At 31.2% G+C, this 71129-nt stretch overlaps 7 protein-coding genes across 16 annotated transcripts; 4 read left to right on the top strand and 3 right to left on the bottom strand.

Annotated features, from left to right (window-relative positions):
* The first annotated feature begins 121 nt into the window (after positions 1–121).
* On the top strand, positions 122–1927 carry LOC137806288 (MLP-like protein 328). Its single transcript, XM_068606311.2, has 2 exons — positions 122–383; positions 1576–1927. Exons 1-2 carry the CDS (start codon positions 188–190, stop codon positions 1827–1829), a joined length of 450 nt encoding a protein of 149 aa, XP_068462412.1. The 5' UTR covers positions 122–187; the 3' UTR covers positions 1830–1927.
* Positions 1928–3049: 1122 nt separating this feature from the next.
* Positions 3050–6771, bottom strand: LOC137805757 (protein C2-DOMAIN ABA-RELATED 9). The gene is made up of 3 exons (XM_068605683.2): positions 6652–6771; positions 4781–4876; positions 3050–3392 (listed from the first exon to the last, which is right to left on the bottom strand). The coding sequence occupies exons 1-3, from the start codon at positions 6763–6765 to the stop codon at positions 3087–3089; spliced, it is 516 nt and encodes a 171-aa protein (XP_068461784.1). The 5' UTR covers positions 6766–6771; the 3' UTR covers positions 3050–3086.
* Positions 6772–12640: 5869 nt separating this feature from the next.
* On the bottom strand, positions 12641–15824 carry LOC137805756 (protein C2-DOMAIN ABA-RELATED 9). Its single transcript, XM_068605681.1, has 3 exons — positions 15620–15824; positions 14180–14275; positions 12641–13017 (listed from the first exon to the last, which is right to left on the bottom strand). Exons 1-3 carry the CDS (start codon positions 15740–15742, stop codon positions 12712–12714), a joined length of 525 nt encoding a protein of 174 aa, XP_068461782.1. The 5' UTR covers positions 15743–15824; the 3' UTR covers positions 12641–12711.
* Positions 15825–24316: 8492 nt separating this feature from the next.
* On the top strand, positions 24317–26055 carry LOC137806287 (uncharacterized protein At4g22758). The gene is made up of 2 exons (XM_068606310.1): positions 24317–25001; positions 25708–26055. The coding sequence occupies exons 1-2, from the start codon at positions 24776–24778 to the stop codon at positions 25896–25898; spliced, it is 417 nt and encodes a 138-aa protein (XP_068462411.1). The 5' UTR covers positions 24317–24775; the 3' UTR covers positions 25899–26055.
* Positions 26056–35014: 8959 nt separating this feature from the next.
* On the top strand, positions 35015–40599 carry LOC137806286 (fold protein). 6 transcript variants are annotated; one of them, XM_068606304.2, is made up of 7 exons: positions 35015–35336; positions 36672–36934; positions 37064–37125; positions 37230–37308; positions 37390–37528; positions 38665–38778; positions 40052–40599. In XM_068606304.2, exons 2-7 carry the CDS (start codon positions 36765–36767, stop codon positions 40241–40243), a joined length of 756 nt encoding a protein of 251 aa, XP_068462405.1. In that variant the 5' UTR covers positions 35015–35336; positions 36672–36764; the 3' UTR covers positions 40244–40599. The 6 variants fall into 6 exon arrangements, with proteins under 6 accessions (XP_068462405.1, XP_068462406.1, XP_068462410.1 ...); XM_068606305.2 differs by having other exon boundaries at positions 35063–35186; XM_068606309.2 differs by having other exon boundaries at positions 35197–35336; positions 37067–37125.
* A 1662-nt stretch (positions 40600–42261) lies between these two features.
* Positions 42262–56876, bottom strand: LOC137806283 (lysine-specific demethylase JMJ26). Its single transcript, XM_068606298.2, has 13 exons — positions 56199–56876; positions 55986–56101; positions 55716–55815; positions 55493–55628; positions 54871–54934; positions 54048–54789; positions 52066–52395; positions 51059–51538; positions 49695–49767; positions 49526–49611; positions 48990–49109; positions 42874–42932; positions 42262–42676 (listed from the first exon to the last, which is right to left on the bottom strand). The coding sequence occupies exons 1-13, from the start codon at positions 56526–56528 to the stop codon at positions 42652–42654; spliced, it is 2661 nt and encodes an 886-aa protein (XP_068462399.1). The 5' UTR covers positions 56529–56876; the 3' UTR covers positions 42262–42651.
* A 5627-nt stretch (positions 56877–62503) lies between these two features.
* On the top strand, positions 62504–66951 carry LOC137806284 (lipid phosphate phosphatase 2). Of its 5 annotated transcripts, XM_068606302.2 has the most exons (10): positions 62611–62675; positions 62946–63040; positions 63128–63207; positions 63341–63560; positions 63669–63756; positions 63851–63960; positions 64077–64170; positions 64784–64972; positions 65061–65120; positions 66567–66951. In XM_068606302.2, exons 4-10 carry the CDS (start codon positions 63345–63347, stop codon positions 66761–66763), a joined length of 954 nt encoding a protein of 317 aa, XP_068462403.1. In that variant the 5' UTR covers positions 62611–62675; positions 62946–63040; positions 63128–63207; positions 63341–63344; the 3' UTR covers positions 66764–66951. The 5 variants fall into 5 exon arrangements, with proteins under 5 accessions (XP_068462402.1, XP_090156164.1, XP_068462401.1 ...); XM_090300038.1 differs by lacking the exon at positions 62946–63040 and having other exon boundaries at positions 62550–62675; positions 63128–63140; XM_068606300.2 differs by lacking the exon at positions 62946–63040 and having other exon boundaries at positions 62550–62675.
* The last annotated feature ends 4178 nt before the right edge of the window (positions 66952–71129 follow it).

The following is a 71129-nucleotide window of genomic DNA, read 5'->3' as shown; positions in this document are numbered from 1 at the left end:
ATGTGAATTGATTCTGATTGAAAAGTGGTGACATGTTCTTTCAACTTGTATTGGTGGAAGAGATTAATTGATAAATGGAACAGTAACATCTCATTCAACTCTTATATATATGTATAGATACAGAGAGGGAACATAAGAAGAAGAAGAAGAAGTAGGAAGAAGTAGTGAAGTTGAGGTGATTTGAGAAATGGGAATTGGTGAAATGTGTGTTCTTGAGGAAAAGGTGGAACTGAAATCGAGTGGAGAGAAGTTCTACAACTTTCTAAAGAGCCAAAACCAGAAAATTCCAAGCAACGTTCACAGTGAAAAGCTGCATGCTGTTGAGATCCACCAAGGAGATTGGAACACTCCAGGCTCTGTCAAGCTTTGGAAGTATAACATAGGTATTATTACTATTATTATTATTATTAGAGTCATTAAATAGTTAATTTCAATGATCTTAATGTGTTATTTTCATCTTTATATTTAACCAAATTAAAAAACATCTGAAATTATTTAATTATTTCATTCAATCAAACTAAAGTCATATTATTATATTCACACTAAATTGAGCATTTGTTTTTATCTTTTGGTAATTGTCACGTGTATTTTTTATAGTCTGTTTGCTTTTAAAAATTGATTTGTGAAATCAAGGAAAAAAAGAAAATTTTACGAAAATTAATAAATAAAAAGTAAAAAAGAAATATATTGATTTACGTGTTTTTTCTTTCCAAGACAACGAAGATTTGTGGAAGAAAGATTATTTTTTATTATATATTATGTTTTATTATATATACATAATTATTAATTATATATATTATTTTTATATTACTAATTCATTAATATTTATTTTTTAATAAATAAATATAATTAATTATATAATAAAAATAATAATATATAAAATAATAAGAAATACTAATAATATATAAACTAATAATAAAATATTAAAATAATTAAAAATAATAAAAATTACAATTTTTATTATATCTATCGCATTCACAAATTTTTATAAAATTTACTTTTACTTAATTATCTATTTACCTTAATTCAATCAACCTTACTTTTCTTATATTTTTCTTTCAAATTCAATCTCTCAAATCCTCCCTTAATCTAGACAAACCATTAAAGAGAAAATTTATCTTCAAAATAATTTTGTAGGAATCACTAACAATTAACTTCACAAAACAAAAATAAAGAGTAAAAATTTCTTTGAAGATTAATTGTATATTAATGTCAATTCTTCCTCCAAACACATGTTAAATTATCTCAATCATTATCTCAACTCAAATAAAATTAATGGAATTAACATTTTTATATTATAACTATAACTTTTTTATACTAAAATTGAAATATTAATATTTGTTATATTTACCTAACTATTTACCCTAATGATACTATATAACATAGAACATATTATTGTAATATAGTATAATAGTTTTTTAACTTATTAGTATAAATATTTTTTATAAATAGTGATATATAATAAGATTGTCTAAGATCGTTGAGCTTGAGAATAGTTTCAAATTATATATTTTTTTTAATTTGGCCTTGATAGTTCCTAACAGGCTTTATGATTTTGTTGAGTGTTTTACTCAGAGGGAAAAGAGGAAATATTCAAGGAAAAGGTGATAATAGATGAAGTGAAGAAACAAATAAGTTATGTTGCTGTTGGAGGAAATGCCTTGGAGTTGTACAAAAGCTACAAGGCCATTGTGAAGGTTGAGAAAGGAATGTTGAAACTAAGAATAGAATATGAGAAGTTGAATGAGCAAATCCCTCCACCAAAGAAATACCAGCAATTTATCATCAATATTGTTAGAGACATTGACGCTAATTTACTCAAAGGTTAAGGTCATTTACTCTCTAATTGTCAAATTTAGATTTTAATAATGTATCAAAACTGTGTATTGTTCATGTATGAATAAATGGAGGTTTGAACGAGGATGAATATTTGGTTTTTCGTTTTTTATTTTATGTAAGTATGAAACAACATCAGGTTCATATTTGACATTAATATCGCAATAATTTCTAAGTTTTAATATACGTGACCAACATATTAATCTATGACCAACAATTATGGAATATTGAGGAGGTTTAACAAACTCCTAGTTATGGACACTTGGAGCATATCATTAAATGAGAGGTTGAAGCATATTCGGTCCTTACTAGTAGTATATGGGTATGACGGATGGTCTGCAAGAAATTCTGTTTCAATAACTTCAAAGTCTAGTCGAAATTGTACTATTAAGGATCGAACGATGAATATCAGGTTCGGCTCCCATAGCCGAGTCGACCGAATGATGCATGTCTGTATGGATCGATACCTTCGGTCCATTAACACTAAAATCAATGTCAATAAAGTTAAATCATCATTAAGAATTAGGTAATACGTCCTTAAATACAACCCACATTACTAATCCGGTCCAACAAGTTATGTCTACTAAAATAATATAAATAGCGCATAGGTAGGTACGTCATTAATTACTGTATTCTGACAACCGAATGTCGAACACCCTTTGCTGACTTGAGTGATAGAGTGCCTTCTGCAGGTACTCCCACTTGACATTCCCTAGAAGATTGAGTGACCAAGCGATCGAGATCCAAAGGAGTAGGCTGAAGTGTGAATCAACCGCCCGATAAAAAGGAAAAAGACGAAGTCATTCAATAATTTTCTAAATCTCATCTCTCTAACCGGAACACTAAAGATAAACATTCATTCAGAAACAAATGTAATAAACAATCTCACACTAGATTAAAAAAAAGACTTTATTCTTTTCACAAGTCTTCTATGATATCTTATAATAAAAATAACTTCCAACCAAATAAGATATAAAAAATTAAATTTTATAAACATACAAATTTAAGATTTTTAAAAAACACACGTACCAAAACGAGACCGAAAGAAAAAAAACAAAGTGAAAGACAAACAAATATTTTATATTAATCTATTTACTCTTAAAACATATACGATCTCCTTTGTTACAAGTTAGTCACCCCAACATAGGATAAAAAAAATAAAAAAATTACATCAGAATACATTAAATTAATACTCCATTAGGCTCTAGAGTTGCATCCTAGGTTTTAATGCTTCATATATGAAAACATTCTCAAAGTTTTACATGCGATAAGCCCCTAAAACCAATAACATCAACCCACTCAATTTCCACAACCAGTTCTCCCTTCTCAACATTTTTCAATCTCAAAATCATTTCTTGAATAACATCACCATCTTTCCAAATGCAGCTGCTTTCTTCAGAAAGGTAATTAGTTCTACTTGGTTGGATCCTCTTCAGTGCACAACCATTTGGGAGGTTTTTCATTTCCATCTTTTTACACTTCAGAAAGGGTTTAAAGTCTATCTCTGCCTCCCCCATTTTGTCATCCACAGTGAAAGTGTCTTTGTCAAAAACTGTCTGCAAACAAAAACAAAATGAAAAATATTCATCATCAATTTTTTGGGTACTTTGGTGTTTAAGAACAAAAACTTCAATTTTTTAGCTAATAATGCAAAAGTTACAGAAATCTTGTTCATGATTTGAATTTTCACTTGTGCCCTAGGTATGGGTAGCTTGTCATCGCAGTACAAGAAATAATAATATTAGTCTTTTCAAAAAACTCACACAAAAAGTAAAAGAAAAACACTAAATGATACTCAGAGTGAGTTTAGTGTCTCATTAAGTTGACACTAATCCAAATGTTGCTAATGAATTAGTGAAGACTATGGGGGACACAACTATTTTTTTTTTATGATTTTAGTGTCCGTTTAAAACCTCTTTTGTCCACACTATAATTAATATTTAATTTTGTGTCTCAATTATGTAGGATTTGGAGACACTAATAATGTTCCTTACTTGATTCTCAATTTTTTTGACAGCTAATTACAACTTTTTTTTTAGTAGATGTAGACGTGAAAGAGGCATAGAAATCATGAGAAACATGCTTGTTGATTTAAATTCTTTTAAGATTTAGAAACAAAGCATAAGAACCTAGAAGAAAGTTTTCAAATATTATAATTAAACAAGCCATATTCTAAAAAAAAAATCTTATTTGATTAAAATAAGGTTGGTGAATTGTATAATTGATTAAATACTTTCCTTTTAATCAATTTCATACAAGTTTTGATTTAAAGAAGAGAATAATTATCCCAAGTTGAAATCAATTACTCATTATTAGAGTGGTATGCATGGTAATTATTCTATGTTTTTGAAAACAAAATAATCTTATGTAATTAATTACAATATTGAATTGACCAATTACATAATGTAAATTTGAAAGTGTTTTAAACGAATCCAACTAGGACATGTATTATTTCATTATTTATTTTAGTTGTGAGATATTATGTTATTACTCTAACATTTATAAAATCTACTTAGTTTTGGGATGAAAGTGAACAAATATAAAAGAGCTGTCACTTTTTTTTTCTATTCTTTTATTATTATTTTGAATCTTTAATTGCTTCTCATCATAATTGATATTCTCTTAACACTTCTTTAAAGATTGTTTAACTATTAATTTGAAAGTAGAAATGTTATATAAAATTGAGCATACACTCTTATAGCACTACAGAAAACTCTTTGCAATAACATAGATATGATGGATGTAGTACGATAAAAATTAATGAAAAATAAATAAATTATGTGACTTAAACTATTCTAACTTAGTTTTAATTTATAAAAAAATAATTCTCTTATTATTTTTCTTTTACAAGTACAATGCTTAAATCATTATGTATAAGTCTTTGATGACTGATTTTCTTTTATTAGGATAAGACATTATTATTTTTTTGGATGAAAGAACTTACCAATTGTATTGGGGTTTCAACGTTCTTTACAAAAAGGGTCATTTCTTCATTCCACGTAGGATTGCAGTTGTTTTTTATAACACGAGTCTTCATATGCTGCATGAAATAAATCTTTAGACTTATACAAAACTTAAATTAATTATTTTATAAATTAAAATTAATTTATGCATAATTAATTAATAAGTACTTTCATATATACTTTTTTTTGTTTTTAATTTATATATAAACTAACTTTAATTTATGCAACATTAATTTTACTTTTAAATACTTGTAGGGAAGAAACTTGTCCAAATATAATCTTAATGATCCAAAAAAAAAGTGTTTCATCGACAATTTTTTATTCAAAAACGTATTTGTTTTATGGCAAATGTTAGTTCTGGATATGATAGCTTCTGAAAATGATTATGTATTTAAAACTTGGGGCTTTCTTCCTGCACCCCATGATTTTATCATGCACCCCATATTTTTAAAATTATTCATTTTGAATATTTTACAATTCAAAAGACAAATTTGTATTTTAGATTGATCTGAAATACAAAATTTTTATTTTGAATTGTACAATCTAAAATACATTGTATTCTTAATTGTACAATTCAGAATATAAATTTTGTATTCTAGATTGTATATTCTAGAATACAAATTTTATTTTTGAGATTGTATATTTTGAAATATAACTTTTGTATTATGTAATTTGTATTTTATAATATAAAAAATCACAAATTTTAACTTGCAAATTCTATAGTTCAAAAAGTCTCTGTATTACAGAACTAAAAAAAAGTGTTCAATGAAAAAAAGTAATTTGAGTATTTTTCAAAATATAAAGTATGAGGTGTAAGTATGGGGTGTAGGAAGAAATTCTTGGAGGTGCAGGAAGAATTTTCCTAGAAATTTTTTCAGGAAAAGTCCAAATCTAATTAAATGGACTTATTACAGAATTCACCATATCAATTCCAGGAGAATTTGTTTATGCACCCTATACTTTTCTTTTTCTGCACCCTTATGAATATTAAAATCCCCACTTTGTCAGTTTAAGGTTTTTTCTAGACTGTGTAATTTGAAAATCTTTATATTGTGCAACCTAAAACTTAAAACGTATACCAGATTACATAATTTGGAAATGGAATACTAATTTGGAAGTCAAATTTAACTTCTAGATTCTATAATATTGATGTGAATTTTAACTTAGAAGTTCTTATTTTATGAACAAATACATTTATGATTGTGTAATTTAGAAATTATTTTTAACAAAAAAATATGATTCTAGGATTGTGTAATTCATAATAGACTTTTAAATTATGCAATTTAAAATAAATTTATAAATTCATAAGTGACTTCATTTTAAAATTTTAAAATTTGAAAGTCATTTTTTTATAAATTTTTTTGAGAATTTGTAATTTTTTTCGAACAAAAAATATTTTTGATCTTCTAAAATATCTTAAGTTTAATTTTAATTCATCTAAAGTGATACATTTAAAAATTAGAGGGAGTAGAAACAAAATATTTGTTTTAGAAAAAAAGAAACCGAATTTCAAATTTTAGAGGAATAAAACAACACACATTTTATACTATTTTTTAATTTGTTACGGTAACATTTTCAATAGTTTAATTTAGTTTCTAAATTCATGTATTAGGATAATGGTTTAAAAGAACAACAAAGTTTCTCAGGAAATATAATGCATAGTTTTCAAAACCCATCATACCACAAATCACAAAACATCATAAAAAATGTTAAACAAATTTAAAAAAAAAAAAAAAAAAAAACTTGAGGTTTTCTCCAAATTGTTGAAGATGAACACAAACAAACAATCACTACTCATTAAATGAAGTTTGAAAGGGAAAAAAATTGGACTCAGAAATGGCAAAATTTAAACCTGATCACCCATTTTGACAACAACATATGGATCACTGGCACGTGCATCACGAATTGCAAGATCAATGCCTCTTTTAATTCGAAGTTTGAGAATACCCAACACAGTATTGTCCATTAAAACACAACTTCTTCCCTAAAAACTCTTGTTCTAAGCAAAACAAAACAAACACTTTGATGTATGAACAAAAAATTGAACACATCTAAAATTTGGATTTTTTATTTTGCTCCAAAACAAACCAAGGTTGGGTGGGTTATCTTCGGAAATCTAATTATAAGTTTTACCTAGATTTCGTTTTTTATTTTAACAATTTTGGCTTACAATTAAATGTGTGGTTCCTCTTGTTTCGAGATCCTACAAGGATGCTCAATCATACAACATTTTTTTCTCATGTGTTCTCGTCATGATTAACAACAAAGTAAATTAGTTTTAATAAGAAAATTGCAGGTAATTTCTGTTTTTATCATAAGATATTTAACCAACTTTTTGTTAATTACATAAATCATTTACTTTATTTTTTTCACTTTATTTTGAAGACTTACATGAGCTTAAAAGAAGATACCAAGGTAGATGAAGAGAAGAAAATGATTCCAAGTCATATCTTAAATTATTGAAGAGAAACTTTTAAAGGAGGATTTCACCCATTTCTTTTTCGACCGAATGTAATTTGTCTTTTTAAAATTTGTACTTACCCGCTCATTTTCGATAGAAACAAAAATTTTAAATATATTATTCATATTGCTTTGTTGCCAAGTGAAGATTTGTATATTAAAAACTAATAAAAAAAATTATAGAAGAAAAAAAGAAGATAACAAAAGGCAAAAACACAAACATGCATGAAGATCTTATAAATATGTTATTTCTAAATTTGTTGTATACTATTGGAGGAATTCATATGGACATTATACCATATGTGCAAAAATTTATTGAAAAAATAGACATTTTTATCTTTGCAAAGTTTGATTGTATGGAAAATTATCCATTGTAAAAATGAAAAATTTAAGTAAAAATAATTTAAGTTTAGCAAATTCAAAAGATTGTGAAAAAAGTTTTATAATATTGAAAGTACATTTGTTTGTATTTGATATAGGAATGCAAAAAGTTAAAGAAGTATGTAGATACTATTAAGTAATTTTATTTTTTTCTTTAGAAAACAAACTTTGTAGATACCCTCCAACTATAATAGTTTCAATGTTAGTGATTTATAGGTGGTTCAACTTCTATGTTAAATTATTTTCAAAGAGATGGATATGATATCATAACTTTTTTTTTCTACAAAATTATTTTTCATCATTGTTTGATCCATTTGACATTCATAAATCCTTAAGATATTTTCTTTCTCGTCATAACATTAATTACACATTATTTTGTTTGTACAATCTTGTTCAAATGATATATTTTAAAACATTTTTAATATATATATATATATATATATATATTTGATTTATTTTATTCTTTAAGATATTTTTTTTATTTTTTATTTACAATTTTTTTTAAAAATTTAACAATGTAAACAAAAAATATGTTTTTTCGACACAAAATCCTTAATAATGTGATGTTTCTTTGATGTAATTTTTATTTTCTGCTAATAAATTATTTAATTAATATTTAAGACAGTGTGAGAGTAAATACTAGTATATTAATTAATGTATCTCCCATTTCAGTGTATGTAACCCTAATTTAATTAACTGAATTATTGCACAACTTTGTTACAAAGTATCCTTACAAAGTATCGTCATGTGAAAATATGTATTTGGATTTCATACTTTGTCTTAACTATGTACTTCACATGTTGTATAAGTTAAGAGAAGCATTTCAACTTAGGAATCTCCAATTGCACCCTCTTACTTTGTTGTTAGACAGTTTTGGTGAGCCATGTTCTTGCATTCCTATCTTGGGCCAAATCTTTACAGATAGGAAGAAAATATCATTTGAGTATTGGGTCGGTTGTTTTTTCGAAGGCAATTCCTTCCTGCACCTAATCAATTGCTTTCTGCACCCGACAAATTTTTTAAAACCCAATTTTACCCTTGTCTTCTTTATTTTGAAAAAGGTGTAGGGTGCAAAAAAAACTTAGTTTTCCTCTTCTCTTTGGTTGGTGCTGGTAGTGGACGTGCCGTTTTCAGTGTAATACACTAACAATTCTGGAAAAACTTCCGAACATATGCATCCGCAACACAAAGTTGCACTTCCGGATAACCCACATCCAAAACAGCGAAAAAACTTCCAGACATAGACATTCACAGCACAAACTCACACTTCCGATAATCCACATCCGGAACAAAAACCAGAAAAACCAATTCCAGATAAAATTATCCGCAGCGCATAAAGGCATTCCGCTATATTTGGAAGACAATGTCAATGAGAAAACTCACTTTTTTTGCGTGTCGTCTCTCCCGGTAACTTCGTTCTCTCTTGCCGTCCAACTCCGTCACATTCGATGCCGCCTCACTGACCACCACCACCACAATTGACGTCGTCGTTCAGTTGGTCTTCGACACAGAGAAGAAAACGGTAGAAAGATTGAAAACGAAGGGGTTGCAGTGTGTTTGGTGCAGGGAAAACTAAGAGACTAAAAAAAACCCTAATTTTCATTTCATTAAGATTAGTTTAGTCTTTTCACAAAAGTAATTGAGTGTCAGTCATTTTTATTGGGTGCAGGGAGAATCTGCCTTTTTCGAATGTTCAAGCCCAATAGTATTGGGTCTTTCAATTGTTATTCTTTTGCAACACCTTCTACTTTTGTGCTACTTTTTTTGTTGGATTGCAATGGATTTGAACATCATGGTGAATCATTGTTCGTTTTCTTGAACTTATATGGCTATATTCGCACCCTCTGCTTCTGGCATTAGGACTTGATCATCCCAAGATATCAAACTCTTATATAACCTTTCACACATATTATCATGTTCTCTTTGACTTATTTTTATATCACCTTACTTAGCTTTTCCTTAACCATTCAAGTTCGCCTTCTTTAACTTTAATCATCAGTCGTTTTCATCAATCCTCTATAAAGGAACTTATTTTTTTATCTCCTTTGACAACTTGGACATACATTTTATTTTTTACCTTTCTTTTTTATCTCCTGTTTTGGCCTTTGATGACTCTTTTATGGCAAGTGTACCAAGTCAGAAATTATAATTTGTCTCTAAGGACGGATAACAAACCCACAACAAATAGTTACTTAAAATCTTAATAGTAGCTTTCACTAAGTATAAGAATATGTACAATAATTTGATTTGAAAGATATTGATATAAGTTTGCATGAAAATTAAAGAAAAACTAAGTAAATGATTTGGATGAGTCAATTAGAAAAATTGTAAATGGGGTTAATCTTTCTTACTCGTTTGTATTTTAAATGAATAAAAACATATAACATTTCATCTTGATTGACATTAATGCCGTATAAAAATCATTCATATTGATTCCTCAAATACAAAATTATTAAGAGAGTCTCTTGAATATTGATTCTTCGCATATTTATAAAAACTCCTTATCATTACGAACAAATGTTACAAAGCTATTAATATTTCAAATTTATTTCTAGCATTCAAATATGTTAAGCATTACCATTTAGGTTAGATACTCATAAGTACTTTCCAGTCAAATATAAGAATCAAAATCATGAATATTTTGAAGCTTTGAGAATAAAATGATAATATCAATCATCAATCAATAACTGAATATTATAAATAAATATCACTCCAATATATAAGAGTTTAAACAAATTACTCTAAATCCCAAAGAAAAGAATTAGTCACATATTGACCATTACAAGCATGGAAAGCAAGAAAAGAAGATCTAGAGTGTTTCTCCTTGACGACTGCCTCCTCTAAGATTTTCTATCTCTCCATATCCTCCCAATGATGTACAAGGTTATGTCCCAATGATGTACAAGGTTATGTCTCACGCCTTCTATTTAAACTCATTAAGCATGGACTAAGTGACATCTCGCTTAAGCGAAATATTACTCTCTTAGGCGAGTTTTACGAGAAAAAGTTCAATTTTACTTAAGTGAACTCGCTTAGGCGAGTCTTTAGCGAGTTTTCAATGTTCCACTTTGTCTTTTTTTCTTATCTTCAATTTATCGATTCTCCTTTTATCCTTCTACCTCCATTTTCCCCTAAAGTCCTGAAATTAATACAAATTTAGGAATAAATCGTTCATATCCATCCTATAATCTAAAAATATGCAAAAAGAATAAAAATTCATAAATGTCTATTGTTCTATATGAAATATTACTTCATTACGACACTTATAAGCTTTTTCCGTGACTTTTTTTTTTATTGCTGGTTATTCCGTTAATTTCTTCTATACTTAGTGTATTAAGATGTATCTTCATGTTTCCAATTCTAATAGCTAACTCCCAAAAACTTCAAGAACCCAGATCTCTCACCTATCTAATTCAACTTCCTAACGATGAATACCTCATGTGCCACTCTCCAGCGTTCAAATATCCTTCTCATCTCATTCTCTTTCAAGTTCATCGAAAAGTGTGAGAAGAAGAAGGATGTCCTATGATCTATCTTTATTACTTTAATTTAACATATCATTAAACGTTTTTAATATCTTGTTATTCACATACCAATGTTATCCAACTCTTAAGTCAAGAGGTTACTTTTGTAGGTTAGATACGCTTTTTGAACTAATTTTATTACTTTAATTTTTTAAAATGGTAATAATATTAATCTAATGAAAAATCTCAACCCCCTTATAAATATTTTTTTTTTCTACTCTTCCCATAAGTTCTAGTTTTTTTTTTTTTTAAAACAAAAACAAAAATAAATGGTTTTCTTTTCCTTCGTATTGAAGATATCTGTTGAAGACTGCAGTTCAAAGCGGCGCTTTATCTTTTCCTTTTCATTGAATTGGTAGTTTTTATTTTTTTAGTAGTCTCTGACAATGTCTTATAATAATATCAAAGATTTTCTTAGTTTTCCTCTAACTCAACTTGATATATTTTTATGAAAATGTATTTTACAAACATTGAAGACAATAGTTATTTACTTGTATAATTAAATAATATTGCATATTTCTTACGATTATAAATCTTCATATGAGTTTTTATAGGTTTTATAAAGAATTCTTGCTCGTAACTATTTTTTTTACACAAATCTTTTTCAATTTTATCTTTATTGATATATCTTATTTTATATTTTATCTTTTAAATTTTAAATTTTAAAATTATAAGAAAGAATATTTTTGTCATTTTATATGAATCACTTAAAAATGCTGAAAAAAATAAATCACTTAAAAATAATTATTTTTTAAATTAGTGTTAAAGGATTTTTTATTTGCAAACTAATCTCCACTCTTCCCTTAATTCCTTATGGACCTAAGACATAACCTTTATTTGAGAATAGGAAGAAGACAACGGTATAAACGAAATTTGACATATAAAAATGTGTTGTTCCACTCCATTTCAAACAACTTCATTTTCTGGTAAAGCCATCATTCTTTTACATTTATCATTAAGTGAATCTCAACCTTAGCTTAAATCACATTATACTTTTTTGATTCTGAAACCATCAATGGAAGAAGCGAAAAAATTCGGAAAAAATACACAAATAAAAAAAAAGAAAAAAAGATTGATTAATTAATTCATTACTTTCTTTTTACATATTATATTTTTCTTTTCAACTTCGACTTATATGTTGGAGATCCCATATCTCATTATATATAAGTGGGTGCAAACCTCAACCTCATGAGCCAGTTTTATGGGATTGAGTTAGGCTTAAAGTCCACTTTGTAACATGGTATCAGAGCCATTTTCAAGCATATCCTAACGAATAATTGTTGGGTTTATCATAAGAGGGTGCAAATCTCAACCTCATGAGACGATTTTATAGGGTTGAGTTAGACTTAAAGTTCACTTTGTAACACTCTTCTATTATTATTATTATTATTATTATTATTATTATTATTTCTATTATTCTAATACTATTAAATTTCACAATGAAGAGAAAACATCGAGATCATTGTACATTTTAGCATACATAATTTTGGAGTTGCATGCTAGGTTTGAATGGTTGATACAAGGTATAGGGAGGGTGGAAGCAAGAGTCAAAGTTGTAGATGTGATAAGCCCTTGCAACCAATAACATCAACCCACTCAATTTCCACAAGTATTTCCCCACTCTCAACATTTCTAAGTCTCAAAACCATTTCTTGGATGATGTTTTCGTCTCGCCAAATGCAGGTGCTTTCTTTGGCAAGACAATTAGTTTCATCTGGTTGAATCGTGGCCACTACAGAACCCTCTGGGAGGTTACTTAACCCTCTTTGCACACACTGAATATATGGTTTTAAGTCTATATCTGCATCTCCCATTTTGTCATCCCCTGAGAATGTGTCTTTGTCATAAACTGCCTGCAAAACAAAATCCATAACCCATCTATAATCATTCACCTCTTCTTCTGTTGATAATTCATCAAACAACTAACTTTATCTCATTTTAGAATTATATAGGTTTTTATTAGGTGTGTATGCGGTGTTGTTGGATTGGTCGGTTTGGTGTTTTGTGTTGGTATTTTTTGGTCTATTGTGTAGTTTGTGTAAGTTGTTTGGTTTGGTGTTCGAAAACTTGGCTCTTAGGTAAGAGACTTTAAGTATTATGTATAAAGATTGGGATACTTTTGAAATGTTCTATTTTATTTTATTTATTGTTATAGAAAAAAAATAAGTTATATACATATATATATGCATACATAACGAAATATCCAAAACGGGGCAGTAAATGAAAGAAAGTGTTTATGAGAAAAAGATGAGTAATGAAATAATAATAAATAATACGATGATAAAATAAATCATAATAAATTTAATATTCAAAATAAGAAAATAAATAATCTTAAAATTATTTTTATATTTTTTTTCACCAAACAATTTCTATTTTAATTATATTACTTCATATTTTACTTTTTTAAACTAAATAATATCTAATTTTTACTAATTTTTTACATATTTTACTTTTTTTTATTAAATATGAGTTTTGTCCTATATTATAATGTGAAATTGTTTTTTGTCCCTAATCTAAACTTTAGACCCTCCTAAAGACTCGTATTAAGAAAACTATTAAAATGAGTCATTTCCAGTGACAAACATGTTTCCAATGTGGATTAGAATATATTTGTCACCTAAAAGAAGCTGGAATGACTTATTTTAATAATTTCATTACTATAAGTGAAATATCATTACTATAAGTGTTTAGAAAGTCTAAAGTTTAGATTATGAACGAAAACTAATTTCGTGTGAAAGTAAAGAGATACCGCGAAAAATACATTTAACCCTATTTTTTTTCTCTTGTTTTCTTCTTAATTTTTTCCTCCGTACCAAACATACTATTAATGAAATAAATAAAAGTAATGAATCTTTCCTTACAAACTGAAATTGATTTATCCTTGAGTTAGGAAAAACTCATAAAAAAAAATAAAAATCCAATGAAAACATATATGAATATAGATAAGCCTAATGCTAATAGCTTTTTGGGATATTATATGAATTTTTTGTGTGATAGCTTGGCTGAGAACTTTACCAGACGTATTGGGGTTGTAACGTCCTTTATAGAAATGGTCCTTTCTTCGTTCCACTCAGGATTGCAGTTGTTTTTTATAACACTAGTCTTTAGCTTCTGCATACATATCAAAATAATCTTCAAACCAAAATTATCCAATGACCCAAAACTCTTCCATTCAAAACATGTATTTGATACTGAAAACATGCAGCTTTTCAACGTCCCTCCAAAACAATCTTTCCCAAAAAGATAAAAAAATTTGTAGACCCATGCCACATCTCAGAAAGAATTTAATACAAATACCATCATAGTTTTTTTAATGTATAAAAAATGATTAAATATATTTTTTAAAAATTGATTTTGTACCTAGTCTATACTCTGTACCTACTTATTATATAGGTAGTAAGGAAGCTTCATTGTTAATATTTTTTTTAATAATAAACAAATTTTCAATGTGAATTATGAATATTAAAATATTTACTTGTTTATGTATAAAAAAAAGTAGTAAAAATTTATTCTAATAATTTTTTTATTATAATTATTCAGAAAGTTTAAAGTTTTGACAAAAATAAAAATCAATTTCGCATTATATTAAAAAACGAAAAAAAAACATATTTAATTAATCATACTAAAATCAAATAGTTAAATACAAATACCATTACAATAACTAGCTATTCCATGTCAAAATATCAGAAATTTACAAAATTAAATTAGACGTAAACCTATTTATTAAGATAATATATTAGAGTTATGTTAAAAAGTATATACTATTCATTGAATCATTTATAAGGTCTAATTATTATAATCTAACTTGGTAAGAAAGACATCTCCTATGGCACAAAAACTAATGCTAAAGCAACTAATGATTCTGCTTTAGCAAGTGAGATGTGAATAGTGATTTGGATTGCAGTGGTAAGTGAGTTGTGGAAGCATAGAAACAATGCAATCTTTAATGGGGGAGTTGTCGATGGTTTAGAAGTGGTTGTTTTGGTTCAAGTGAAGATTTGGTCTTGGATTACGTCCAAGTCTCTCTCTGGTTTGTTCTCCTTTTCCGAGTGGTGTCTCGAACCTTTGGTATGTATGATAATGGTTTTTTGAATTATTTTTTAGCTCAGATTGTATGGGTTGAGTTAGGATTGTTTAGTAATTCTAGGCGTCTGGCGGTGTGAGTATTGAGATGGAGTGTCTTAAGTATTTTATGTTTGTATAAGGGTTGAATCACCCCGAAGTGGTTCACATTTATTTATTTTTTATTGCCGATAAAAAAAAAAACTAATATACTATTAAATAAACCACCCATTAAGAACCCAATTTGATGAAAAAAGTGGATTAAAAAAGTAGTTGTTTAAATTGATTTTCCCGAATTGTGGAAGACACCAACGCTCGTCACAACGAAAGGCCAACTCAATAAATTGACTTTGAAAGGAAGAAAAGATTAGCACAGAAATTGCAGGTTGGAACCTGATCACCCATGTTGACGACGACATAAGGGTCACTGGCACGTCCTTTAATGGCATCACGAATTGCAAGATCAATACCTCTTTTAATTCGAAGTTTGAGAAGACCCAGAATACTATTGTCCATTGAAACACAACAATAATAATACCTAAGAACTCCTCTTGTCCACACACTTTTGCTCCAAATTAAACAAAAGATAGTGTTTGAAATGTTGACGCAATTCAACCCCTAACAAATTTGGAAAGCTGCAGTGCAAAAACAGCCACCCCTCAAACGAGACATTTCAATGCTATCTACGTACCCTGCTTTTTGACAGCTACGATGTTGCTTTTAATGTTATTAGAAAACAAATGAGTGAAAGGAAAAGCCAAAAGGGAATAAATGTGTTTTGTTTTGACAGGTAATTCAACGTGCGATCCATCCTCGTGCTTCAATACACGCCTCTCCTCACCCTACAAGCAAGGGTCGATGCACATCCTAACCTACATTTTTTTTTCATCATAAATAACTATATTTTAATATACATGTATCTTTTGCTTCTACAAGATTTTTTAAATTATATATAAACGCTTGGAATCATCATCTAAAAATAAAATAAAAATTATAATAAATAAGTGAATGTTTTTTTAGATTCCACGTCGACTAGAGATAAGGACAATTCATTGTATATAAGTGGGTGCAAACCTCACCTCATATACCGGGTTTTATGGGGTTGAGTTAGGCTTAAAGTCCACTTCGTAATATGATATCAGAGTCAATTAAAGCCTCTTTCATGGGTCTATTGTGTCACCCACTATCGGATCGTTATCGGACCACCCATCATCATATGTTATCTCCATGAGCCGGTTTTATGGGGTTGAGTTAGACTTAAAATCTCACCTCATAATAGATGCAAATTTCATTTTATGAACTAATTTTATAAGGTTGAGTTAGACTTAAAATTTATTTTTTAATATGCTATCAGAGTTATGTTATTTAGAGTAAATCTTGTACGAGATCATCAATCAGACATAAATATATAATCTCATACATCAGGAAATGCGTTAGATATCAACATTATTAGTCAATTTTATATGATTGACTTAAACCTCAATTTCAATTCTTAATATAAACTAAGATAATTATTAAATTTTGAAATTTTAAAAAATAGCAAACATTAAAATAATAAGATATTTCTTATTTTTTAATTAAGTAGTATTCTCTTAAAAAGTATTAAGGTTGTTAAACTTAAATAAAGAATATAAACTTTCGCCGACTTAAAGTAATTGTACATATCACATTGTATTTATTATTATTATTCTCTTTTTTTCTTCCATATATATCTACATTTTATATTGTTCTTCGACAGAGTTTTTCATTCAAATTATAAATTCCACATTAAATATAAAAAATGATAGATATATTTTGATTTAATATTCAATTTGAATTCATTACAAAAGCAATACTTTGATTCTATGTAATCTTCCTTATGAATTCACATCATTTCATTCATGTTAGGAAGCATCATCCATTCAAACGGTGTAAAGGGATTTTCCTAAACATCTTCAGAGCTCCACCCGTTAATGCTTCTTCTTTAGCCACTCAATCAAAATCACTTATTTGTTTTAGAGCCTTAGTTTTTACTTCATTCAACTCAACATCGATCTTTTGTAAAATGTACCCTTTGTATCTACCTTAAAGTGGTTCCGTATCCTTGAAAATAAAACATGTACCTTATAAAAAAAATCATTAAATGAAAATTATTTTAAAAAAAATTATTATATTAATTAAATTAGATATTATTTCAGAAATTAAAAAAAATTAGTATCTAAAGTAGTTTTTATGATTGATAAATAGTTTTTAAATTGTTATTTAATTAGCTACCAACTTTATACTTTAAATAATTAGTATCTCAAACCTTGGTAGCTAATTAAATACCAATTTAAAAACTATTTATCAATAATAGAAACTATTTTAGATTTTAATAATTTTTTTGTCTATAAAATAATATATAATTTAGTCAATATAGTATCTAATTATTTTTTATTTCTAAAATTAATTTTTATTTAATAATTTTCTATTAGTGATAAGGATACTTATAATCAATAAGTCTCATTCTCTTCATCATTAAATGTTTCCAAAAGGACAAGCATCCAAACCACATTTACACCATTTTTTAGAACGTATGTTGATCATGAGAAAAACAAATAACTTCTTCAGAGACTAAATTTATTAAATTTATATTTAGTTATCTTTACTCTTTTTTTTTTTTGAAAGGATTAGGTATAAAAACTAAAGATATTATTTAACATTCAAAAGAGACAATTTATATATACATATAAGGAGACCATGCAACACTAGTTGTCTAAGATCCCCCCTTAAACTAATGGTTGGCGAAGAAACAACCATAAGTTTACACTTAAACAAAACAAAAGAAGATCTAGAAATAGGTTTTGTTAATAAATCTACAACTAGGAACCTAGTCGGTATGTGAACTAAACAAATACGATTTTGTTGTACATAATCCTGAACAAACTGCAAATCAAGTTCAAATTACTTCGTGTGTATGTGTATAATTGAATTAGCACTAAGCAAAAATGCACCCATATTATTTGAGAAAAGTTAAGGTTGAGAAGCAGAGATGTGGAGCTCTCGCAAAAGAGACTCTCATCATTGAGATGACTGACTTTCATGCCCAAAAAGTAGTGCAACGAACCCAAGTTTTTTTACAGCAAAGCACGAGCCAAGGTTATCTATAAGCTTGTTAACCTCGCAACGAGATTAGTCAATTATTATGATATCATCAAAATATATTAAGATGAAAATATTATAAGACGGGTTGAACTTGACAAATAGTCAAGTATCACTTTTAGTTGAATGAAAACCAAAAGATTTAAGTGCATAACTTAGCTTGTTTTAATCCGTAGATAGCTTTGTGAAGCTTGCACACAAGATGAGGAGATGCAGATTCAAATTCACGAGGTTGTGTAATGTACACATTTTCTTGGAATTCACCATTAAGGAATGCGTTATTTACGTCTATTTGGTGGATACACGAATTATTTATTGTTTGACAATTGGGTTGTATGTCTCATTATAATCAAAACCTACATTTTGGGTGAACCCCTTAGCAACTAGGCACTGATGACTTTTTATGACAAGTGCATCGCGTTGTCATAAGTAATAATGTGTCCCTAAGGACAAATATCGATTACACAATAAACAATTGAAAAATTAGGTACAAGATTCGCTAAATATAAAAACAGAATAATAAAAGTTTGTTGGGATTTGTTGGAATGACAATGATTAATAAGAAAACAAAGCAAATAGTTGTTGCTTCAATTGGAAAAATAGGGATTGAGTTTTATCTTTCTCACTCTTTTGTATTTAGATTAGCCTGATAATATTATATCCTTTTATTGATATTGATGCTCGTATAAAAATCATTTATATTGATTTCTCGCATATAAAATTCTTATTTTCCATACTAGAAAATTCTCATTTGTAAGTTTTAGGGATATAGGTGTAGAGAAATGATGAAGATTGGGAGAAGAAACCATGGGAGGTGCAAAAAGAGAAAGATTAGAGGTGAGGAAAGGAGAAGAAAAAGCAGAAGTGGCAATGGAAAAAATATAGCTTTGTATATCATGTTAGAGAAAGGATTAGGCATAGAAAACTAAAGATATTATTTAACATTTAGGAAAATTAACTTATATATACATAAGAAGACTCATGCAACATTAACCGTCTAAGATTTTTTTAAGTTATACGCAAGCTAATTTGTGGATTGTGGATAAATTGAATTCATTTTTCTTTCTTACTTCTTTTTTAGAATTTATATAGAAGTTTCTCCGAAAAGACTCACACTACAACAAAAGTGGGAAATAATCAGAAGAAAGCATCAATCAATATAGGGACGCAAGTAGAGTGAGCCAATTTGACGCTAGACGAATGCAAACCCTAAACTACATTGACACTAAAAACAAAAAACTACTTTAACAAATACAACTTTTAACACAAATTCAAAATGATCAATATAACCATAATTTGCTCAAATATCATCTTTCACTCATTTCAATTCAACCTTTATCATTAAACCTCAAGATATATTTTCATTCACATCAAACTCAAACTAATATATGTCAAACTATTAGAAAATAACTTTACTCATTTAAACCACATTAAAAACCCACTTTAAGAAACATTATCCTTTAACATCCATAATCTAGCCACCATATCAATATCTCAATAAGAGTATCCAATTCAAATCATTTTAGGACAATAATGTATTAACCAAAAACTCAAATAAGATTCCCACTCAATTTCAAACATTCAAATTGTTTCTAAAAAAACATAATCCTTACATAGAAAATAAGATATTGTGACCAAGTCACTTTCACATCTAGATCATTTATCCTAAGACTTCATATAAAAAAAAACATAAATAGTTTCTCTAACATGTAATTTCTTGCTTTAAACTAACTTTTAACTCAAGCAAAAGAACTACTCAAAATATTAAGACTTAGAGCAAAGTATCTAAACATAACAAAACTTAAATATAAGTTTAATCAGATGGAGAGGATCACCGTTTTCAACTAACCCCACAACGATTGATGATAAATTAAAAAAAAAAAATCTTTCTGATTTTAAAATTAATCGGTTGAAAATGATCCTTAACTCTCTAACTATTATAATGTGTGATTTTGAAGAGGTGAACTTTAGAGAAACAAAATTATAAAGAAGATAAACAAAAATCCTAAAGATATAGAAATTAAAAAAAAAGTTGAAATGGAAAATTGGAATCAACTTTTATTTTTCAATTTTTTTGAATTTATATTTAAAAAATGAAATTAAATTACTTTTAATAATTTAAATGATATTTATTAAGTGAAACTACTTTATTCAAAGTTATAATATCAAATTATTCAATTTTAATTACTTAATTAATAATTGTTTTAATGCTTAATAAAATTTAAGTGAATAAATTATAATATTTAATTATAAATGTTAATAATTTTTTAAGTATAATTAAAACATTAATTTTAGTAATTATTTAATTAATATATATTTATTATACTAATATCTTTAACTTTTAAATCAACATAATTTCTATTAATAAACTTGATTTTAATAGTAAGTTAATATATTATGAATATACGTGGTTCTGAGGTTTCTTGTTTGGTAGTTTCTTCTTTATGACTAACACGTATCGTGGTCTTATTTATGACTCTAACATGATTAAAGATGATAAACACATCATTTGACAATTCCACATCATAATAACCAATTTAAGATAAAGAATAAGTATATTACATAATAATATAACATAAAAAAATTACAATTATTAATTTTTCCAATATAAAAATAAGATTATTATTCTAAAAAATCATTAAGTATAATTACTAATTATTTTCTTGAAAAAATAAAATATTGAAACCAAAATATATACATAAAATTAAATAAAACAATATATATATCTCATAAAATATTTTACTAAAACAAAAATTTATTTAATTTTAAATAACACTATATATTTTTTAAAATATTTTGATTACCAAATAAAAGTGTGTATATATATATATATAATACTCTTTTATTTGTGTATAGTATTAAATAAATATTTTTACCATAAAATTATATTATTTATAATAGATAATATATGTTTTGATATTTTTTATTTTGTAACTCTTTTGAAATAATGACATTTAAATTAAAAAAAATATATATATTAAAAAAAGGATATATATATATATATATAGAATAATATAAAATAGTGTGAAAACAATAAATATCAAATAGTTAAAACAGTGTGTGTATTTGAACAGAAAACAATAAATAACGATAGTGAAATGAAGTTAAAATACTTAATAGTTAAATATAAAGTATATAAAAATTAAAATATCATGACAAGTTATTAAATGTATACTTATTATATATTTGTATCTGAATTTTTTATTTTTATCATTTATATATAATTATGTCTAATATTAAAATTGAATAACTGATATTATTATTCACACACTTATATTATCAATATACATTTACAGTTTATTTTAATAAATAAAAAATACACAAACTACAAACTTAATCGAGAAAATAATTAAATAGAAAAAAAAATGGAGAGACTGAAAGTTTTTCCTTATCTTATTCCTCTATTTTGCTATTGAATATTAATTCTCTACAATTAACAAATAAAAAACAAACAAAATATCAGTATAACATATAAAAAGTAGAGTTAAGAACACGATGACATACTTTCTCTACATAATGCTCTTTGGTGATCAAACATCTTTTGGTTTCTAAAGTCATAAATTTATAGAAAGTTAAGATGATTTCGAAAATCAAAACCTAAAAGAAGAAAATATAGAAGAAGAGCAAAGATGGTGATGACAGAAAACCAAAAAATCAAATAAAAAATAATTTTTTCTATGATTTTATTTAAATCCATAAAATTGTTACAAAAAAACTTTATCATCTACCTTTGAGTCATTATTATCCATATAGTAGGGTGTTGGATTATGTGTACTGGAGAATCATAAAATTTATTTTTTAAATCAATTTTAAAATTGCTACAATAGTGGAGAATTAAGAAATAACAAAAATAATTAAAAAAAAAGTAAGGATATGAAATATATTTTTTGGCGAGGTAGTTAAAGTAAATGTCCATCAACCCTTAGATTCATTCTTTTCAAACGGACACAACCAATATCTTTAATTTTTTATTTAATAGAGAAGAATATCAGGTTTAAAATAAAAAAAGTAACTACCAACTCCTGCTAAAGCGATTCACATCTAGCTGCAAATATTAACAAATATCTTAAATTTTTTTATTTAATAAAGAAAAAGATTTTTAAAACAGAAAATTAACCTAACCAATCTCTCCACACTCCTTCTAGTTAAATGATAAAAAATAAAATAAAATTTTAAAATTAAAAGAAATTACTTTATTAACTTCTAAAATTATAAAATATCTAAATAACCAAAATAAATTAATAAAATAAAATATTAAGTAAGAATAAAATAATATTTTTTAGAACAGTTAAAGTGGAAAATTTCCTTTCTAAAATTATAAAAATCCAAATAATCAAAATAAAATATTAAATAAGGATAAAATAAAAAAATATTTTAGAACACTTACGGTGAAAAATCTCTTATAAGTATAGATATTACTCTATTAACTATAATAAAATATAAACAAAATATTTTAACAGAATAGATATTTGAAATTAAATAATACAATACAAAATATATCTCATAAAAGGTTTTATTAAAAAATAAAAAAATACTTAAATCGGAAATATATTTAAAATTAAATAATACAATATATATCTCATAAAATATTTTATTAAAACAAACAACATATAAAGTATGTTTTTTATGAAATCAATCATTTGATTGTCAGAAAGATTCTTTTATTCAAAGTTAAATATTAAATTTAATGACTTAATTAATAAGTATTCTAATAACCAATAAATCTTAATGATTAAATTATAACTTCTGATATCTTTTAAGTGTAATTAAAATGTTTCGAAATACACAAAACTTGTAAAGAACAAAAACCCAAACACTTTAATTTTTTATTAAAATAATAAACTCTTATATATTATAAATAAAATACAAAATTTCATTATATATACTTTTTCAACCAAACAAAGTCAAATATCGCTTTTTTCTAGGCAAAGAATTTCCTCCTACCATTTCGATTTCCGTTTCTTTCTACCTTATTTTATTTATAAAATAACTAGTACAAATTCAAAACATACATTTAACTATCATTTTATATTGAATTATAAATTTTCATTCATTTTACAATCCAAAACGTTAATTATCCAAAAACAACGTCGTTTTCCCAACTTTTGCACTATATATTATTACTCACTTAAAAAAAATTAATGATAGATATTTATAAAACACGGTATGAAGCTTGAACACTTTTTCTTAAATGGTGTATCCGTGTTAGACACATGTATCCGTGTTGGACATACGTATTTGTGTTGATATTATACGATACTTATCGGTGAAGTGTTTAATTAAAAAATTATTTGTTAGACTTTTAAAAATTATAACACAGTTTTAATACAATTTTAAAAGGTATAAATACAATAACTTTTTAAAAACTAAAATTTATTATATAAATTTTTATTATGATTATAAAAGTAAGAACAAATTCTTTTGAACTAATTATAAATATCTTTCTATTTCTAAAAAAATCTGAAACATACTTTTACAACATAAATATTTATTTTTAATTTATATAATTTAAAATTATATATTATATAAATTTGTATTCACATATCCTACATTTTAAACATATCTATATCGTGTTTCATTTAACGGTAGTATATAATATCTACTAGCTGTCAGTATCTCTATCGTTCATAGTGAATATCACTAATTAATTAGAATAAAATTTGTTTTAAACTTCAAACAATAAAACAACCGATTTTTAAAATAAAATATTATATTATAATAAATATATTTTTTAACACAAAATTAGTTTTAGTCAAATTTTAGAATGAAAATTCTGTTATTTTTTTCAAAAATTGTTTTAAAATTTATAATTATTTTGATTGCTGTTATAACTATTTCAAATAAGTTGTTGAAAAATTCACATGAAAATAATTTATTTAAATGTAAAATAAACATGTTATAATAAAAGGATGGTTGTTGAATTAATTATTTAAAAGAGAAGATAAATGTTGGATGTGACCTGATATCCGTACGTACGATTGCAACAGATTCGGTTCTAAACGGATCCAGCCCATCCGGTAAAAAACCCGAAAGCAAATTTGAGTCCGAATTCTCATATTTAAATACCGCTTTCTTCATCTTCTTCTTCCTCCTCACCCTAGCCCCAAAACCAATCTGAATCGCTTCAACTTCCTTCAGATCGTTCCCTCGTTGTGAATGGTAGAAACCTCGTTCTCCTTCGGTTTCATGCGCTCCCTTTCCCCATCAAGGGCGAGCGCTCCCTCTCATTCCTCCCTCTTCGGATCCTGCAAACAAGGCTGGTACTACCGCTGCCTTGGCGTCGACCCATAAACTCCAACGCCTCCAACGAACTTCACGATTTTATCCAAAACCAAACCGTTGCCAGCTTCGATTTTCAGATCTCCGAATTTCGGATCCTTCTTTTCGTCTAGTTTCCTTGTTTTGTTTATTTGTTGAGTTTTGGACACCATGTTGTTGATCAAGCAGAAGAAGAACCAGAACGTGAGGAGGTTCCTCATCAGCATCAACGTGCTGGGGAGTGCAGGCCCCATTCGGTTCCTCGTGAACGAGGAGGACCACGTCGCAGCGGTTATCGAGACAGCGCTCAAGAGTTACGCGCGGGAGGGGCGCCTTCCTCTGCTTGGAACTGACAACGCTGGATTCTCTCTCTATTGCCCTCATCTTGGACCTGATGGTAATTTCCCCCTCAACTGCACCAAACGTGTTTCTTGTTTTTTAATTCCCAAATCGTGTCATTTCAACGTGCTTTTTCATGATTCACGAGGATTTCGGAAGAAAAAAAACATCCATTGCTCATCGTCTGTTGATATTATTCGCGTTTTCTGTGAAAATTGATTTTTGTCAGGTTAACGCCGAATTAGGTTATGAAATTTCTGATAATTCAATGCTTCATGTTGTAATTTTAGAGACTTTTTTTTATAAAGTTCTTTACAGAATTAAATCAGGTTTTTTATTTAAAAAAATTAATTTTTTTTCAGCATCTTGCACATTCAGAAGCTTAGTTTAGGGTTAACGCATACATTCAAATGGGGAGATTGAGAATTAAAGATGAGATTTGATTCTTGGGATAGATTTTGATACATTGTTGTTATGCATATATTATATAGTTCTTTTTGTCTTGGCGATGAATTTGATTCGATCATTGCTAAACATGCCTTTTAGTTTTGAAGTAAAATAGATTCAATCGGTTGCGAGAAACTTTAATTGCTAATATCTTGCATGCGTTCATATGAGAACATCAATTATTTGGTTAGGGAAATTGAGAATTTGAGATGGATTCTGGATTTGAATCTTAAAATACGTTTTGATCGAATTGTGGTGGAAATGGGAAAGAGTAATATGAAATAATTGTTGTTATTTTGGGTTTGATGCTGATGCAGCTCTGAGGCCGTGGGATACAATTGGATCACATGGGGCGAGGAATTTCACGCTCTGCAGGAAGGCGGCGAATGCGGATGAGGCGGCAGTTGATGACGGAAGTGGGCCCACCGCCGCACTTCCGCGGCGGGGAAGTGGCACTTGGAGGTCTTGGTTCAACAAGTCCCTCAACCTCAAGATCTCTTCCCATTAATTAATTCAATCAAATTCAAGTTCAAGTTGTGGACAATTTTTGTAATGTTTTTTTCTTCATCATTATTATTATTGTTGTTATTTTGTTTCGGCATATGATATTATGTTTCACTTCCGAACTATTGCATCAATGAAGTTGTTTTATTTTTTTGGATTCATTGAAGCTTCTTTTGTTTACACCTGCAAGTTGTGACGAATTGTGAGAGTTGGATGCGCCGAATCATGCCGCTCCTTTCTCACAAAGTAAAGAACAACATTTTTGTTTTTTGCAAGACACGTGTTTGACTAGCCAGCTCATGCTTTAAATTTACTTTCAAATATTCTGTGGGTTGGTGAACCAAAATTGGAACATAGCAAAAGGAAATCTCCTCATCTACCCTGTTTTTGATTTCATAGTTTTGGTTTCATAGTAAGTAGAGAAGGGATAACCAAGTATTTTTTAGAACATTTTTGTCCTTATTGAGGAAACAAAATTATTGGGGTGTGATTATGTTAGAAATATTATATATCAATATATATTAGAAACCATGACTAGAATTTTTTTCTCTCAAAAGTCGTTTAACTTTTTATAGTGTTTTTGGTTTGTTATTAGTCCAACAGAAGAGACTGATAAAATCAATGTAAGAACAAAAATGAGAACTACAAAGTATATAAAAATGACCAAAACAGAAGGATGCACAGTGTCTCTCTTGGGAGAGAATTGTATAGTTCTGAGATCCAAATTTTATATGTAATGAAAGTCAAAAGTACAATCTAATAGTATCTTTTTAATGCTTAATTTTGACAAATGTCCCTATACTTGTTTAAAAAAAAAGCGTAATAGTTAATAATTGATAGTTACGTATTCCAAGTGTCTCTGAGAAAAAGTTTAAGAAGTTGAAAGAGTATTCTTTTGGTGTTTGGTGAAGCATCCATCTTTGCGAGAAAAAAGGTTGGAGATGGCATATTGAACTCTTTAACTGGCGACCGTTCATTTCAATCAATCAATCACCTTTTGCTTTTCTTTTTATTCTTCAACGAAATTTCCACATCGTAGGTTTTGTTTGGTGAAGTAAAGCTTTAATTAAAATAAATAAGAGTTTAAAAAATAAACGAGAAGTTGTTTTGTAACTTTTATATCTTAAAAGGTACATTTGTAAAAGTATAATAAAAATATTTATAAAATTAAATTACTCAGATAAATTTACTTTTAAGGATACAAAATACTTAAAAGTAAAAAATGCGTACCTTTACAAGTTTAATTTAATTTTAAATATATTAAAATATTTTGAATGATAAAATAAATGTTAAAAGTAATTTATTATATAAAAATAAGCTTAAATATATTTTTAGTTCTATAAAAGTAATATGCTTTAATTTTGATTTTATAAAAAATTCTTTACTTTTATAAAGGTGAAAGTCGAAACTTTTTCATCTCAAAAGTGAATGTGCACAAAGTTTGAAATACAAATAATTATTATTATTTTGTTTTCAGAAAATGAATGGTCATCTCAAAAGTGAATGTTCACAAAGTTTGAAATACAAATTATTATTTTGTTTTCAAAAAATGAATGGTTACTTCTTCATGTACAAATTACATTTGAGTTTAGATATTAGATTTACGAGAATATTTGCAAATCACATTTGAGTTTTGATATTAAATTAGATATATGATATTTTTAAGTATTTTTTATCTCTCCAAATATATCATATATTCTCTACCTTTCCGGGTACACCAATTATTCTCTATCTCTCTAGGTACATGAAGTATTATCTACCTCTCCAAACAATCAGTCTTAGTCTCCCTATGAGATCAAGATCTTTTAATAATGAGAAAACTCTCTAATGAGAGAACAATAATATCTTACAAGTATATATACTTTATAGTGTGAAGAGTTTGCAATGTTTGGCTCACTACCCAATTTCACAAATCACTCTACAATAACATATGTAACTTTTATAACACTATCTTAATCACACAAATAAATATCACTAAGCAATGGCGTTTCTTTTTCATTATATATACATTCATTTTTGTGTTATTCATCTTCATGGTCTTTAAATAACATTTAGATTATGATCGTTGAAGTATTCATTCTTTATTATAGTCGTTAGACACTCAATATAGAAATTTTTGCTTTGATTGATCTTTGCGCGTCTTTGACGTGTGAGGCCTTCCAAATTCTTTCTCTGTATTTCTCAAATATGAATATTGTAGTTTTAATATTCTTAACTTCATATCGATCAGAATACCACCTTGATCTTCATCTTCAATATATTAGACGTTCGAAATGGAAACTTGAGCTCTAATCCATTCTTCACGTCTTTAAACAATTACTTGCTCTTCAAATAGTTTCTTTATTTGTATAAAGTGAAACGTTGAAGCTTGAATCATCTTAGCTAGTTCAACTGATGATATATGCCATGTTCTTGTTCCTTTATTGCAGTAGACGCTTGAAATGGAAATAATTGCTTTGATGTAATCTTTGCGTCCATAAGCATATATTTACTCTTCAAAATACTTCTTTAATTGAATGGATGTGATTGTTGAGGCTTTGACGATTATAGACTTTCATCTTTTCTTTTTTGTACTGTTCATCATTAGCTTCGTACCAGGTGCTCGAAAAGGAATGTTTAGATATGAGCCTTCATTGTATCATTTGTTTATACTTCAAATCTTCTTTCCCTTTGTATATATTTTCTCACAACAACTTGATATGTCTTTGATCTTCATCTGCACGAATCTCACTTCTCAATGAAAATCGTTTTCCCTTTAAATCCTTGATAAAGAAATTTTTTCAATCATCTTTATACGCATCTGTATGATCTCTTGATAATTTATGGAAACAATATCAGTTAACATTATAATTAACATAATAAGTTATGGGTAACACTAAAATAATATTTTTCATATTTTATGAATTGTCAAAGTCTATATTTTCTCATGTATTTGTTTGTAAATCCTTTTTCAATTACTTTCCAAGTTAATATAAAATTTGAATGTTGAAGTATAATTACATTTTAACTTGGATATCTTCTTACAAAATCTATTTTTAAAGATCTCTTTATATTGAAAATGAACGTGTTCTGTTTTTCAAAAACTTTCTAGTTAAAACACTCTTCATTTGAAAAACTTTCCAATACAAGTTTAAATTTAATTCTAAATGGATAGTTTGTGTTCAAAATCATTTATAATCATTATAAGAAAAAAATTCATTCAAAAACATTTAAGCAAATGATATTTGAGATTTTCAATATGCATTGTTACGTTCTCAAATACAAAAACATTCCAAAATTTGTAATCATTAATCTTGTTTAAAAATAGTATTTTCTATTATTTAATAATGTTAAAGAAGATTCAGAAACATATGAACAATGTCATAAAACATTTCAATAATGTAAGAATTAAGTATATACACTCCTTGATGTAACAGATCATCTGATGAGTAAAAACTAAAGTGATCGTTTGTCAAGTGTAAGCTTTAGTGAGTGTATGATGAGTTTATAAAACACTATATAATTGAGCTTTCTTTGTGTCTTTGTATTCATCCAACATGTTGTCTCTTTTGGAACCGTCTGACAAGACCTTCTAATGTATTCATGAGTAATAGGATAGTTTGACAAGACATTCTTATCAAGACAAGTGATCCAATCCTTTGAGATTGTCTAATATGCCTCTTTATATTTGAAAAATCTTTTTGGATAGCGTTCCTTATTTCAAATATTCTCTATATATCAAATAAGAACTAGTGTCTAGCGTGTTAATAACTCAAAGCAACAAGCCTTTTTACCTTGGGTGTCTTGGAGGAATATTTGGTGTTCTTCCATATGCCAAGTGTTGACTTACTTGTAATTGAAAACACATGTAGATGGTGAAAGTGTCTTGGAAGCTCACAAGTACTAGCAAGCTTTACCATTAGGAGTCATCTAGTTTTATTCTTTGCAATCTTTTACGTTTAGGTATAGGAACTTGGAAAGTTCCAAAGGCTAGCCTTGTTACATAGAAGTTTGGAACTAGGTTAAAGTCTTCATTGGTTTCTTTCGAGGTTTAATAAACCTTTGATTCAAATATATATAAAAACCTTTCACCATATGATAGTGATTAAAGTACTTATCCTACGAGTTTAACACACTTAGTTTATGAACTTAAATATCACTAAACTATGGAGAAAACAAGAAGCCCTCATGAAAAAAAACGAAAAGATTTGAAAAGAGGCTAAACTTGTCATTCTTGAGGGAAAAATTAGGCTTTTGAAAGAAAGGAAAGAAAAAGTCCAAAAAGAAGTAAGCAAGAGTAGGAGCAATTCTACTATGAGGATCTATGTTGGGAAACTCAAGATAAGGATAGTATAAGGATTTTTGCAACCGGGATCACAAAGGGACGACAAACAAAAGGCTTTGAAAAACAAAAAGATAGATTCTATCATAGTTTATTACGAAAAACTACAAGAAAACCAAAATAGAATTTAACCAATCAGGATTTTTATTTGAATCCAACCAGGATTAAGCTTGTTTCTACAAATTTTCATTCACAATAATGGAAAATTAAGAGTCATGTAGTTTTAATAGTAACACAAATGTCTATGTTGATATTTTTCTTGAAGTTTCTAATAGTTTTAATAGTTGGGGATTTTATTTTTTTATGATTCTTGGAGTATAAGATAACGCAAACGACTTATGAATCATATAGTAAGCAGAAATTGTATAAACTATATACCAATATTATATACGGTTTGCGTGAATTTATTTAGAAGAAAATAATTTTTAGGAAAATATTAAATAAGAGATGATGCGGACGGTCATGCACATAAGTGCAAAAAGTTATATTGATTATTATTATTTTCTCAAAAAGTAAAAAACATGTGGCAAATAGCTGAAATATTGGGCCAAATGTATGGTTTAGAATAAGAAAAGTTGGTGGGGCGTGTATGTAAAATCAATGAGTGCCATATAGAAAATTTTCTTGGCTAATTGAAACAACTTGCTGGATCGGGTGTCAAAATGAAAGAAAGCATAGCAAACTGGGCCAATGCGAAGGCCCAAATTTAAACATTGACAGTGGAGGTTGAATGAATAAAGGGGTCGCCAAAAGCAAAAATGGCCCCAGAACTTCCCTGCTTGCACCTCAATGCCTCCTTCATGCACCTCTATATAATTTGAAAATTGCAAATATACCCTTGATCCTATATTTGAGGGTTTTGTGGCTATGGGGTCACTTCTTCTTGCTTTGAGCTCTCTCCTTCATTGCTGGTGTATATGGTTGTAAGTGGTGGTTATAGGTGGTGGTCGAAGGGACCTGCGATGAGTTCTGTGTGTTTTTATCCCATTTTTTTTTTCATTTTCATGATATATACGTGCGTTTCATGGAATCCTCTTGTTTTTTAATATTGGAATGTACATACCGATATTAAAAAAGAAGTGCATGGAACAAACAATGGTATAATCGAATTCAGATATACATATACTGGAATTTATGAATTGTGTACCGGTCGGCATCGGACGACCGAATGGTTTGCGTTAAATGACTTAATTAAATAAAGAACGTGGTTACACGTGGAATGAATAGTTATAATTCCCGCTGAGTAAGTCAAACACGTTAACATTCCCTGGATTTTCGGGAACACTCCCTGGATCTCAGGAAACCATCAAACACGACCCAGAGACCACTAAGCACGTCTCTAACTGTCAGCTGCTTGACCCACATGGCCAAGGCCCAAGTCAACCTACTAAAGGGACTGCTGAAAGGAAAAAAGGTACGTTTTTCATATATCAGATAATTCTCACTTAAGCATCATCGCTGACTTGAGCGTCGGAGTGCAATCACAGGTACCCGCCGGCCGACTGAGGCACGCGAAGAAGAAAGGATACGTGAAGAATAGGATAACCAAGAGTGAAGTAAAGAGTGTATCGACGTGGATTAAGATTACTTGGCCTCCAATATCCTTTCAGGTACAAATTGGTATATATTTTTTTATTAATATACCGATTTATACATACCGAATGTTCAAACCGATATATTAATAAAAATTGTACATGGTCTGTATATTCGACACTTAAACAAAGCGAAAAAAAACACAGAAAATGCAAAATGGTGACAGCACATTTAGAAGAGAAGAACTTACCTTCACTACGCTTCCTTCGACCTTGCAAATGGGATGGGAATAGAGAAATAGAATTTTAATATTTTAAGGTTTAGTAAAGGATAAAAATGTAATTTTATTTTGAGTAATGGAGGTGCAGGAAGGAGGCATTAAGGTGCAGGGAGAATTTGCCAAAACATTAAATCTACTGCCAAAAAGTCACACCACATGGTGGCCTCCTTGCATGCAAACTTGATTTTTGCATGTGAATGGGTTAGCGAAGAACAAAATGCCACATGGTGGCTTCACTTGCGTTTGAAATTGGCACAAACGAAAACAAATTTGGAGAGGAAACCTTAATGGGCTTTGTTGTTACCAAAAATGGATTAGGAGAGGATCAAGGTAGAAAAGAGAAAGAAAATTTGTTGATCGAGCTTTGTTGTGTTGACTGAGAGACGGGAGGTCTAATTGTAAAAAAACTCTAACGCTCAAGTTCGAAAAAGTATATGATATTTATGAGTATGAAGAGTTGAGATAGTACTTCTTGAAAGTTATCACTTATTTATAGGTTTTCTTGAATTCAGACTGATAAGAAGACATTGAATAGTTATTATGAGATATAAATTGATTTTGTACTAGTAACCTATATCACTTATAATTGAGTTATGGTTTTATTTATGTGTGTGAATGCATGATAGGATTCTTTGTCAAATTCATGACACTTGTATTATCACAGCAACTCCCTGTAGCTAAGTATTCAGCTTCAGCTGTTGACAAAACCACACAAGTTTTCTTCTTGCAATGCCATGAGATTAAGCTTGAACCAAACAAATGACAAGTTCCACTTGTACCTTTTTTGTTAATCTTACATCATGCAAAATCAAAGTCACAATAGTCAATTAAGTTTAAAGAAACTTGACAAGGATACCACAAACCAACTTCCTTAGTTCCTTGCAAGTACTTCAAAATCCTTTTGGCAACATTGTAATGCGACTCATTTGGTGCAGATGGGAACCTTGCACATATGCAAACAACAATCATTATATCTAGTCTACTTGCGGTAAGATACAATAGTAAATCTATCAAACCTCTATACTTGGTTTGATCCATTGACTTTCCAACATTATCTTGATCTAGATGACAACTTGTAGATGTATACACCCTTCTCAATATTCCCAATGACATTATCCAGGGTTAGATCTTTGGGAGTTCTCCATTCTCTGAGCAATTATGGATTTACAGTTTGTCCTTCAACAGAAATAGAATCAGTTGTTTCTAAATCAATTAATTGATTTTTCTGAAGTGTGGTTCTTAAACCACTTGATTCAAGTTCATCTTGTATCCCTTGTCACAAAGTTGACTAATGCTGAGAAGATTGTGTTTCAACCCTTCAACATAAAGAACATATTTTGATGACGGTTGATGCTTTAGTTCTAATATCTCCTCTTCCAAAAACCTTTCTCCCACGGTTGTTGTCACCATAGGTAATATACCCTTCTGATTTCAGTTTCAACATAACAAACTGAGATAAATCACATGTCATGTGCTTAGAACACCCACTATCAAGATACAATTGGTTTAATACTTTTCCTTCTTTTGTTTTCTACAAAACATATGTAAATCAATAAAGATGGTATGCACCTTTAGTTTTAGGTCCAAATGAGTTACTACATTTCCATTTGTCTAAACCTTTTGGAACAAGATAATTTTTTAGCCTACGAGACGTAGAAGTATGACCATTCTTCATGTAGTAAAAACAAGATATTGAATGCATATGTTTAGAACTGTTAAAAGAAGCATACTTTGTTTAAGCAGGAATAAAAAAAAAACTAGATAACTTCTTAACATTGTTATTCTTTCTAGGTTTATATCCTAAACAACTTTTACCAAACACTGCATTTTGTGAATCTAACACAATTTCAAGATTAGATTTTGACATCCAAGTCACACAAATTAAGTCCAAATGAAATCCGCTTCAACTTCCAATTTTTTATACAAGACTATTCATGTACATTTTTTTGACAAAGCTAAGAAGAAGGATACATAAATATAATAAAATAAAATACTTTCCATAAAATAAGGTTTTCTAAAGTCTTTTTTCTCCTCTAGTCTCCTAACCATGACTTTGATTAGAGTCTCAATGTGTTCTTTTCTAAATAGTCCTCCGTCAACTTTGAAATATTTTTTAAATATAAACATATAAAAAAACCACCAAATTTCAAAATAAATAGTATTTAAAATACGATAATTAATTGAAACAATAATTTGAATCAATTATATTTATAAATATAATTGATTTGAATACCTATAAATATATATAATTATTCATACAACTTTTTCATATATGTACCTATTAATATTTATTTTTTAAAAAAGATAAGTTAAAAATTATAACAAATAGCGGCAACACAGTCACATATGAATTCGTATTTTTTAGTTTTCATTTATACTATTATATATATATATATATATATTTTATTTTATGTATGAGAGATATGTTTTTAGGTTTTAAAAAAATTGAGAAAGGAGAGAGATAAAATAAGAGAGAAAAAATTAAAAAACTACTCTACATTCAAAACTACTTCAGAAAATTATTTTAAAGAGGAGAATCAAAATTTTAAAATTAAAAAGATGCTTATTTAATAAAGAAAAATTTCAATTTAAAACAGAAAAGTAACCAATTTTTCTACTCTTTTATCAGTTAGATGACAACAAAATAAGAATAAGATTAACGTAACAATTTCTCCATTCTTCTATAGTTAAATAAATAAAATAAAATTTTAAAATTAAAAAAAAAGTTTTATTAATTTTTAAAATTATAAAATGTTCATATAATCAAAATAAATTAATAAAACAAAATATTAAGAAAAGATAAAATAGGAAAAGAATTTATAACTGTCAAAATCGAAAATTCTATAGATAAAAAAATTTATGAACTGCTTACTTAATTTCTGTATCTTACGTGTAATTACCCCAATTTTAATTATGCACAAAAATTTAAAGAAGAAAAAAACTATTTACAGTAGAATTAGGAAGTTGCGAAATGCCAAGTCACCTTGCAGACGTAAGAACAACAAGAAAACAGTGGGAAGAGACAAGGACGAATACTCACAAATCAAAATTGAGTACAAAAATGGAAGAGAAAGATAATGAGTGGTATTTTTGGGTTTTGTAGTGCGAAATTGGAAAAGGAAACGAATATGCGTGGAGGGAAATAGGAAGATTCTTGCGTAAGCAGCATCTTCCTCTCTCTTATTCTATTCCCTTTTTTTATTTTTGTTTCTTATATCTCAAAATTCAAAATACCCATCAACTCAAAAATCAATCACACCCTTCTCCTTTATATACGCGCCTCTGCATTGCTTCCTATTCATTCTCAGGTTCTCTCTCTCTCTCTCGCGCACTATTGTAAACTTTTTTTTTTCTTTTTTGTGGTTTTTAGTTCAGGCGAAATCAAGGTTTAACTGTTGTTGGTGTTTAATTCAAGGGAAACTTCATGTAGTAATTATGCTGGTTATATTGTTGTTTTTTCTTTAGGAATTTTGATGAATGATTGGGTAGGTTATGTTGTTGCGTTGAGACTCGCGATGGAATGCGGTTTTTTTCTGGTTAATACAATTTTTAAGGAATATGGATGGGGATTAGCTTTATGAGAATTGAATTCAGTACATAAAACGTAAAAATGCGCAGTAACATTTTCGATTATCTCTCCGTATTCGGTGTTTTTTTTCCCTATAATTAGGATTGAGAGTTTATGATATAGGTCTATAAATAGGAATAGGATTTTGAGTTTGATTTGCGTGCATTAATGCTGTAAATAATTTGTAAGAATCGACTAATGTATCTTGCTTGTCGGATTGATCTTGGATTGGTTCTTTGTCTTTTATAACACTAACTCAATGGTATATCGTGTTGAATCGAGTGGATACACATTGCAAACCATGGTATTCTTGTATTTCTTTTCTGCCTGAGTTCAATGCAACGGTGAAGGAGGGATTTTTTTTCATATCTTAGTTCATTGGGTTTTTTCCATTAGAGGAACTTTGTTATATCTTGATGCATTGGATTTTTTCATAAGAGGGATTTTGTCACCAACGGCTACCTGTGTATTCTCCTTGTCTTGTTCTGTTCACCAATAAATTAAAAGCACTTGCGTGCCTATGAAACATAGCTACTAGGAGATTTGTTTAGATTGTTTTAATTGTGACAATCTGAAGAGAGATGATGATCGAGTTTCAGCCATCTTAAGTGCTGAATTGGAAATTCTTTCGAAATCTGGGATATTCATGTCATGATTCTCTCTCTCTCTCTCTCTCTCTCTCTCTATATATATATATATATATATATATATATATATATATATTTGGATATGTATATATTTAGATATGTATACATAAGGCATATCTAGTAAGAGGTTCATGCCGAACAAATTTTATATTGGACCTATCAAAGAAATTTCTATAAATTCAGGGATATTCATCTCAAATTTAATTTTGAAGTTTGAAGTCAACTGATCTTGGCCAATTAATTACGAATTACACTAAAAAGTGGAAGGTCACCTGAGTCAAATTCTTGGATCATTTGTTATATAATCACTGTCATTAGCAGTTCTTCATGCTTGGATGTTAAAATTTGATTGTGGTAGAAAGTTAAAACTACATGCGCACTGGTTCCAAATTTTATGAAGTAATACGAATACTCTCTTTTTAATACAGCATTGTTGGCTAGACTCAACACTCTCCAAACAACCAGTGCCAGCAACTTCTTGCTGGTACTCAAGTTGACCAGGATCTTCTGTGGGGGAGGACATGACTCAAAACAGCATACTGAATCACAGTAGAGCCCTTGAGGGTGTCCATGGAGTCCAAGTGGCACCTCACTCACCGTTTGACTTGACAGAAACTACTCAAAGTGGGGACTTTCGTACTTCAACAGGCCGATCGTCAACTACTGAAGCAAATCAGCAGCTGCTAATGCAGTGAGTGAAATATGTTCCCAGCAGAAATGTCATACAATTTTTACATGACTATAAATTTTTTATGACATTGACAAGAACTGAAAATTACAAAGCCGTGCACGCTACTAACCTACTTCTTACATGTACCAGAAGACTGTGGCACCAGAGACCAGCATGCTTAAGACCCATCCATTGTAGTATTAGTTGTCATGGTAATATTGAGAATTATTCTTTCCATTTGATGTTTTGTTAACTTGTTTCTCATGAATGATCCAATCTTATGTAAATAATTGTTATTACTGCATCCCTTTATCAGGTGATCAGAATCTTGCTGAAAGGTTTGCTAATGTGATTACTTCAATTCCTTTTATAGCTCTTGGAATCCATGCCCCCAGGTAATATTTTCCTCCTACCGTCACAAATTACTTTGGCTAGAAAAATAGCTTTGTAATCTTATAAATAACTGTGTAATGTAGGAAGAATGTCAATTCAAAGTTGTATGCTAATTCACTAATTGGAGTTGGAGTGGCCTCAAGCGTGTATCATTCTTCTAGAGGAAGGTTGAGGAAATTTTTGAGATGGGTTGACTACACAATGATAGCCACAACAACTGTTGTGAGTAACATAGATAAATATAATTATTGGTTATTCAATAAAATGCAGAAACCTGATCATATTTGCTATATTCTGTACTAGGAAGTATTTATCAATATTGTGTCTAGACCTAATAATTGGAAATTTTGCCACTACTACAGCCAATGAATTAGACTCTGGTTAGGAGAACTAAGTTTTCTCTGCAGCTATACTGGTCATCAGCACATCTGCACGTCCACACAATTTAGAAATGTCCTTTTCCTCTAATTTTGTTTCAAATGGCAAATTTCTTGTCTATGTTTTACGATGATTAAAATAAATCTTCATGCCAACTATTGTGTTTCCAGTATCTGGATTGAGTACGAATATCTAAACTTTATCTGGAGAGAAAGTTGTTATATAATTGGTGGTTTCTATAGATTACATATTTCTTTCATAGAAAAAAAAATGCCGAGTCACTGATATGGAGAAAGGGATTGTTTTGAAATCAAAGACCATTCTATAAATGAGAGGTTTGATTATCATTACGCTATATTCGGAAATAACCAAGTTTCAATATTTTAACATACAATTTGGGGTTTGGGTTTAACTTAAGTATTTTTAAACCTACCGCATCAGGAGTTGTAGGAGTTACAACTCCAGGAGTTTTCAAAGTATCATTTTTCTTTAAGTCTATATGTGTTACTCCAACATACCCTTTAATACCAAGTCTTGACATCTGGATCATGGCAAATGTGGATGGCCCAATAATAACACCCTCTCAAACCTATGAATAGACATCTAGAGCATAGACAAATCCAAGTATCCAATAATAGATAAAAATAGGCTTTTATAATCTTAGAATTAGACTCTTAAGTCTACTTCATCTCTACAAACCCAATTTGTAAGCTGAGAAAGTCTTATGAAGGTTACATTGATTATATCTCTATTTAATGTTTGGGATCTCAACAAAAATAAGGTCTTGTTGGCTTTTTCATGATTTTATGATCCTCTATGCCTTAAGTATAAACGAAATAAAGAGGGCACATTACTTGCGTATTTGGACATGTTTTGTGTATGTGTTGCATTTTTCTTTATTTTCTAGCATGACATAATTATATTATTTTCTGTGAGTAATCAATTTGATATCATATTTGAATATAAAAATCATTCTGCAGTGTTTGTCAATGGCCATCAGAAATGAGAATCCCAAGTTACTGATGGCAGCGTCTGCAATATTTCTTCCAGTTAATCCGATGATGGTTTCAGTTATTCACACTGGGATGATGGAGGTAAGTTTTACAACATTTATTTATGTAGTGTTGTATAATTTACCAATTAACTTGTACATATTGATTTTGGCTTACCTTTCTCAATTTAAACTTTATCAATGCGTCACACGACTTGCACCACAGGCGTCTCTACGATTTTTTCAATTTTTTTTCAAACAGTTTTCTTAAATGTACTCATTAAGTTATCCTGCTTGTAGCAATTTTTTTTTTAATTTATATAATAATATAAAAATCCTTTTTTTTTACAATAATGAAATATCTCCTAAAAATAGTATATTTCTTCATCAAACAAGATTTCATCATTGTTTTGTAATGATATCCTTTTTCTGTTTATATATTTTTTAATTTTTAATTTCTATATTTAAATTTTGTCTAAATATAAAATGGTTAGGTATGTGTCAAAGAGGGTGGTTAAGGAATCGGATAAAAATAATAATAAATGAATTTTTTTTATAAGAAATAAGAATGGGAATACATTAACAACATTGACTGAAATTTGCTTTTTTTTTTAAAATAAGTCACCTTTGATTCTTTACTATTGTCTTTTGTAAAGAATTTTTTTTGGTACCTTTGAATCATGATTTATGGGAATTTTATAGTTTCTGGAAATTATTAACTTTGGTTTGTTTGGTAAAAAATATTGCTAAACCTATTTATATTATGATTTAAATTTTCTATAATCAAAAGTATTGTGTTATTTTTTCTTAAATCTTTAATTTCTTATCATATCAAATGATTTCATAATATTTATGTGAGAAATTTCTTCAAAAACTATTTCCAGGAAACATTATTTCTTTAAAATGTCATTTCTAAAAGATAAATCAAACATGGAAAATATACAATCCCGATTTTAGATTTTCAGAAAATTAAAAATATTTCTTCTATCAAACGACTAAGATTAGCTAAACAAAATTTAAAAGCATTCATGTCGAAATATTGTTACTTTGGCCTTTAAAATGCTTTATAGATCTGTCGATTAATTTGAGTAACACATAAACAAAGTTAAATATTGCAAAAATAAATAAACGATAAATGTTTTGAGTAAAAGAATTAGTATATAAAAGTATATCTAGCTACAATATTTTCTAGTTTGTTTTTTTAGCATAAAAAGTGTAATGTTACCATTAATACCTTTTCATCCTGGGAATATATTCTCTGAAAAGGTGTTTTTAGCACTGGCTCTACATGTGTAGTAACAAGTTATGATCTTGTAAAAAATTAGAAGTAAACATTTTATAATTAAGCTTTTCTCACTGTTATTTTTCTAATCCAGGTAGCATTTGCTAAAAGGGCATTGAAGGATCCAGACTTGAGGATGGCTCACACAGTTCATAAGATGTCGTCATTACTTGGTGGTATGCTTTTTGTAGCTGATGATTTATTTCCTAAAACTCCTTACCTTCATGCTGCATGGCATCTTGCTGCTGCTGTTGGTGTTGGCACCTGCAATAAGCTTCTTGAGTAAGAGTTCATACTCATTCGAAAGCTGGAAACAATGCATTCTGAATTAGAATAGCATCAGCATAATCTGTCGACTTAATTTGTAAAAACAGTTATTGGGACCATGAGGTAGTCATTCTATCTTCTTGTATTAGGTTCATAATGTAGATGAGGTCAGTGCAAATTGAGTTCGTTCCCAATTATTTACCTAATTCAATTTGTAATTTTATGTTCATTAGAAAGGGATTCATGCAGAAAAAACTGGCGTCTATTCTTCTTATTTGATGAGCATGCGGTTATAAAACATCTTGCATTATACTTTCTTCCTGCACATATATGTTGAGAAATTGCTTCTATGGAGAATCTTGACTATTTTGTTTGGATGTGTTGGATTTTCTGAAAATTGGAAAATATGATATGATGATTTTTACGAAGTACATATTAACTCATTTCCGAATCAACAGTTTAAACTAGAATCGCATAGGATGAAAAACAACAAAGATTTGATGTGGATGGGCCAAGGTTATGATAAGAAATAATAATAAATAAGTAGTCCTAATATTTAATTTGAAAATCCCACTATGATTGAGATGGCATTGAACCAAAAAAAGGCAAAAGGAGAGGGAGAACAGGTCAAAGACGAAAAGAGCAAAAATAAGAATATTTTGTTTGAGCAGTAATTAAAGTTGAAACAAAAATTTAAATCCTTGATCTTATATAATTTAAACAAGACAAAATTACGTTTTATGAGAAAATAACTATTTTCACACGGATTATCTCATAAAAATTAAGATCTGGAGGGAAAACTAACATGCTGCAAGCATGATTATCTACTTGTCATAACCTCGAGACTTGAGTCTCATAAGTCAGGTTTAAACAAATCCCTTTTTAAAAAAGAAAAAAGTTTTTATCACCATTGTTCAAACTTGGACATACCTGTTAAATGCATACTTAAATGGTAGGATTATTGATATTGAGTCTGTAGAAATATTTGCTTTAGTTGGCATTGTAGAAATATTTGTTTTAGTTTGCATTAAAATTATTTTATATGTATGTGACAGTGAATATATAGTTTTATTTTAATAAGAACACATGTGTAGTATCATCGCTAATGTTCACCGTTAGACAAAAAGAACAATGTATATGAGATTATGAGATTGATTTCTTGGTTAGGTTTATCACTGGCACAAAAAGTATGAATGCCTTAATAGTCATGCTAATATGAACCATTTAAAATTCAATTACCATAAAATCATATAAGTTCAATAGTAAAAAGATATGAAACCACTAAAAGTTCAACAGTAAAAGATATAAAACCACTAACTTGATTAAACATTCAAACAAGTAAAATAATAAAAGATATGAAACCGCTTACTTGATTAATCATTCAAGTTATTATATAAATTCTAATAAAGATGTTGACAAGAAACAAATAACACTAGGTATTGAAGAAGGACGCAATGATGAACATTGAATTTAACCTAAAGAAAACTTTTATTACACTTGCTAAGATATAATAATTAATAAAAAAAATTTAAAACTTCTTAATTTTTTTTTTAAGAATCTTACACAAGAAAGTCAACCCAGTTTTAAAATTCCCTTTAGATTTGTTGAAAATAATAACTTGACTTGTTAACTTAGTTGAAGTCTTAAATTAATTTTTATAAATATTATGTCTTTAATTAAGTTGATACTTAAAAATTGATTTTTTAAATCTTGACCAATTGACTCAATCTAACCCAACTCGTCAACTCGTTCAAGATTGAGTGGAGGTAGAATAGGTTTAATATAAGAAATACAAAAACCCAACTCAATATTTTTAGTAAACTGGTAATAAGTTTATTCAAATTTTACCCAACCAAATCTACAAACAGCCCTACCTAAAACAAAACCCAAAGCATGGTGGTAAAGCAGACGATTTTGAGATGTCCCCTTTGACAATTTTTCTTCCTACTCCCAAAAATATTAAAATTAATGAAGAAATTTATAAAACTAAAAGCTTAAAACCCAGTCAATCAGTATTCCCAACACTTTGGCACAATGTTAGTGCAACAGAGGCAACATTGAATCTCTAATCATTTATGTGCACTGAGAAGAGTTCAAAAAGTACAATTACATCAGCATTTTAGAGGTAACCTTTCTAGAGGTGCTGAATTGGAAGGATGAACTAATGAAAACTTAAATAAAAATAAGTAATGTGTTAATGTGGTGTCCATTTAAGGACCTCAAATCGATTGGTGGGTTGTGGATGCTCTTAACTGACAACTACATGTACACTGTTACAAGTCATGCATAATGTTTCAATAAAACTCTTCCAGGTGTGCTAGGAAAACAAAATATCATCATGCATAGAATTCAACATCATCACACATGATTAAGCTGATGACATAATTTAACACTTCCAATGGCTTCGATTCGTTACAGATAGACTTACTATGGAACCTTCATTAACCCGCACCTGTAAATTGAATAATAATCATCAGTTTCACAAGTAATAATCGAATTAAGAGCTTTAAAGAACATAACCAGCACGACCACAATACATAAGAGATAATAATCTAACAATGCCTTTGCCTCTGACAGCCTTACAACGTACTCAGCAAACGCAAGAATCACAATGCATACCCAAAGGGCCAGATGATTACAATCACTAACCTTGATTTCTCCAACTTTTCAACCACATCTTGAATTGCAAATACTGTCATTTTCTTTACCTGTTTCAAAATCAGAAATCAAGGGGAAAAGTTACACAAAGTCACAGTGCAAACTGTTGATATGACAATATTGTTCAGTGAAATAAAGGTCTATGGCACATTGGATCGTTATAAAAAAGGTTAGTTGCAAAAAGATATACTTAGACATATAGTATTGATTATGAGGAGGCATTTGCTCCAATGACAATGAATATTGTCAAGATCATTCTCTCATTAGCAACACATTTTGGTTGGGAATTGTTATAGTTTGATGAAAAAAATGCCTTTTTGCATGAGCATATAGAGAAAGAAGTCTACATGGAGATTCCTCCTAATTTTGGATCTATTGAAGGAAGTACGTAGGTTGAAGAAAGCCTTGTGCAGGCTTAAGCAATCCCCCGTGCTTGGTTTGAGAGAATTCAAGAGACTTACTCAGGCTATGATGTCCTTGGGGGAACCAACAAAGTCATGGCTGTTATTTACAACAGATGATGAACATGAGAAATTAATCTTGAAAGAAAAGCTTCTTGCTCAATTCAGTCGAGGCGAGCGGGCACAAGCCGATGTCTAACCGAGCAGTCCCGAACCCATATCAAGTCGAGCAGGCCCGAGCCAATTTCGAGCCAAGGGCGCCCAGGCCGACATCAAGTCAAGAAACCCAGGCTGATGTCGAGAAGCCAGGCCTGCGCCAATGTCGAGTTGAACGGGTCAGGCCAATGTTGAGCTTAGCAAGCTCGGGTCGATTGGGCCCGGGCCAATGTCAAGTCTCCTGGGCCTAGGCCGATGTTGAGTCCTCTAGGCCCAAATCGATGTCGAGTTGTTCGTGTTCAGGTCGATGTCAAGTCCTCCAGACTCAAGCCTAAGTTGAGTGAAGCGGGCCCGGGCCGATGTTGAGTCGAACAGGCTCATGCCGATGTCGAATCATCCAGGCCCGGGTCATTGTCGAGTCGTCTGGGCCCAAACCCATGTTGAATTGTCCGGGCTCGGGCTGATGTCTAGTCGATTGTGCCCGGGTCGATGTCGAGCCGGCCCAAGCCAATGACAAGTGTCCCGGGCCGATGTCTAATTGCCTGAACCTGAGCAGATGTCTAGTCTCCCGGGTCGATGTCGAATGGAGCGGGTCTAGGTCTATGTCAAGCCGAGCTGATGTTTAGTCGTTCGGGACCAGACCAATGTTGAGTCCTCCGGGCCCAGACTGATGTCTCGTCGTTCGGGTCTGGGCCGATGTCGAGTGGAGGGGGCACAGGTCAATGTCGAGTCGATTGGGCTCTGGCTAATGTTGAGCCGAGCAGGCCCGGGCCATTGTCGAGTGGAGAGGATCCGAATCTATGTCGGGTGGATTGGGCTCTGGCTAATGTCAAGCCGAGTAGGCCCGAGCCGATGTCAAGTCGTGCGGACCCGGGCCGATATTGAATCATCCAGACCCGGGCAATTGTTGAATCATCTGGGCCTGGGCTAATGTTGAATCGTCTAGGCCTGGGCTGATGTCGAATCGAGACGACCCGAGCCAATGTTGAGTGGAGCAAGCCCGAGCCGATGTCGAGTCGACTAGGCCTGAACCGATGTCGAGCCGTTGGGGCCCGGACAAATGTCGAGTTGTTCATGTTCAGGTCAATGTCGAGTCTATTGGGCCCTTGCCAATGTCTAGTGGAGCGAGCCCGAGTCAATGTCGAGTCGTGGGCCCAGACCATTGTCGAGTTGAGCGGGCCCGGGCTGATGTCAAGTCGTCTAGGCCCAGACGGATGTCGAGCAGTCCGGGCCCGGACCGATGTTTAATCGTTCGTGTTCAGGTCAATGTCGAGTCAATTGGGCTCTGGCTAATGTCGAGCCAAGCGAGCCCGGGACGATGTTAAGTCGTGCAGGTCAGGCCGATGTTTAATCATCCAGGCCCAGGCCATTGTTGAATCGTCCGGGCATGGGCTAATGTCGAGTCGTCCAGGCCCACGCCATTGTCGATTCGTCCAAGCCTGGACCGATGTCTAGTCGTTCGTGTTCAGGTCGATGTCGAGTCATCCAGGCTCAAGTTGATGTTGAGTCTATTGGGCCTTTGCCAATGTCGAGCCGAGCCGATGTCTGGTTGTCCAGGCCCAGACCAATGTCGATCCTCTAAGCCTGAGTCCTTCGGGCCCAGACTGATATCTCGTCGTTCGGGTCTGGGCTGATGTTAAGTCATTTGAGCTCGAGCCGATATCGAGTGGATGGGGTGTTGGTTGATGTCCAGTCGATTGGGCTCTGGCTAATGTCGAGCCGAGCGGACCCGGGTTGTTGTTGAGTGGAGCGAGTCCGAGTCTTTGTCGGGTGGATTGGGCTCTAGATAATGTCAAGCCGAGCAGGCCCGGGCCAATATCAAGTCATGCGGGCCCGAGCCGATATTGAATCATCCAGACCCGGGCAATTGTTGAATCGTCTAGGCCAGGGTCAATGGTGAATCGTCTAGGCTCGGGTCAATGGCGAATCGTCCAGGCCTGGGCTGATGTCAAATTGAGAGGACCCGAGCCAATGTCGAGTGGAGCAGGCCCGAGTCGATGTCGAGTCGTCCAAGCCGAGACCGAATTCGAGTCAATTGGGCCTAAACCGATGTCGAAACGTCGGGGCTCGAATCGATTTCGAGTGGAGCAAGCCCAAGTCGATGTCGAGCCTAGCAAGCCCGAGCCGATATTGAGTCGTCCTAGCCCAAGCCATTGTCGAGCCGAGCAGGCCTGAGTTGATGTCGAGTCATCTAGGCCAGGACCGATGTTGAGCCGTCCGAGCCCGGATCGATGTCGAGTTGTTTGTGTTCAGGTCAATGTCAAGTCGATTGGGCTCTGGCTAATCTCGAGCCGAGCGAGCCCAGGCCGATGTTAAGTCATACAGGCCCAAGCCAGTGTTGAATCGTCTGGGCCTAGACTGATGTTTAGTCGATTGGCCCGGGCCGATGTCCAGCCGAGACGGCCCGAGCCAATGTCGAGTTGCGCGGGCCCGAGTCGATATCAAGGCGAGCGAGCCTGAGCCAATGTCGAGTCGTCCAGGTCTGGACTGATGTTGAGTCGTCTGGGCCCGGACCGATGTCGAGTCGTCGAGACTCAAGCCGATGTTGTCTATTAGGCCCTTGCCAATGTCGAGACGAGCGGGCCTGGGCCGACGTCTAGTCGTCCGGGCCCAAACCAATGTCTAATCCTCCAAGCCCGAACCATTGTCAAGTCCTTTGGGCTCAGACTGATGTCTCGTCCGAGCTCGAGCCGATGTCGAGTGGAGGGGGCGCGAAACGATGTTGAATCATCTTAGCCCGGGCCATTGTTGAATCGTTTGGGCCCGAGCCCATGTTGAATGTCCAAGCTTGGGCTAATGTCTGGTCGATTGGGCACGAGACGACCCGAGCCAATGTCGAGTGGAGTAGGCCAAAGTCGATGTCAAGCCGAGCGAGCCTGAGCCGATGTCGAGTCGTCTAGGCCCGAATCGATGTCTTCCGTCTGGGCTTGGACCGATGTCAAGCCGGCCGGGCTTGGACCGTTGTCGAGTTGTTCATGTTCAGGTCAACGTTGAGTCTTCCAGACTCAAGCCAATGTTGAGTCTATTGGGTCCTTGCCAATGTCGAGTTGTCCGGGCCCAGGCCATTGTTGAGTCGTTCGGTTCTGGACCGATGTCGAGTTGTTCGTGTTCAGGTCAATGTTGAGTCGTCCAGACTCAAGCCAATGTCGAGTCTATTAGGTTGCCAATGTTGAGTCAAGCGGGCTCGGGACGATGTCGAGCCGAGCGAGCCCGAGCCATTGTCAAGTCGTCCCGGCCTAGGCCATTGTCGAGTCGTCTGGGCCCAGACCAATGTCGAGTACTCCGGGCCCGGACCGATGTCGAGTCCTCCGGGCCGATGTCGAGTCCTCCGGGCCCAGACCAATGTCGAGTACTCCGGGCCCGGACCGATGTCGAGTCCTCCGGGCCGATGTCGAGTCGTCCGAGCTTGAGCTGATGTCGAGCCGAACGGTTCCGGGCCGATGTCGAGGTTAGCTGGCCCGTCGAGCTGGCCCGGGCCATTAGCGAATCGTCTGAGCTCAAGCCCATGATGAATCGTCCGGTCCTGGGCTAATGTCGAGTCGATTGTGCCCGGGCCGATGCCGAGCCGAGACGACCCGAGCCAATGTCGAGTGGAGCGGACCCGAGTCGATGTCAAGTCGTGTGGCCCAGGCCATTGTTGAGTCGTTCGAGCCCAGACCAGTGTCAAGTCGTCTGGGCCCAGACAGATGTCGAGTTGTCTGGGCCCGGACCAATGTCGAGTTGTTTGTGTTTAGGTCGATGTCAAGCTAATGTCGAGTCGAGCGTGCCCGAGCCGATGTCAATCCGAGCGAGCTCGAGCTGATATCTAGTCGTCTGGGCCCAGACCAATGTCGAGTCCTCCGGGCCCGGACTGATGTCTCGTCGTTCGGTCTGGGCCAATGTCAAGTCTCTCGGGCTCGAGCCGATATCGAATCATACAAGCCCATGCCATTGTCGAGTCGTTTGGGCTTGGGCCCATGTTGAATCGTCTGGGCCCGGGCTAATGTCGAGCCAAGCGAGCCCGGGACGATGTCGAGCCGAGACGACCCGAGCCAATGTTGAGCAAAATGGATTGAATCTAGATTTAATCCACTTTAAATGGATTTAAAAAAGATCCATTTAAATTTGATCTAGTTATAATTGATATGGATTTTAAGTCCAATCCATTTATTTGAATTTGGATTGAATCTAGATTGGATTTTGAAAAATCCAATCCATAAACACCCCTACGTGGGAGAGTAAGAAGTAGAAATAGGAATGTTTGACGTATAGTTAAATCTTTGTGATTGAAGTTCGCTTCTCCAAAGCTAGAATCGAAACTACCTACTAACCACCTTGTAACTAACCGAAGCCCAGGGCACATCATAACGAAAACTCGTTTCCTCTTCAAGCTAAAGTAAAGCTAGAGCCCCTACTCTATTTAACAAACCAAGGAAAGGAAAGAGGAGACTATGAAGGCAAGCATTGGGGACTGTGAAGCTAAGAAGCCCAGACACGGACACGAAGATACGGCTAAACTGAAAATTATAGGACACGGGACACGGCTATATATAAATTAAAATGTAGTAATATATTTTGTTATATGAAAAAAAATCAAGAAAAACATAATGTTTAACTTTTACTTTTTGGAGATTTTAATATTTTGTTTGAGATTTTATCATATTTTATCTGAGATTTAGTGTGGAAAATAAGAGTTCTTTAAAACACTAAACCGCGTTTTTTTTTCGAGCTTTTCTGGCGTGTTCAAGGAGGGAAACCTGTCCCCTCTGGCGTATCCAGAAAGAGGGTCGTTTCCGGCTCAATAAAAAGTGTCTGACACTGTGTCGGGCACGCTTCCGCCGCGTGTTCGTGTCCGCAATGTATCGGACACACCGACGGCACATTTTTGGCCGTATCCGAGCTTCATAGCTATGAAGGCGAACACCAACAAGTGTTGCAATGACAACAATGGTTGTGACTCGTAGGTCTTTTTCGTCCACGTCAGCTTGTGATTTCCTCCATAATCATAGGATTGTGAGTTTCTGAGTTTACTTGCGATTTTAGCATTGGTAAGAAACAAAATGTAGTTGCAAGGTCCAATGAGGAAGCTTAATTCCAAGTTACGGCACAAGGGGTTTGTGAATTTGTATGATCCTTACAACTCTTGAGCATCCAACAAGTAAAGCCAAATTGTTAAACTCAACAAATGAATTCTAAATAAATTACGTAAATAAATTTATTTTAGACTACATTTCAATAGAAAAGCATCAACAAACACTATCAAACCCTTCAACAGATTTCCTCCTTCAAAACATTCAAAACAAACAACAAATTCCTTATACTTCCTTCAAGTCTATCAAACCCATATATATACAACACTATATTTAACAAATTATATGTGTGTAGAGCTAATTTCCAAACCCATTAAAGACTAACAACAAAACAAGAGATGCTTTATCACAAATGGAGAAGCAAATAAATACCAAAATCAAATCAAGAAAATTAGTTTGCCATACCTTCAATTTGTCCTCTATGGACTGGAGAAGCAAATAAATATGCCAAAATCAAATCAAGAAAATTAGTTTGGCATACCTCCAATTTGTCCTCTGTGGACTTGTGATTTATTGGAAGTGTGCGAAATTCCTCTGTCAACCGAAAGCACTCCCCAACATTTTCAGGGGACACAAAATCCAACGCAACCTTGATACATGACTGCGAAGGGAAAACATATACTGTGGGTGCTAACATGGAGTGCATTTTGAAGATTAAATAAAATCAACCAAGCCATAATAGGTTAGGTAGCAAAACGGGACTTGAGTGGTATATAAGATATAAGAGATTCAAACCTCCATGTTGTCATTATATCATAAAATAAAAATACGAGTTACAATGAAAATCAAAAAGTAATCAAATTGAATGTATCATCGAACAACCTAGGGATGTAAAACCAGCAGTTTTCACTTCCTGAAAAGTCTTTCTTTGTTGATGATATACCTAGGCTTAATTTTAGGTACTAAACAAAGATACTACCATTGTATGTTAGAATCATACCTAAAATAATAACATACTTAGCATTTATACACTTCTAGGACAACAAGGATACATCAAGCCTACAATAAACAATTTACCTTCAGATTTCTGACTTGGTGAGGACAACCAGCAGGAATAAAAACAGCATCTCCTAACTTTTGAATAAAAGTCCACGGCTCAATTCCTAAAAGAAAATACAAAACTATCAATACAGAACCAGCTGAACAACTCTCCCGGTCAAAATATGAAAAATTATGTGTTACTAACCATACTCCTCCTTAAGCTTCCTCTTATGCTCCATGGTAAGATAAAAAGTCTGGTCATGAATGGGGTGAATAACCTACATTTCCAAAGATATGTCATTCAAGAAAAAATAAAGCCTAATGAGTGAGGGACTCACGGACTCATGGGTTGTCTATATACAAAAGTTATGGTCTGCCAAAGTCAAGTAAATAAAACATGATTGTTTGAAAAAGTAATGAGCATTTTGGATTGGTAGTTACATACAATGTTATTCCCTGTCTGGTAGGAACTAAGAATTGAAATGAGAAAGAAAAGGAAGATTTAATTGAATTGGGGGGAAAAGAACAATGAATATGATGGAAACTCTCTTCCAAGGGTTTTCCCTTCACAAAGAGTAAATGCTCAATTAACAATAATGGCAAATCTTCCTCTGTCTTATAATTCTTCCCTATCTAATTAATCTCTCTAACTATCTGAATCTCCTTCTCCTTATATCCTAACAATGCTCACCCTAATAAAAATCAAGCTTGTCCTCAAGGTTGACTTTGAAAACGGGAAGTTCACACTTAAATGATGCACTTGCACACGTTTTTCTCAAAATGTTGGAAGAGAATTGCAATCACTGTAGATTGGCTGGGATTGAACAACTAATTGTTGCATGTTTGGTTGAGTTTGTTGGCTCTAGTGGAGGTTGGAATGAAATTAGATTCTGAATAATTTGGATGTCCATGGGGAATGCTACAATCTCTTTCTGCCTCTTCTCTGTTAACATGTCATCAGCTACACAAGGTTCCAATTCAGTGGTTCATAACCTTCGATAAACTTCATGGGTAAACTTGGGGTTGTTGGGTTCAAATTTGATACTTGGTTTCTTGTATGCTTTGTTTTCCATACACAAACCTAGGTCCAAAGGTCTGAATGATGATTTATGCTTCTTCCTATCAGAAGTATTTGTACATGGGCTCATCCCTAGGTAATGTTATGTTTTATATGTGTTGCGTAATTAGGAGATAATTATTCCATAATTAGTGCAGATTCTGTTTTCTATTTATTAGGATAGATTTGATATCTTTTGGTGATTTAACTTGATTTGTATAGCATTAATTACCTATTATTTATTTCCTTAATTAGGTCGTAAATGGTCTATAAATTTATACTATCAATTAGCAGTGTCATTCATCCTTCACCCAATCCTTTTTTTTATGGGTATATTTAATAAAAAAATTATCAGAAGAAAATATGAGAATGGAAGAATGTTAATATTAAAAAGGTGTAAAGCTTCAAATATAACAAATATAACCCAGTAGTGGAAGTATTGGGTAGGAAATAAGTTTATAAATGACTCAAGTTGACATAACAGAAAGCTGGAAAACATTTTACTAATTTACCTGCTTTAAAGGACAGCAATGGACATGCCTGAACTCTCGGAAATGCTTCTTCAGATATTCTTGCAATTTAGATACATCCTGCCTCCGAAAAATATCCCAGAGAGCACCTTCTGAAGCATCACCACCAAACAACAAACCATTTTCCAGTTTTATTTCCTCTTTGACTTCTTCTAATTCACATAAAAGACCATCCTCCTTAGCAGTGGCAATCTCATTATAACCAGATTGATGGAAGTGGTCAACTTCTTTCAAATCACATAATCCACCTTCATGTTCCATGACTTGAACACTGTTCTGGTTGTCCAAAGCATTTATGATAGAGGATGAATTAGTAAGCATGTCAGTGTTAGTTTCTCCACCATGATCATCACCAAATAACTCCCTTCTGTCCTGCTCAAAATGCTTTTGTTTCAACTTCTCAATGGCAGTAAGTTGCTTAGAATTCAATTTCACTTCAGCAATATGAGTCAACACATTTACCTAAAACAGCCAAATTATTAAAAATGATAAGTCAATTCCTTCATTGATAAGCATACACATTTAGAACAATAAATACAAAACACTAACAAATATTTTATCAAGAAAAGCTATGCAACTGACAGAAGTATATATACCCAAATTACAGCTTTTCAATCCCTTAAAAAGAGTAACGTGAATGTATGATGATTCCACCAATCATAAAAAGAGTACTGTTTCTAATTATCAAATCAATCATTAAACCAACCAGAGAAATAACTCATCAAATATAGAATCAAATGAGATTTTAAGCAATGAAGACAATGCACAGAACAAAGAAACTGACATGGAATTGAAGCCACAATCAACTTAAAAAAAAAAAACAGATCAGAGAAATGCAATGGCTAATCAAATACAACAATTTATACGTCCTACAAGCTATGCACCTCCCAAAAATAAAACTGTTTAAAATAATAACTTGAAAAGTTCAAATATCAAAATATAATTTTGAAGATGACAGGACAGCAAAAAAATAAGCAAATAGAGCATACTGCATCAGACATATCACAATGGATCTTAGTCACAGAATCACCACGCCCAAGCTCCGGAGGAAATCCATAAGCAATATAAGACTTTGGCCCCATGTCTGGCTTTAGACAATCATCAGGCAACTTCACAGAAAGGTTAAGAGCACCTATGAGAGGATCAGTATACTCCTTGAAGGGTAAGGATGATATGAACTCAACAAAATGACGAGGCAACTGTTCCTCAAAAAGATTAGAAGGAGGCCAATCTTTTAATTTCAATATCTGAGGCCAACCAAGCCAATCCATTCGACCTTCTGTATACCCAGTAAAGAATTGGTGGATATTGATTCCCCCCTGCATTTAACAAAAAACTCAGATGAAAAATGTAAAAATAAGCAGCAACAGAATAAACAAGTGAATTAAAAGCAGTAAAGAATATTTTCAACAGAAACATATATATATATATATATATATATATATATATATATATATATATATATATATGATTTACTCTAGTATGATTACAAAACAAAACAAAAAAGTTGAAAATAATACTTTCTATTAAGAAGTTGACTTTAAGTCTAACTCAACCTTATAAAACTGACTTATAAGGTGGGATTTGCACCCACTTATATACTATTAAATGTCTTTATCTCTAGTCGATGTGGGATCTCCAACACACACCCCTCACGCCGAGACTGTCAACTCGTGCGTGAGATTATATATTATGGGTGATCCGATAGCGAGTGGTCTGATAAGCCTAACAAAGTCTCGCTAGGATAGGCTCAAAATGGCTCTGATACCATGTTAAAATAAAATAAAAGGGATTTATCCTATTCTTCCTTTTTATTTTATTTTAATACTTTCAACAATAGCAACAAAAACTAAAAGACGCATTTTACCCAACATCAACTATGTTAGAGATATTTCTCTTTGTATCTTTCTTTTATGTTCATCTTCTAGTTTGATGTTCTGTTCTTTAAGTTGCAACAAACTGGTCAAGTCAATTACAACTAACTCTTCTCAAGGCTATTCTCTAATCCTTATATATGGATCTACTGTGTCAAAGAATGATCAAGCTTAGACAATGTAATTCTCCATTCATTCTGGAGACATCATTCCTCAATTTGTTAACTCTAATGATCAGTTGGCAAATATCTTCACTAAATCATTGCGAGGTTCTAGAATTGACTATATATGCAACAAGATTGGTTCATATGATTTATATGCATCAACTTGAGGGAGAGTGTTAAATGTAACTAATATATGGGCCTTGGGCCATCTCTTTGTAATGTGAGCCTAAACCTTGGTACAATTAGATACCAATTTAGAAACTATTTATCAATAATAGAAATTAATTTAGAAACCAATAATTTTTTCAGTCTCTAATTTAGTCACTATAGTAACTAATTATTTTTTATCTCTAAAATTGGTTTCTATTTAATGATTTTCTTGTAGTGATTCTACCCTAATAACTGAGACACTGCCCATTTCTTGACAATGTTGGGAGAGACAGCATAAAAATACACAAAATGATTTCTACTTACCACTGTACCACCCCTATTGTGTTCTGTTCTGTTGGCCAACATTCCACCTTCGACATCTTTATGACCCAGACAGCAGAACATGTACAAACAGTTTCTTGTAGTGGAACCATATACCAAAATATTATAATTTTTCCGTACTTCCCAAATTATTTCTAGGACACTCAGCAGTGATAGCTATGGAATTCAATAATTAACAATATTAAGTGTGTACTCAAACAATACTCAATCCAGAAAAGATGGAGTTACTGAATTCAGGAAACATGTAGGATATTCAACAACACAAAAATTGGGACAATTAAATTATTCTACAAATGCCATTTTCAACTGTAGTGGTTCCAGTATAAATAAGTATCATCAATAAATTAAATAATTAAGCATAAGCTTCGAGAGGATGAAGGTGAACAACAAAATAAAGCTCTCCAAGGTCTTGAAAGTTAAAGATTGAGAAATTAAACAGACCTCACACCAATCTAAGCAATCAAGTGTTTCCACGTCCAAATGTTGACCACGTTTGGAAGCACTAGTTTTATGACGTAATGCACGCCACATGACAAGTGGTTCCCAGCTTAAACCAGAAGTGCATTCAAGCACATTGCTGACAATGACAGGCTCCCCCTTTTCCCAATGCCACTGAAAATGCTTTAAATCCTTGTCCTGTAGATCTACAGCCTTAGGACAATATAAATAGTTGTCAGCCAAATTATCACGAGAAGCAGCCTTCCTCATATTACTATTCCTAACATCTGTGTTTCTATCGAGCCCCAAACATGAACAGAAGCTGTCAGAGGGCTTAAATACATTTTGAATCTTGTATGCTTGCAGAAGTTCTTTCCCTTTGCAAACTAACTCAGAGATAAAATGTTGACCCAATATACTTCTCAGTTCCAGAAAACCATGGTTGCATTTGTCGTTGACTTTTGGACAAGGAATGCTACCATTACTATGTGAATGCCACCCGGATCTTGACCATTCGTGAACCTCGGGCTTAGCACCAGCATTTGATTCAATTTGTTCTACCTTTTCAATTGCTTTTTCAGCATGCAAGTAACCACGACCTTGCCAAACAAACTCTAACTCAATTGGTTCTGCACCACCTACAAGCTGCCCACTACGAAGCTCACGGCAACAGATGAGACAAAGGTCAAAAGAGCATTTTGTGCAGCTTCTGTGGTAATCGAATATTGATGTTTTGCAGTTGTCACTACATGAGAGTGTTAAGTTAACAACTAAGGAATATGGGATAACTGATGAATAAAAGATCAGAAATCAGAAAATTCCCAACCAGTACACACGCTCTTGTAAAGAGAAATCTGCCTTAACTATATTTAGCTCGGAGACTGAGAGCCCTGTATTACACATCCCAAAAGCAAATTATACAATGCAAAAATATGGAAATTGTAATGAACTGACTGGGGTATGAGATGAGATATAAACTCAAGCTATGCTGCTAAAGTGCATATAAGAAAAACAGTTCAAAATATGTAACGGATCCAAAAGTGAGAGAGAGAGAGAGAGAGAGAGAGAGAGAGAGAGAGAGAATTAATTCTAAAATATAGAACCAAAACCAGGAAATACTCGCTAGAACAACAAACTAGAGGGGAAACTAGGAAAATAGGTTGCAACATGTAACAGTCAGGCAGTTCAAAAGCTAAAAGTTTATCCATGATTGTAAAACAGATAATTATTTCTTTTTGCAGTCAAACTTCAGTGCATAGAGATCTGTGGCTTCAGGCATCACTTCAAAACAATGACTTAGTTCTGTAGCATAATGTGTATTATAATTTAGAACAAACATACACTAATCAAACCTAGCTTTGCTTCAGCATCAATTTAATTTCTTTGAAGAGTAACATGATTCACACAAGAATAAGCTCAACCAAGTCTCCTACAGGAAAACATAATACCTTGTATCTTAGCTTCTGTCTCATTCTCAATCATATGTTCTTCATCCAGCTGCCTTATAAACGGAAGAAGTACTTGCAGCAAATACAAAGAGACTTCAACCTTCTCGCCCTTTTTCATCGTTGCCTTTTTCATTTGCTATAGGAAACCAAACAGTAGCATTTCAATGCAGAATACAGAAAATCACAGGAAAAAGCCAATGTATAGAAGGGGGGAAAACCTAACATTAATAAGTCCAACAGAGCTCAGGCATGCTTTGCAATTGCAATTACCACGGCACACAGGACATGCCTCAGCAATATCCTCCTCTTTCAAATGAGGGTACCTTAACAAGATCAAAAAAGAAAACATCGGTCAAGTAATCATCATTCATGACCAAACCTCGCAATAACTGTCTCTATCATTCAAGACTTTTCTCCCAACAACAAGAAACAGTCATGCAGTATTGTAAACATGACAAGGAAAGGAGGAAAGCAAAGAAAGGCAAAGTTATACCAAGATCGTAAACAGAATAGGCAAAATCTTTTCTTGTTACAGGTGGAGCACCTCACAACACGACCTTTATCGTTTCTCTTACATTGGTGGCATGTTAAGGGCTCCTCTTCACCATACTGTTGATTGAGAAACAGAAACAAAACATCAAACACAATGCTGTGTGCAAAGACAAACTCAAACATGCATCCACATTTGAATGATAAATCATGTCACCTTAGCTCTTCTCTTGGTGACTTCTTTTGACATCATCTCTTGTTTACGACCCCTAATACCATACGGTTTATCAGCGCCAGACATTCCAAGCTCACCATTTCCATCATCGTTCTTTCTTTTCCTAATCGGTCTCTTCTCCGAAACCGCACCCACTTCAGCAGCAGTAGCATCTAACATTTTCTTCTTTTCCATCTCCTCTTTTTCCTTTTTACTTTTTCTGCCGCGCTTCTTTTTCACTTCTTGAACACGGCCAGAATCCAAACACTGTGTTTCTTCGTGACTGGGATTTGGATTTGCATCCACGCGAGGCTCTGCATTCCCTTCCTCCATTGGAAAGAACCAAACAAGTTTCAAACTGTGAACCCTAACTTTGTCTACCAGGGTTCAGTCTGTTGTCATCTCAACAACTTTGTTGCGCGACATGTGGGCCCAACCGTTCATCCACACGTGCCATATTTTTCTCCTCGATTTCTCTGTCACTTTTTTCTTTATGAAATCACGAAGGAAAAATCTCTGACGCAAACTCTATCACTATGACGAGAGAAAAAGGTAAAAGAAAAATTATTCGCGCGTGGATTGTTCACGAATTCAGAGGATAAAATAAAAGACTTGGTGTTTTTTTTTTCGTTATAGATGGATGAGTAAACAGGTAAATCTGTTGTGACCTTAAATTATATCAAACAAATCGATGAAAAGGGGTTTAATGATGCTTAAAAAAACCTTAAAAAAAATTTGCAACACACAGATAAATAGATTATTAAAAACATTTTATTAACTTTAATATCTTTGAATGAGTTATTGTTAGTGAGTTATGTTTGAACTAACAAGACACTTTTAATAAATAAATTATAATTCATATGTATCTTATGAAATCCAAAGGACATGATAAAAAAAATAAAAAAATTACAAGTGAGACTTATGAGAAGAAAGTTTACACAACTTTTGAAGAGGCATAATAAATTGGTAACTTTTTAGAAGTTTATAGATTCCAATAGTTTTTAGAAAGATAGACAATGTGTAAAGATAAATAAAGTTATTTAACTAACTCATTAATAAGGTAGTTAAGAAATTTTAGGCACTTAATCATCTCATTATGTAAAATTTATAATTTTGTACACATGTTACTTTTAAGAAAGATTTTTATATGTCACTTTCATAAGATTGTTTTTGCTTACTTTTATCTATTTATTGTATAAGATGGTTTAACCTCTTCGTCTATAAATAAGAAGTTTATTTTCTCGTTTTTCTTCATATTTAAATTTGAATGAAATTAGTTTTGAGTGTTTTGAGAATACCAATTTTTTTTTCAATAGGTTCTTATTTGAAAGCTTCTTCAAATGGAAAATCATCATTGTAGTTATCTTTGAATTTTCATTTAAAGTAACATGTTCTACTCATTTATTTCCTTAATCCATTTTTATTTTTCAATCTTGCCTTATTTTGTGTTTGGTCAATAATTTCTCCTTCATGGTTAAAGTTTACATGTTTTTCAAAGTCTTTTAAAGTTGATAGATCTTATAAATGTCCAAAAGAGTTATGGCTTCAACTCAAACTTATAGCCTTCCAATAAGTACCATTTTCAAATGGTTTTTCTTTTATCTTTCAAACTCATTTTTATGAGTGATGTGATTACATGTTTTTCTCTGTATATTCTTTAAGCATAATTGCTACTAGGTGTTCTCATACATGATTTTTAGTTTACTTTACATATTATTCCCATTGATCAAGCTTTTATATCTTTTTCATTGATTTTGGCTTGATGTTCTTTGTATAATAGGTATGAATTATTTGCTTGGTTAACCTAGTTTCGAGTCTACCTTTTGATGTTTTGAGTTTGTCTTTTGTTCCTCACTTTTGTTTTTTCAAAAAGGTTAAGATCTCTTTAGAAAGTTTCTTAAACTAAGCATATTATTATATTAATTTAAGAAGTGGGATTTGAGTTCAAGAATTAGAAAAAGAAACACAAAGGGACAATTTAAAGTTGTTGAGACCATTCAAAATCCAAATAACATAGAAAAAGTTTTAAAAAAAAACTAGTTAACAATGTTGAAGAAAAAAGTCTCAAGTTCCTTAACCTTAAAATCTCGAGCACAATTTTTTAAATTTTTTCTCCTTGGAATTGTCAAATTGAATCATTCAATTCGTGTAAGTTTTGTCTTTGATAACTTGATTGTTTTAGTTAATTTTCTTGAATGTATTTTAGCATGAATCTTGTGGTAAACCAACTTGCTTTCTTTTCTATCCAATTTGAGTGCCTTTTTAAAGCTTTTAATTGTTTTATTTTGAGTCTTTTAGTCATATTATGCCTCTTTTGGTTTAGTTTTATTTTTTTACCTTTTCTAGTTTGTCTTTAGAGTTCCTATCAAATTTTCTCTTGTAGTTTGTCTTTTAAATTTCTTTTTTAATTGCTTGGTAATTTGCTCCTATTTCATTTGAAGATATGCTTTTATGACTTGGTATCTTTGGAAAAATTTATCATATTCTTTTATACCTTTGAGTAATTTGAATGAACCACAAACCTTTGTATCTTTTTATTTTGAGTAAAACTCTAAACATTTGAGTGGAAAAACTTAGGAGAGTAATAAGGATTTTTACTTTAACTCAAATATAGTTGTACTTTTGTTTGTGTATTTTCTTTATTTAGTAGATATCTTCTAGTTCACCCATGAATCCAAAATAAGATGAGATGATTATCCAAATGAAGGGTATTCAACTTAAAGCTAGAAAGATATAAAAATATGAATCAAGAATTTCTAAAAGAAAAGAAAGAAGAGAAAGACTTGACTAATATGGGAGTTTTAGGAGTCTCTATCCACCAATCTTCCATTCCATTCACCGTTGAGCTTATTGTTCACTCGTTTAAGCTTATTTTTCCTTTGCTCAAGTAGATTATGTCTAAATCAGTTCCTTTAGTTTATGAGATCAACCCAATGGATTTGTTAGTAAGTGATGAATTCTAAGATTTGAAGGAATATGAAGACATCTTTGAATTGTAAAAGATAACTCACATGTTTCATGAAGAAGAGGTCCAATGACAATGCTTTTTGGAACAATATCAACATCATCTAAAAGGTAGGTGTTTTGCCTTTGGCTTTGTACAATATTGTATATCTCCATCAATGTCTTATTTGATAGTTGTAAATCACCCTTAATCACATCTATCTTTAATGTTTTATAAAGGTAAATAGGTGGGCAAAGCAAACGATTATGAGTGATCCTTTCTAGGAAAGGATCCACTAATTTTCCCAACCAAAGAGCAGCCCCAATATCTTACGTAAAAAGACCCTAAGTATTAAACATGGTATCTTTTGTGTCCACTCATTAGGTCAAAACCAAGAAGAGTTCAATCCAGTGATCTTGCACCTAAGGAGAAGCCTCGTCTATATGTTGTTAGTGAATCCTTATCTTTCTTTGCTCTCGCAATAAAGATTTAGCACAATGCCTCCACTATAAGAGTAAGAAATATCCAATGCCTATACTTTTATGTTGTTGCATCTGACAATACTTTCTTTGTGGTGTTACCTACGTGTGTCTTTGCGTTTTTGTCTTAAGTCGCACATGTCTTTACATGCTTTACGGACTAAGAAACTTCGTCTCAAGGTTGCTTTGGACTTCGTTAATGCATTTATCCACTTCCCTATCATTTATAATGCTCATACTAGAAGGGAAGACAAGAAGTAGTATGACATGACTACATGGCTTCTCGCTTTGAGATTTAAGCATCTTTGGCCAACATTTTCAATTGCTCTCATAGTTAATCTTTATAATGAAAAAGAAGTCAACTAAGATAATATTTTGATGGTCCTTAAGGGGGAGAATATGGTTAAAGTTTAAAGAGGAAAACAATTAAAGCTTTTAAAGTAAAATGGGAGAAAAAGTTTAATAAAAGATGTTAAGCTAAGGGGGAGCAATGGCAAGAAGTAGATGATAAAGACGAAGATGAAAAATAAGAAGTTTTTTTTTTTTTTTACTTTTTTTGGAACCATATTGTAATAGACTGAAATATAAATTCTACATTCATTCTTTAAATCATTTATTCCTTTTTTTCTCCATGTAGATGTATAAACTCAAACACGATTATATCTCCTTAATATAATCAAATATAATGGAAATTCTTATTCAGTGACCAATTTTGAAACCATGCCAAACTTATGATACATTGTTTATATATTTAAGTGTGATTGTTTTTTTTTTAAATATTTGAGAAAACTTAATCTCTTAACCTTCTTATAAAAAATTTCATGTTTTAACTATATTTTTTAAGTGCCATAAAAAGGGGGAGATTATTAGGATAAAGTCTAATAGACCCTTATTAACTTTGGTAAAGTCTTGTTAAGCAACAAAGTGCAAACATAATTATGCTTTGTCTGCAGATGATAGTTTCTAAACAGAGCATGTAAGACACAAATTACTCAATATGACAAACGGTATTACACATGTGTTCTCTATGTTCATGCATGAAAAGAAGAGATAAACCTTTAATGTTGCTTAAAGAAGAGATAAACATTTAATTTTGCATGGATTACATTCAATGCATCTCTATGTTCATGCATGAAAAGACAAAGGGTTGAAGATGGAGATTTGAAGTGAATTTTCTTAATGGGCAGAAAATGAATTGCAATGACACTTTTTTAACTCCATATATAAAGAAAATTTCCAAGTTGAAGAAAGATAACCCAGTTATCAAGATTTGTCAAAACATGGGTAAATTTGTTGCTCAAAGTTTCTAGTGCCTTATGCTTCACAAGAACATCATCTAGCAAACTAGTAGAGTGTTAAAACCCTGAATTCATTGAAAGAAAGTGTTTATTTACCTAGTAAGAAAAATCTTGTGATATTTTAGATCACTCCCATTCTTTACAAAACCCCTAGCCATGAGTGATTGTTTTCTAATCAATACTCAAGTCTAGCCATGGGTGGCCACATTCCAAAGAATACTTTGGATTGTCTAGCCAGTGGTGGTTATTGTTCCAAATTATACTTAGGTTTTAGCTAGAAGTGGTTGCATTCTAGATAATACTTGAGACTTTAGCAAGAAGTGGTCGAGGTCCGAACAATATTCGTTTGTATCATTGTAGGGTTAGTCTACTTAATGAAACTTGATCTAATTGATCAAAAACTAGATATAGTCTTATTTTACATATTAATCAATACAAAATTTTACGGCATCAATTTTACTTTCATTAAGCTTGTTTAAATTATGTTATATAAACTACTTTAAAAAAAAAATCTCTTTTAAAAACACTAAGTTTTTTTATAAATTTTTTGACAAATCATTTGTCATACTAAAACATGTGTTTGTCATCACTCTATTAGACAAAACTTTATAAAAATTGTGAAAAGTACAAACCAACCCTCCTTTTTTATATTTTTATCTGTTTTTCACAATCATTTTCAGGTTTACAATGGTTCCCTTTCCAATGATATAATATATTGACATAAACTACACTTTCATATGAACAAATAAAATATGAGCAAAGACCTTTAAAGTTATAAAGGAATATAATGTGAGAATAAATGATTATTTTTTTATGGTTATTTGAAAGGAAATAAGGCTTTAAATAAAATAAAGGCATATTAGGAAGAAAAACTTGTAAAAAAAAAGAAGGGATCCCTTTATATGCAGTTATATATCTATAAATCTATAACAATATTTAAAGGGGATTTTCCAATTTACCGAAGGCCTTTAATATTCTTATTTTACCCTTCATTATATTTTAAAATTAAGAAAAAATGAAAATAAATTATCCAAATGATACAAGTAACTATATATACATTTAACATAATAACACACTTCAAGTCATTCATTAATGTAATCAAAATAATGTTTCTCTAATGCTATTTAAATATCTATATTAATATAATAGATACATATTTTATATTTCTTTTTTATCCAAAATTATAATTTAAAATCAACATTTTAAACCTTAAAACTATTTATATATACAACAATAAATAAAAAAAAGTAAAAATAAACTCAATTCACTCAAAATAATTGAACACACCAATACTCCATAGTACAATTACTTTTCCCCCTTTATTTTTTGATACAAATATAATCTTAATATGTATTGTTTCTTCAATGTTGTTTTAATTCAAATTATAAAATACATATCAAATATAAAAAAATATTAATGCATACAGTCTTATTTAAATAAATATATAAATATATAAATTAAAATTAATCAAATATTAAAATAAAATAATATAATAAAAAATATAAAAATGCAATTACCTTGCGCTTTCTTGCGTATATATTAAAAAAAAAACCATCATTTTCATTTAGGAGGCTTTCCCCTTTTGTCACTTTTCGCATAAACCATACAAGCATTAACCATACACTTCCTTCTTTTAAATCTCTCTCTCTCTCTCTCTCTCTCTCTCTCTCTCTCTCTCTCTCTCTCTCTCTCTCTCTTTCTCTCTCTCTCTCATAAACACACTCTTCCTCTAAATTCTGTTACACCGAACCTCGTGCAGGTGAGTTTCTTCTGTCTTTTAGTTACACTTCCATAGCTTTGTTCTTTAGGCTCACGCAATTTCTCACTGTATAATTCCAAAAGCTCGAAATTTATGTTAGATTCCTGTTCACAAAGGTGTGGAAAATGATCCACTTGCAAACGATTCACATTCGTCATCAAAATTCCAAAATGAGTTTAGCAAGACACTGTAGGGACAAATATGTAATTTGATTAATAGCTGTTTATCTGTGTTCATGTCTCTGATCTGAGAATTTTGGTTTTCTGCTAGTGATTCTTGCTACAATGTGTGGAAAACTCAGTTCAATTTTGCGTTCTCTGTTAAAATGCGCACTGTGAATTTTGTGGCTGAAGGGCTGTGTGCTTGTATGAAAGATCAACTTGTATCTGGAATGAGATTCTAGAGTTAAATTGACAACGCCAATTAACGTCATTGCATTACATATTTTTCAGGCATGAGCTAGAGGCTGAGTGTTATCTGCGACTGAAACTAATAAAAATTGAAATTTGGAAGTTACAGTCAGATTGCCATTGTATTCACTATGTCCAGCAACACTCTGAAAATTATCTACGTTCCAATTTTTTTTTTTCTGGTATTGTATTTCTCTAATTTCCTGTGTTTTTTTTTTTAATTTTAAAGAGCACTATTTTTGTCATTTGCTTCAGAAAAATGCCAGAAGATCGGTTGAACAGACATACGATCAGATCACATGGAGCTAAAGTTGCAAGGACACATATGCATGACTGGTTGATTCTTTTGGTTCTTGCTATCATTGATGGTATCTTGAATGTGATAGAGCCATTTCACCGTTTTGTTGGAGAGGGGATGATGACCGACCTGAGATACCCATTGAAAGACAATACTATACCCTTTTGGGCTGTACCAGTACGTTTTTGCTTCCAAGAACTATGCATCCTTGTTAAAATTGACCTCAATTGACATTCAAGATATGAATTATGGAATTTCAGATTTAAAATTGACCTTAATTGACAGATAGTAGCAATTTTGTTGCCAATAGCAATCATTCTTGTTTACTATTTCTTCCGAAAGGATGTTTATGACTTCCACCATGCTATCTTGGGTACTTTTCTCACCTTCAGAAATGTTTTCCTGTCCTTTTTTTTTTAATATTACTCTGTTATAACCTAACCTATTCAAGGCCAAATGCTATTCAGGCCTTTTATTCTCTGTACTCATTACTGCGGTGATAACTGATGCTATCAAAGATGGTGTGGGACGGCCACGCCCAGACTTCTTCTGGCGTTGTTTCCCTGATGGGAAAGGGGTGGGTTCTCAATTATAAACCAGATTTCCTAATTTATACCTTTACCATGTGATACATAGTTGGTTTTACTTAGTGATCTGCTCAAGAAACATGGTACTGATTCATGATATGTTCAGGTGTTTGATCCAGTAACCAAAGATGTTAGATGTACAGGAGATAAGACTGTTATTAGAGAAGGGCACAAAAGTTTTCCAAGTGGACATACCTCTTGTAAGTACTCAGAACAACCTCGAGTTCTGTTAGGATAATGTAAAAGAGGGAGTTACAAATTACTAATGCCCAATTTACAAATTAGAATACATCTGAATCTTCTTCTCCTCTTGCATTCTCCTAGTTATTTAATTTAACACATTAATCCCCTGACTAACTAATTAGAATCGTAACTGTTGCAATAATTCTTTCTTTTTCCCATAGTCCTCCTCCATGTTCTACATTTCATTTGAAACAGTGGTCTTATTGCCTCTTTTAAGTCAGCATAATTGATAAATTGGTAATCTTAAGTGTCATTTAAAAAAGCATAACATGTTTTAGAAGAAACAGGGTTCCAAGTTGAAGGAAGTATTGAATATTCATTGATCAAAGTTCACTCCATCAAGTATGATAGATTTTTTGAAGAACTGATAATTAAATGATAATAAAAACTGAGTTCCGTTTACAAGTCTATATTGTCAAGGATAAAGTTTCTCTATGTAAATAAATATAATAGGAATTACATTGCCAAATTATCATTGGGCATTTAGGGTGTGTAAAGAAGACCTATTTATTAGTTTGTTCTCCTTTTATAGTAATATATGCCAAAAAAGTTCAAATTATTGGTGTACAGGGTCCTTTGCTGGTCTTGGTTTTCTTGCATGGTATCTATCTGGGAAAATTAAGGTGTTTGACCGTAGGGGTCATGTTGCAAAGCTTTGTATAGTGTTCTTTCCCCTTCTTGTGGCAGCTATGATTGCTGTCTCTCGTGTTGATGATTATTGGCATCATTGGCAAGATGTTTGTACTGGAGGGCTTATAGGTATGTTGAAGACTGGATTTCCTTTGTTTGATTTATTAACATATAAATATACCTTTCTCTAGACATTTTTATACGAGATTTTATGCAGGTTTGGCAATCTCTTCCTTTTGTTACTTGCAATTCTTTCCACCTCCATATGATAAAGATGGTATGTCCAGGAATTTATTCTTTTAAACTTTTATTATTTGTTGGTATTGTGGACTGGAATGAGCTTTTCTTACGCGTGTGTGTAATGGGGGGTTATTGTTACCGTTTATTATTAAATAGTCTCCATAACTGTTTTGAGAGTATGACAATTGTATTTCATAACTGTTTTGCGGAGAATATTGTTTGCTGCTTTCGAATCATTCTCCAGATCTAAGTTTCTATAAAAGGATCAATTGAAAATCATTTTTGTCGTGTGCCTTTTCAAGTTATAGCAGTTTTAGCACTATCATGAAACTTAGTTGTTTATGAATTAAAAGTAAAAGGCACAAAGAGGGGGCAGCAGTAGTCTGTCATATTTTTTTTTTATTTCCACATAACTTGCTTTGAAAAGTAATTAATTATTTTCAGTGTTTAAGATTTAAATTTTAATTTGATTTGAGATTTGGGTTAGGTTGGGATCCATTTCTTCTTTGAAAAAAAAAACTTGGGCGAGGCTGCCCAAGCCTGGGCAAATATGTGACTTCTTTCTTTCTAGATCCGATATCTTTCTTACGCCCTAACTAAATTTTCTATATTGTCCTTTTCTTGTTAACCCTTGTATTTTCTTTTCTGATTTGTTGATGTTTCTATATTACTATATTTGGAGTGTAATTTGTACATATTGTAGACCGAAATCATATAAAGTTGCTTTGCAAAATTATATTTTCTTTCAACTTTCATCTCTCTTAATCCTACTCTCTTCTTGTATATTTGATGGAATTTTTTAGAGATGCAAGATATCTCATCATTCATCTCTCTTGAGGGATCTTATACGAGTTAGTGTGTTTCTCTTATTTTGATCTTTGAGGACTAGAGATATTTGTCTTCTGATGACCCCATCTTATTATAGCTCCAACTGTGCACCTTTTATAACATTGACGAGCTTTTCTATAAATATATTGTCCAAGACTTTAGACACCACAATCTAGATAAGTATATCAAAATTTATTAATGTGATCTTATCATAGTATTTACTAAGTGATTTAAACTCATTTAGTATTACTAAGTGATTTAAGCTCATTTAGTATGATTTGAAACTTGTTAAACTGCTTTGTATGTTTTTGTTTTCTTTCACAGTAAAGAGTTCACATTGATGAGTTGAATTTGTTTTCTTCATCTAAGGGAACCATCATAAGTCATACTAAGAGTATCCTACATTTTCTTAACTCTCTTAAATGCATGGATTGAGCACTCTTCTTTAGATAAAGTACATCAAAGAAAGTTGTGGGCTTTGAAATTGAGCATGTATCTCTCTGTGTTCCGTAGCTCGTTAATCTTCTAACTATCTTCTGTAGCTCGTTAAACTTTCAAATTATTGTCTATTGTGGTTCTTTTTGTAGATTTTGAAGTAGATTTGTTTTCACAACCTCTTAATGTTTTTACGTTTTTATGTCAATTTATTTTGTAGGATGGGGACCTCATGCATATTTCCAGGTATTGGCTAATACTTCTTCGAACAACAGTGACAATTTTTATGCACAACAAACTGAGGTTCAGATTGTATCTGTGTGTATCCCACCCCATCATGATGGTGATAATGTACAGATTAATAGATTGGACTCCAACCCCACGTTAGATGGATCACAAATTGCACGGTTACACTGACTTACTTTACATTAACGATGTAGGAAAGATTACCATGTCCATAATGTGTAACAAATATAAGGTTCAATTAAAATTCTTTTGCGGATAAAACAATATCATAGTATATTGACGGTTACAAAATGCACTATATCAATTATGTTTGAGAGGTGTTGATTGGAATAATATCTTGTTATTTGTCTTTTTTTTTATTATCTCTTGTTTTTTTTTTTTCACTTTTAGGCCATCTTGCTTGTGAATTACTAGTATAGTTACTATGTAGGAAACCTTTTACATTGTTTCTATAGAGAATTTTTACTTTCATTCATTGAGATCCATGTATATACAAATGTAATAGAAAGAGAGATTATTTCACATTGAAATAACAATGGACGTTAAAGAAATATTTTTATATCAATGGATGTAAACAATATTTTTTTAAAAAAATAAAATTGTTTATCTTTTAATTTTGGATTTCTTTTATAAACAGTTTATGTTGTAAATTAAACAATGATTTATTGCTCGTTTCCTAAGAATTGCAAGCATAAGAATACAACATTATCCCGGAGAAAGAAAACAAATCTGTGAAAAAGGTGTTAATAATAAAAACTATTATTGTAATTGATGACAACTATATAACAACACTTAAATGTTGAGTAATCCAACACGTACTATTTAATATATTATACTGAGATGATACTTTAATGTGGTATATAATATTTTAAAATGTTATTTATATGATTCTAAGTTTAAGTTTCACGTTGAATATGAATAATATATAAGAAAAAATATCCACAAATTTATTGTTTTAAGGTTTTGGGTTGAATGTGATGTGTTGATCTCTTATATGATTTGCTCATGTCCCTTGGTGTCAAATCTTTCCATTATTTGTCCTTAAAGAATCCAAAAAATTTGTGCACTTAACATGAATTGAAGACTTGAGTGGATGAAGAGTCCTAGATTTGAGGATTTAGGAATGACCAAGATGAGTAGTATATAAAAAAGAAGACTCACAAACTTGTTTGGATTAAGGGTTGTGGGTGAGTGAAAAGTTAAGGGTGTGAGTGAGTGGAAGTGTGAAGAAAGTTAAGGGTGTTTGAATTGATGGATGTGTATGAAGAAAGTTTATTGGAAAGTGTGAATGATGTGATAGTTGTGAGAGTATTTTAATATATTTTGAATAGTGTAAATGGTAAGATTACAAAATTACCCTTATATATAAATAAATAAGAAAATGAAATATTAATTAGTTTAAAGGAAATTTAAGTTAATTAAAATAATTAGTATTATATTATTTAATTTCTATTACATTATGTTATATTTAATAATAAAGTACACTTTTGTCCATGTGTGTAAAAAAATAAAAATAAAATAATTATTAATTTTTTACATAATTTTGATAATTAAAATAATTGTAAGTTTCAATTATAACTTAAAAAATAATATAAAATTGAAATTAATTAAAAAATAGAATATAGAAATGAAATATGATTTCTTCATTTTTTATTTTATTAATTGAAAAAAATTGTATTAGTTAACTTTTTGTTTGTTGATAATTTTAATATTATTAAATTCATTACATTTGATGTAGAGAGAGATAAATACATCTTAATTTGAAATTATACAAAACTTAAAAACATAATAATGTTAATTAGAAAAAGAAAAAACATCCTCAACAATAACATTTTAACCTTTATTGTGAAAACCTTCAAACGTGTTTCTAGAAGGCATATCTTATTCTGTAGGTGAAAAATAACAAAAACAACAAAAATATCAATAATAATGTTCAACATGAAAAATAGAATTAAAATAAATCACAATAACATAATGCAAAAAGACAATCAATGGCCTTGATGACGATGACTCTGATTCAGAGTATCCTCCATTTTGTCCATCATTTGATCATTCCGCTCCATCCTTTTATCAAGTTTGTCAAAACGAATGTTAACGTTCCTCATGCTTTCTTTCATGTCTTGCATCCCCGCCCAAATTTGGGTTAACATTTTAGTTTGATTGGGGATTGCGGGTTGAGGTTGAGCACCTTGAAGCTGTTGTTCTGGCAATTGATCCTCTTCATCATCTCCTTCGTCCTTCACTTGAGGCCTACCAAGTTGCCATACACCATTGACCTGGAATATATTTAATTTGGTCATACTCTTTTTGGCGAAATAATGATTCCATCCAAGCATTACCGCTTGTTCATTTTCCAAGTCGAATCCATACACCTGCAAGATGCGTGTTATCAAAATTGCATAGGGCAGCGACATGTTGTTATCTCGACATTTCATCATGTGTTGCATGATGTAATGTGGCCAATTAATCATTATGTTATTTTTTATGCACCAGAGCATGAAATTATCTTCATTTAATACTTGTGCGAAGTTGCTTCCACGAGGGCACAACATATGCACCCATGTGTAATGTAGTAGCCGGTCATTCATTGTTAAACTACCGACATTTCTGACATTCTGTCCTTGAACATTACAGTCCTCAGGGATCGTCCTAAGTGTTAACTTAACACCGCTATACCTCAAATCAACAATATTCATCCAATCCATTTCATTGATGTGTATCCGCTTGCCACAAATCTCAATGGCAAGTTCACCACGAGGTGTGATCTTCAGATTTGTATAAAACACTCGCACCAATTCCTCATAGTAGGGAAGTTTCATTCAAAGGAAAGTTTGTAAGTGCTGGAAGTTTAGAAGCTTTTGAAATTCAAATCCAGGTGCAGCAAAAAAAAGGAGAATGCATTGCTTTCGGAGTTATGACTGGTCTTCCATGAAACATATTTTCAAACACCATCATTTGCCGTTTTGAAGTAAAGTATCTTGAATAATCAAGTACTTCTCCAATCCCCGTTGCTGGTGGAGGATTAACGGCATGACCTTCTACTGGCTCTTTACCCTTACGGGTTCTGTGGCGTTTCTGGGATGCCATCTATAATGCAAATAGTTCACAACATTATGGTATGTCTATGTAAAATAACAAAAATTATAAATATAACATTCAAAATTTGTATTTCCATTCTATAAAAATAATAATTTTCAAATAAATAATTTTTATGTAAACTATGACAAATAAATTATATGTATTTTATGGTATGTGTATGTAAAATATCCAAAAATACAAAATATAGCATTCAAAATTTCTATTTCCATTAAGTAAAAATAATTATTTCAAATAAATAAATATATTTCTTTATAAAGAATTAAATGTTCAAAAACTAGTAACTATGTACACATATTATTACAAATTCTAATTTATTATGTAATCTTTTTCTGTTTTTTAATTAATACAATATTTGTTTTAAAAAATAACATTAAAAATTTATATTTACATTCTGTAAAAATAATAATTTCAAATAAATAAATGTTTTTTTATAAAGTATTAAATGTTAAAAAATATTAAATATCTGCATATATTATTAAAAAATTGAATTTATTATGTAATCTTTTTCTGTTCTTTTTAATTACTACAATATTTATTTTAATTTTTTTATAATAACATTAACAATTTATGTAAACTATGACAAATAAATTATATGTATTTTATGATATGTGTATGTAAAATGTCCAAAATTATAAAATATAGCATTCAAAATTTTTATTTCCATTAAGTAAAAATAATCATTTCAAATAAATAAATATATTTTTTTATAAAGAATTAAATGTTCAAAAAATAGTAACTATGTACACATATTATTACAAATTCTAATTTATTATGTAATCTTTTTCTGTTTTTTTTATTAATACAATATTTGTTTTAAAAAATAACATTAAAAAGTTATATTTACATTCTGTAAAAATAATAATTTCTAAAAAATAATCTATTATGTAAATTTAAATCAAAAAATTTATTTATTAACCGCTTCAAAGTTACTATGTATACATTCATAAATTTATATATTTATTTATTAACATTGTTAAATGTTAAAAAAATCTTCTGTATATTTAGTTTTTTCGTTTTTAAATTACTGCAACAATTTTTATAATCTTTTTAATAAAGGAATTTTAAAATAATAGATTTCTAATTTCAATCTATAATTAATTCAATTCAATTCATATCACAAAAATAACATATTCAAATTTTATGAAATTTTTACATTAATAATATACAATTTTAGATAATCAATTTTCCAAAACATTCACATCTAAAATTATAAACTAATTAACAAGTACTTTAAAATAATTAAAACAAATTAAATTCAAAATAAAACTAAACATCCAAACACAATTTAAAAAAAACACACATACCTTAAGAAAGCAGAACAAAACCACAACACAATGCAACTAAGATTTATCAAAGTGTGCCTGAAAAAAAATCATTCAAAAATTAGTTCAAAAAATAGAAATCCAAAAATCTGGAAAATTAAGAAACATAACCGATT

This window comes from Phaseolus vulgaris, chromosome 3 (assembly GCF_051622355.1).
Source record: "Phaseolus vulgaris cultivar YP4 chromosome 3, ASM5162235v1, whole genome shotgun sequence".
Classification (NCBI taxonomy): Eukaryota; Viridiplantae; Streptophyta; class Magnoliopsida; order Fabales; family Fabaceae; genus Phaseolus; species Phaseolus vulgaris.
The sequence above is the reverse complement of the archived record's forward strand: the minus strand, read 5'-3'. Positions and strand labels throughout refer to the sequence as shown.

What these genes read in the sequence shown, in the direction of transcription:
- LOC137806288 (XM_068606311.2), top strand. Translation starts at nt 188, where the DNA reads ATGGGAATTGGTGAAATGTGTGTTCTTGAGGAAAAGGTGGAACTGAAA. An exon ending in GCTTTGGAAGTATAACATAG is followed by an intron (nt 384 to 1,575) that starts GTATTATTACTA and finishes TGTTTTACTCAG; the next exon opens with AGGGAAAAGAGGAAATATTC.
- LOC137805757 (XM_068605683.2), bottom strand. Translation starts at nt 6,765, where the DNA reads ATGGACAATACTGTGTTGGGTATTCTCAAACTTCGAATTAAAAGAGGC. An exon ending in TTGTCAAAATGGGTGATCAG is followed by an intron (nt 4,877 to 6,651) that starts GTTTAAATTTTG and finishes TATTTCATGCAG; the next exon opens with CATATGAAGACTCGTGTTAT. An exon ending in TTGAAACCCCAATACAATTG is followed by an intron (nt 3,393 to 4,780) that starts GTAAGTTCTTTC and finishes TTTTGTTTGCAG; the next exon opens with ACAGTTTTTGACAAAGACAC.
- LOC137805756 (XM_068605681.1), bottom strand. Translation starts at nt 15,742, where the DNA reads ATGGACAATAGTATTCTGGGTCTTCTCAAACTTCGAATTAAAAGAGGT. An exon ending in TCGTCAACATGGGTGATCAG is followed by an intron (nt 14,276 to 15,619) that starts GTTCCAACCTGC and finishes ATATGTATGCAG; the next exon opens with AAGCTAAAGACTAGTGTTAT. An exon ending in TTACAACCCCAATACGTCTG is followed by an intron (nt 13,018 to 14,179) that starts GTAAAGTTCTCA and finishes TTTGTTTTGCAG; the next exon opens with GCAGTTTATGACAAAGACAC.
- LOC137806287 (XM_068606310.1), top strand. Translation starts at nt 24,776, where the DNA reads ATGTTGTTGATCAAGCAGAAGAAGAACCAGAACGTGAGGAGGTTCCTC. An exon ending in CCCTCATCTTGGACCTGATG is followed by an intron (nt 25,002 to 25,707) that starts GTAATTTCCCCC and finishes ATGCTGATGCAG; the next exon opens with CTCTGAGGCCGTGGGATACA.
- LOC137806286 (XM_068606304.2), top strand. Translation starts at nt 36,765, where the DNA reads ATGACTCAAAACAGCATACTGAATCACAGTAGAGCCCTTGAGGGTGTC. An exon ending in AATCAGCAGCTGCTAATGCA is followed by an intron (nt 36,935 to 37,063) that starts GTGAGTGAAATA and finishes TACATGTACCAG; the next exon opens with AAGACTGTGGCACCAGAGAC. An exon ending in TGATAGCCACAACAACTGTT is followed by an intron (nt 37,529 to 38,664) that starts GTGAGTAACATA and finishes ATCATTCTGCAG; the next exon opens with TGTTTGTCAATGGCCATCAG.
- LOC137806283 (XM_068606298.2), bottom strand. Translation starts at nt 56,528, where the DNA reads ATGGAGGAAGGGAATGCAGAGCCTCGCGTGGATGCAAATCCAAATCCC. An exon ending in ATTGCTTAGATTGGTGTGAG is followed by an intron (nt 52,396 to 54,047) that starts GTCTGTTTAATT and finishes TGTTAAATGCAG; the next exon opens with GGGGGAATCAATATCCACCA. An exon ending in GAAGCTTAAGGAGGAGTATG is followed by an intron (nt 49,612 to 49,694) that starts GTTAGTAACACA and finishes ATTTTCTTTTAG; the next exon opens with GAATTGAGCCGTGGACTTTT.
- LOC137806284 (XM_068606301.2), top strand. Translation starts at nt 63,345, where the DNA reads ATGCCAGAAGATCGGTTGAACAGACATACGATCAGATCACATGGAGCT. An exon ending in TACCCTTTTGGGCTGTACCA is followed by an intron (nt 63,561 to 63,668) that starts GTACGTTTTTGC and finishes CTTAATTGACAG; the next exon opens with ATAGTAGCAATTTTGTTGCC. An exon ending in CTTCCACCATGCTATCTTGG is followed by an intron (nt 63,757 to 63,850) that starts GTACTTTTCTCA and finishes AATGCTATTCAG; the next exon opens with GCCTTTTATTCTCTGTACTC.